General features: G+C 43.0%; 2 protein-coding genes and 1 long non-coding RNA gene across 3 annotated transcripts; all 3 read right to left on the bottom strand.

Moving 5' to 3' along the window:
* Positions 1–8,452: 8,452 nt before the first annotated feature.
* On the bottom strand, positions 8,453–12,183 carry LOC311428183. Its single transcript, XR_014687607.1, has 3 exons — positions 11,979–12,183; positions 10,732–11,194; positions 8,453–9,925 (listed from the first exon to the last, which is right to left on the bottom strand). It is a non-coding gene; the product is annotated as an uncharacterized lncRNA (long non-coding RNA).
* Positions 12,184–16,282: 4,099 nt separating this feature from the next.
* LOC311428210 (ubiquitin carboxyl-terminal hydrolase 42-like) lies at positions 16,283–36,928 on the bottom strand (the record flags this gene model as incomplete). The annotated part of the gene is made up of 16 exons (XM_084539739.1): positions 36,733–36,928; positions 34,949–35,091; positions 33,850–33,896; positions 32,698–32,851; positions 26,932–27,023; positions 21,750–21,987; positions 20,802–21,002; positions 20,095–20,205; positions 19,833–19,935; positions 19,561–19,628; positions 19,334–19,404; positions 18,720–18,802; positions 17,690–17,801; positions 17,183–17,323; positions 16,888–16,988; positions 16,283–16,424 (listed from the first exon to the last, which is right to left on the bottom strand). Coding segments are annotated over exons 6-16 (1,269 nt in total), but the record flags the coding sequence as incomplete, so codon positions are not given.
* Positions 36,929–42,641: 5,713 nt separating this feature from the next.
* On the bottom strand, positions 42,642–70,608 carry LOC311428209 (ATPase family AAA domain-containing protein 2-like; the record flags this gene model as incomplete). The annotated part of the gene is given in 15 exon segments (XM_084539738.1): positions 42,642–42,985; positions 44,278–44,368; positions 45,235–45,394; positions 45,729–45,817; positions 46,189–46,269; positions 46,271–46,364; positions 47,312–47,427; positions 47,648–47,750; positions 47,980–48,102; positions 48,921–49,026; positions 49,467–49,577; positions 64,213–64,469; positions 69,828–69,876; positions 70,281–70,410; positions 70,596–70,608. Coding segments are annotated over 12 exon segments (1,443 nt in total). The 5' UTR covers positions 64,238–64,469; positions 69,828–69,876; positions 70,281–70,410; positions 70,596–70,608.
* Between the last annotated feature and the right edge of the window lie 1,481 nt (positions 70,609–72,089).

Below are 72,089 nucleotides of genomic sequence, written 5' to 3'. Positions count from 1 at the left end.
AAGATTGTGTCCCTATAAACGAGCAGTAGCTTACTTCTCTAAACAATTAGATGAAGTAAGTAAAGGATAACCTGGATGCCTTTGGGCTGTTGCAGCTGTTGTTATCAATATACAAGAAGCTCAGAAGTTTACAATGGGACAGAAAATGACAGTGTTAGTCTCCCATATGGCCTCAGCAGTTTTGGAACAAAAAGGAAACCATTGGCTTTCACCTCAGAGGTTTTAAAATATCAAGCAATATTAGTAGAACAAGATGGTGTGGAAATTGTGCTCACTAACATCGTAAATCCAGCTTCTTTCCTTAGTGGAACTCTGGATGAACCCATAACCCATGATTGTATAGAAACAATGGAGACTGTGTATTCTAGTCGACCCGATCTTAAGGAAGAACCTTTAGAAGATGCTGACGAATCTTGGTATACTGATGGAAGCAGCTTTGTGAAACAAGGACAACGTAAGGCAGGGTACGCCGTTACAACCACTCAACAGGTAATCGCGTCCAAACCATTACCCCCTGGGACATTCATCCAGAAAGCAGAGACAATTGCTCTTAGGCGAGCGCTGGAACTAGCAGCAGGAAGGAAAATCAATATTTGGACAGATTCTAAATATGCATTCAGTGTGGTACATGCTCATGGAGCGATTTGGAAAGAATGGGGATTGCTGACAGCTCAGGGAAAACAGATAAAACATGCTGAAGATATTTTAAAATTGTTAGGGGCTATAAAACAACCAGAAAAGGTAGCTATCATGCATTGTTGGGGACACCAAAAGGGGAACACCGATTTTGAAATTGGAAATCGATTGGCAGATCAGGAGGCTAAGCGGGCAGCTGAAATAACCGAAGTGAAGGTATTGTCTTTGATACCAGATGGTAAAATCCAAACTATATACATGAACCAAAAGCCAAATTATACAAAAGAAGAGTTAAAATTAATTGAAGATTTGAAAGGTAAAATGAAACCAGATGGATGGGTATATTTAAAAGATAACTGCATAATAATACCCTCTAATTTGACATGGCCCATAGTTCTTACAGAACACAATAAAACACACCGGGGGCTGACATATTGCATAAGAGCCTGAGTCAGATATTAGTGGGACGAAATTTATATACAATGATAAAACAAGTAACTCAACAATGGAGCATTTGCTTACACAATAACCACAATACCAAGAATAGAATAAAATTTGGAATAATCGGTAAAGGAAATTTTCTGGGGCAACAGTGGCAAATTGATTTTTCAGAACTCCCTAGAAAAGGGGGGGTATCGTGATTTACTGGTTCTGACTGACACGTTTTCAGGATGGCCTGAAGCCTTTCCCTGTCGAACAAACAAAGCAAGAGAAGTGGTTAAAGTCTTGTTAAATGAAGTAATACCACGCTCTGGGATTCCAGTAGCAATGTCTTCTGATAGAGGTTCACATTTTTGTGCGCAAGTGGTACAACAGATAAGTAAGATTCTAAAGATAGATTGGCAGCTGCATACTCCTTATAGACCGCAGGCAAGTGGACAGGTAGAAAAAAATGAACCGTTTAATTAAACAACAAATAGCTAAAATCGGCTAATTTGTCATGGCCTCAATCCCTCCCTTTAGCATTACTTAGAATCAGAGTGAAACCTAAAATAAAAGGGAATATGAGTCCCTTTGAAATCTTATATGGAAGGCCGTATCAATTTCTATTTAGTGGAGAGGACCTAACGCAGTTAGGATCAGAATATTTATATGCTTATATATCTGAACTTCAGAAACAATTAAAGAAAGTACATAAATTTGTTTTAGGGACCAGGGCTAGAGGGCTGGATCAACCAATCCACCCCTTTAAGCTCGGGGATTATATAAAGACTTTTTCAGGACAACCCCTAGAGGAAAAATGGAAGGGAAGTGGAGGGGACCATACCAGGTATTACTGACAACACACGCTGCCATTAAGATTAAGGAGCAAGCAGCTTGGATCCACTATTCAAGGGTGAAGAAGGCCCCGGCGAGGATATGGACCACCACCCCAATTGGACCAGCAAAACTGCGGTTTTCCAGATCCTAATGATTGCGGGGGTGATGTTCTCGGATTTGGGGTGGGCAACTTGGGATGAGAACTTACACCTGTCCCTGATACAAACAATATCTCAAGTAATTAATAAGACGAGATGTTGGGTATGCACCCATCTGCCAGAGCATGGGAATAAGAGTGTATCGTTAATCGGGATTCCCTTGCCTGCAGATTTATCTTGGACTAATTTGTGGGAAAACACATCTTGGGGTCGAAAATATGAAGAAGTTTTGGAACTAGAAGTGAGTAGCTTCCTGCCATTGGAATCTTACTATGCATGTGTACAAAGGTGTAACCTGCCTAAGGGCATGGGAAAACAGGATTGTATAAATACGAATACTACTTATGTGGGAAATCAGACATCTTGTGATCGAACAATTGATATTAGTATGACTAGCGGTTGGGCAAATTCAACCAGCTGGCTGGTTCCAGAAGGAAAAGGGTGGTATTGGCTATGCAATGATACAGCCCATAAGGTCTTGCCCGAGAATTGGAAGGGAACTTGCACTCTTGGAGCAGCAGTCCCCAATATGATGGTTACTTGAGTGATCATATCAGGAGAATCAGACGACAAATTAACAATCCGTTGATAGAGAGACCCACCGCTTTTCATAGTTTTGTTCGATGGTTTATCCCATGGTTAGGAGTGAGTGAATTGGAAAAGGCAATAGTTAATATTTCTGCAATTATAGAGAAGTTAGAAAACAAAACTCCGGATGCTATAAAGGCTCAACAAGAAGAGATATCTAGCTTATCACAGGTAGCATTACAAAATCGGATGGCCCTAGACTTGTTATTGGCCGTTCAAGGGGGAGTCTGTACAGTAATAAACACAAGTTGTTGTCTTTATGTAGATCAGAGCGGAAGAATCTCTGCTGACCTGGAAGAAATAGGGAAGCAAACAAAGATCATACATGAAATCAGTAAAGATGATCTTTCATGGAATTTTAGTGAAATATGGAATAAGTTAACCTCCTGGTTGCCCAATTTCCAATGGTTGAAACAAGTTTTCATTGCTCTAATTGCACTAGTGGTGTTAGGAATATTTGTGTACATGTTGTTTAGATGCCTGCTTTGTTGTGTTACTGCGAATAATAAATCTGATGCAAAAGAATTTGCATGGGAAAAGAAAAGGGGGGATTGATTAAGGAGACATTGGGGAGGCAAGGGCAATAGACATTGGGGAGGCAAGGACAATCCCCCGATAAGGAAGCGGCAGACAGACAGAGAAACAGATGTAAGGACTATAAATCTCAAAACAGAACATTGGAATTCATGATTAAGATACAACAAACAGAAGAATCAGCAAAAGCCAGCTCTTGCAATTCAGAAACATGCCAACTCAGCAGAATCCTGACCAATGGTGAAAAGTACACTGTGAGGAGGACTCGGGCTCTTCCTCCCAAAGACCACTGCCCACATCCCAAAGACCCCTGCCTGCAATTCTTGGGAGGCTATACACAGGTGCAAGGTGCCAAAAAGCTAATTAGCATGAGAAACGAGGGAAGGTGGGGATAGGTGATGAATATGTATAGGCGCTTGTAGAACATTAATAGATTGATTGTATAAATTCAAGACTGCTTTCCGCTTTGGGTATGCATGATAGGTGGAGAGATCCCCCATGCATCCAGCGCTGCAATAAAGAATATACCACTTCAAGGAATTTCGGCTTCAATCTTTGAATCACCTTTGAGGAAGGTACCCCTTGGGGGGCACCAGGGGGAAATAGGGTTTGTAGTGGTTCCTTTGAACACGTCAGATGTAAGAAATTTTAAGAAGGAAATGGGAAACCTTTTAGATGACCCTTTAGGAGTTGCCGAAAGATTGGACCAGTTCCTAGGTCCAAACACGTATACCTGGGAAGAAATGCAGTCCATATTAGGAATCCTCTTCACTATAGAAGAAAGAGGAATGATCAGGCAAGCAGGAATGAGACTGTGGGAAAGACAAAATCAGGGAGGTCCTCCAGGGGATGTGAAACGGCCAAATACCAACCCTAAGTGGGATCATCAGGCTGCTCAGGGGAGGCAAAATATGAGGGATCTTAGGACCATAATGATACAAGAGATAAAGGAATTGGTTCCAAGGGGACAAAATATAAATAAAGCTTTTAACGAGTGTCAGTGCAGAGACGAATCTCCAACTGAAGGGTTAGACAGGCTGAGAAAAAGCCTTCAGATGTACTTGGGGATAGATCCTGATTCCCCTGCAGGAGGGGCACTGTTGAGAACCCAGTTGGTAGCAAAATCCTGGGAAGACATCCGAAAGAAATTGGAGAAACTTGACGATTGGCATGAAAAAGGATTAGAAGAATTATTGAGGGAAGCACAAAAGGTCTATGTGAGGAGAGATGGGGAAAAACAGAAGGCAAAAGCAAGTTTTTGTGGCAGCAATAAGGGAAAGTCAAAAACCAAGTGGACAGGAAAGCAGGAAAGGATCAGGAGAAAAACAGGGTGAAAGAGAACCCATGGATAAATGGAATGGACAAGATAGAATCCTTATCTGTTACTATTGTGGCAAAAAGGGGCATCTTCAGAGGAACTGTAGAAAAAAGAAACAGGATGAAGAAATGTTGAAGGAAGACTAGGGGTGTCAGGGGCTATATCTTTTGGGGACCCGAACATCGAATGAGCCCTTGATAAAATTATTAATAGGTCCCCAGAGGGAAGAGGTGTTATTTTTTGGTAGATACTGGAGCAGAGAAATCACCTATGAGAAAATTACCAAAAGGGGTTAAGGAAGGAAAGGGGAATACCATGGTAGTAGGAGCAAAAGGTGAGCCCTTTAAGGTTCCTATATTGGAAAATATAGAAATAGAATCAGAAAAGAAACTATGTCTCAATGACCTATTGCTGGTGCCTGAGGCTGAGCACAATCTATTAGGAAGGGACTTAATAATAAGATTAGGGTTGGAAATCAAGAGCCATGGGGGAGAATTTAAAATTCAGCTATATACCCTAACCCAAGAAGATGAGGGAGAAATAGACCCACAGGTATGGTACCAAGAGGGAGATTCAGAAAAATTAGATATGGAACCCTTGGTAGTAGAAATAGTGGATCCACAACAGCCAATAAGGATTAGGTAATATCCTATCCCATTGGAGGGGAAAAGAGGACTCAAACCAGTGTGAGGAATGTTTAACAATTCTTGTCAATAGAGAGCTTGAAGGAAAATGTATTTGTAAGTTTTTTCCTTGAAGTCTCTGATATCCGGGGGTTTCAGAACAACTGCTAACTATTATGACTTTTGCATGGGACACTATGCGAGCCCCTGATATCTGACCAGGAGATGAAGGAGAAGGGAAAAGCTGAAGGACGGCTAAAAGACAAAGCTTGCAGGGAACGCTGTGCAAGCTTTTGACATGCACCCAAGAAGTACAAAGAAGAAGGACAAGAAAAAAAGCCTGAGAGGAAGACTATGAGCCTTCAGTATGGCAGACCCCCAGAGACCCCCAGAAGGACCACCAGAGACTGATACGCATGCTCCAGTAGGGGGGTTCAGATTCTGGAACTAATTATAATAACCCTGCTTTTTTTAGAAGTAGTAATGAATATGTATTAGTCTAGGAGCAAAAAAAAATCATCATCTTGATGTAACGGGTGTGCATCTAGGTGGAGCGGAGACTCCTGGCACACCCAGCACTGTTTGCTTACTTCTATTCCTTTAATAAATTGTAAAAATTGATTATAATCCTATTTGGGGATTTAGCCATTTATAACACCAGTTATAGACAGGTTGCTCCAAAAGGGGATGCTGGAACCATGTATGTCCCCACATAATACCCCCATTTTGCCAGTAAAAAAGGCTGATGGATCATACAGGTTGGTTCAGGATCTTAGGGCTGTGAATCAGCGAACCATAACCAAATTTCCAGTGGCGGCTAACCCATATACTTTATTAAACCACCTAACACCTCTGCATAAATGGTATAGTGTAATAGATTTGAAGGATGCTTTCTGGGCCTGCCCATTAAGTGAAGGGTCTTGGAATTACTTCGCCTTTGAATGGGAAGACCCCGAAACAGGAAGGCGACAACAGCTTAGATGGACTGTACTTCCTCAGGGATTTACTGAATCCCCAAAGTTATTTGGCCAAACCTCAGAAAAATTATTACAACTTTTTGAGGTAAAGGGGGAAGTGAAATTGTTGCAATATGTGGATGACCTATTAATAGCTGGGGAGACTGAAAAAGAGACACGGAGAACCACTATCGAATTACTTAATTTCTTAGGGAAAAAGGGTTGAAGGTCTCAAAATCTAAATTACAATTTAAAAAGAAGTAAGGTACTTAGGACATGGGCTTAGCCAAGGAAAGAAAAAATCGGATGCTGACAGGGTATCTGGGATTTTAGCCCTATCATCACCCAAAACGAAGAAGGAAGTGAGGCAACTGCTCGGGCTCTTGGGATATTGTAGACCCTGGATTGAAGGGTTTAGTGAAAAGGCAAAGTTTTTATATGAAAAATTGACTGGAGAAAAAATTAAGTGGAACGAGGAAGATGAGGAAAAGTTGAGGTTGATCAAGAAAACGTTAATAGAAGCTCCAGTGCTGAGCTTCCCAGATTTACAAAGACCCTTTTATTTATTTGTAAATGTTTCTAACCAAACTGCATATGTTAGTTGCAATTACAGCTAAGTCAAGAATGGGCAGGAATCAAGAAACCTGTGGGATATTGTTCCAGACTATTAGACCCTGTGAGGAGGGGGTGGCCAGTGTGCTTCCAGGCTATTGTGGCTACTGCCTTACTGATTGAGGAAGCTAGAAAAGTCACTTGTAGGGCACCTCTGAAGATATATACTCCACATAATGTTAGGGGAGTACTCCAGCAGAAGGCTGAAAAATGGTTAACTGATAGTAGGATGCTGAAGGATGAGGCCATCCTGATCGACTCCCCTGATTTAGAATGAAAAATAACTGCTGCACAGAGCCCTGCACAATTTCGATATGGGGAACCCCTAACAGAACTACAACATAACTGCGTGGAAGTGATTGAATTGCAAACCAAAATCCGACCCGATCTCGAGGAGACAGAATTAGAAACAGGGGAAAAATTATTTATTGATGGATCATCCAAAGTAGTAGATGGAAAAAGAAGATCAGGGTATGCCATTGTAAATGGGGATATGGTCCTAATAGAGTCAGAACCACTCAGCGCTGCCTGGTCCGCTCAAGCACGTGAACTTTATGCATTATTACGAGCCCTAGAACTATTGAAAGGAAAAAGTGGCACTATTTATACAGACTCTAAATATGCTTATGGAATAGTCCACCCATTTGGGAAAATTTGGGAAGAAAGGGGACTCATAGGCACACAGGGAAAAGGGCTGATTCACCAAACTTTAGTTACTCAAATATTGCAGGCACTGAGAGGACCTAGGGAGATTGCTGTGGTACATGTCAGAGGACATCAAAAGGGAACTGCCTTCCACATAAGAGGGAATAACCTAGTGGATAGAGAAGCTAGGGAAGCAGCTCTTAGGAAGCATGATGTAGTCCTCACCCTACAAGAAACGGATAACGGAAAAGGGACACAAGAGAAAAAGTATACAGAAGCAGAAATAAAAATTATAAAGACCATAGGAGCAGAACTGAAAGAAGGAAAATGGATTCTGCCTGATGGAAGAGAAATACTGCCAAAGGAACAAACTAGGTGTCTACTTTTACAGCTACACCTACAAACCCACTGGGGAACAAAAGCATTGAGTGATCAATTTCTAAAATTTTATGGGTCTGTAGGAATATATGAGATAGCCAAACAAACCGTCCAAGGATGCTTAACATGTCAAAAGGTGAATAAGAAGGTGATTAGGCAAGCACCTGCTGGAGGAAGACGAATTGCATATCGACCATTTGAGAGAATACAGGTGGACTTTACTGAACTACGAAAGAGACGGCTAGAAGAACGGTGGAAAAGGGGTGGACACATGCATCACGACTAAAGGGACCCGTAACAGGAACCTGGAAGGTTGAGTCTACTTCTGGAGATCCGAAAGTTAAGCTTAGAAGAACTTGAAGCATATCAGGGCATAGCTACCCTTTGGATGCTAATTGTATGTATATTAAATCTTGTACTGATTAGAATATTAGCCATCATTGGAAACTCATATAAAGGCCCTAATAGAAGGATTGGGGGACCCCAAAATCCCATAGGGGGAGTGCCACCTCCAGTAGAGATACCCACAACATCTTGAATTACCTGAAAAATTTAAAATAATAGGTGGGAAAATTTACCTAGATGATTGGTTATCTGCTTTGAATCGAGCCCCCACTAACTCGTGGAAAAGTTGAACGCAAATAGAAGAACCATTGCGTGTGTAAGGCTGGACCATTTCCTAAGAAGCATCAGGGAGAGGGCAAGACCGGAGAAGGGACCAGTACTGCGGCTCAAGAAGGTTTACCAAGGGCTGCAACCCCTTAGGGTAATAACCACCGGGTAACATGGCCTTTACCGGACCTCTCCTAATTACATGCTATTGGTCTCAGAATTGTAGTGAATGTATTGTTAACACCCGGAGGGGAAGAATTCAGGAACAAACACTACTATGCCTGTTAAACCTATGCTATGGAAACCAGAGTATGCTCGATGTAATGAAAGCAATAAGATAACCAGTTACGAGCCGAAAGAGGTCCCCTATCAATGGCGGATAGAGGTAAGAGCTAACAATGAAGGAGGGTTAATTGGGAAAAGTACAATTATTATACACCCTGCGGAATCATGAAACTGAAACACGAGCTAACTATGGGATTCCAACCATTGCTAAAAACTTGTTTATAAATCTTACCGAGAATATTGTGAAAGCATTCTTTTATGGTTCAATTGGCCTTGGCCAAATTCAAAGCCAGGACACGAATTAATGACATTCAAAAGAAGAGGAGGGATTGTTACATATGGAGTGGTAATTTGTGTCAGAAAAATGGCTGATATTAATAAAGAAGGGGGAGATTTGGGAACGTGGCAATGGGGGTCGGAAAGCCTCCTGGTTGGTGATAACATCAGACTCTTAACGGTGAGGTCATCAGGAATGTAAAGTGGTTAGAGGAAATAAAGAAGGGGGGTTGAGGCAACGCCCTGCTGTCTGGGGTTGCTTGTTTTCCCCTCTGTTAAGGCACAAGGCACGGAAGTTGCTGGGGGGGTTGTTGGTTAGAACTGTTAACATTTATTGTTTTATGTTATATGATAATAATATTATTAGTGTGGTTTCAAGGGTTAATGAAACGCGGGAAAAGCAATCCCGTTTTGTTGCTTTTGGGAACCTTGTGGTGGGCAGAGCATGTGCAGAAGAAGAGGGAGACAGTCGAAGCCGCTCCTGCAGTCTGGAACAAAAGGTTGCTAATGGTGACGGGGAAACCATGAGCCTTTCACCCACAAGGACCACCACAAAGAGAACTCTAATATGAAGCGGGGATAGGATATCCATATGTATAGGCGTACTTGGGTTTCTTGTAAATATGTAACAGCAATGTCCTCTATATATTTGGAAAGTTTGACGGTTGGGTGCGCGTGCTGGTAGAGCATAGACTCCCCACGCACCCAGCGCTGTTTACTTGCCTTTTATAAATATTCTTTTATGTTACTAAATTCAGAGGGAGTTGAGACTTCATTTATAACATGATGAGGTTGCATCATCGGTTGTGAAGGTAAAAGGCAGTCGGTTTTGACTGTAAAAGGCAGTCAGTTTTAACGGTAAGAAGACGTTGGGATTGACGGTAAGAAATTGTAAGAAGTTGTTGGGTTTTTGATGGTAAGAATTCGTAAGACGTTGTTGGGTTTGACGGTAAGAAGTTGTTGCGTTTCCATGGTAAAAAGGTTGTCGGATTTTTTGGTAGGTTTAGTCTGAGTATTGAAGGCTTCCAGCAGTAAGCTCTGCATCTGAAAGACAAAGGGAAGAAATGTCATTCCCTGCTGTGATAGTCTACATGGAACTGTCTGGCTCACTGGTTTTCTTTCCAAAGAGAGAAGTCACAACCCTGTACACGGATTGATCTGCTCTCTGACTACAGGGCTGAACTGACTGGAGAAGGCGGCTTCCAAAGCCCTCCCATTAAACGGACTACATTTGAATTCTATGCTAAAATTGGTGAGCTGTACAGAATAGTAGGACAAAGCTACCTGCTTTGATAGCAAATGGTTGCCCTTAGGTAAGTTACAGTCATTTGAAGGTTTGACTGGATGGCATCCTTGGTTTACTAGTGATCAAAGCTGACCAAATCCTAGCCACAGCACACAAGCATTCACTAACTTGCTAGAGAGAGCACTTAGGAATGCAGGAATTTAACTGCTTTAATGCTGCTCTTTCTCTCACGTATCTGCAATTTCCTTAAATCACAAATTGTCACTAGCTATCCTTGTTCATTTATTCAAAGGAACATGATTCCTGTTGAAAAGGCACTCTAACAAGTCCTCCGTTGCTCCTAGTCTGTCCCTAGCTTCTTTGAGAGGTTCAATACAGTAGAAAATTAAAAATAATAAACTAGCAAATAATTAACGTGTGGAAGTGGTCTTTTTTCAGATTAGATTCCACCATTCAGAAAATCCTGCTTAAGAGACATTTTTTCTTTGCTTTGAAAGACTGACCTTCCCCAAAAGGAAACTAATTAGTATCTTCAGGCTTGACGAAATACTTGAATTCCTCAATTTAACAGAATTGCTTTGCACAGCCCTCCTATCCTGCTTACCTTGCAAGCAGTGTATCCAAGTGGGGTGGGTACTGCTGTATTTATCAACGAACATCTCTTTCACGTATATAGCCCAGGGATCCCCATGCCCCGCACTTGTGTAATGCATGCAAGACGTTGACTTTCTTCCTCTACTTTGGACTGGTTTAGAGAGAACGAGTTCGCCATCTGCTGGCCAGAGAATTCACTGAAGCCCGAAGAGCAGTAGAGCAGAGGCATTTTCTTCTGTCCTCTTCCTGATTTTTCAGCTAGAAGAGAGACTTCCAGTCTAGTACAATCAGGATTCTTTTGACATTAGTATCGTAAAAAGTCCATTTTTGCAACACTGGAATTTGAAAGACCTCCGTTCAGTCCCTAATTTTGTTCTTGATAATGGGACAGATTGCATGAATGTTGGCAAGAATGTGTGAACAACCAGCCTCCCCTCCATGTCGTATTTTAAGATGACAACTTCTGGTGCTCCCTGTCTCAGAAAAGAAAAATGCTTGGAAACAATTGCACTCGCTCTTAAGCTTGAAGAAACTTGTCAGTGCCAGAATCTACTGACTCTGGCAATTTACTTCATCATCCAAACTGGGCAAAAGATATGAAAACCTCTTCCGAGATTTTACTTCTCCAAACACTACGTAAAAGGCATTCAGCTGTACAGCAAGAAGCTGAAATAGCTGAAGGTAGTATGTTATTCACGTGAATTGTTCAGGCAGGTTTTTTTTAGGAAGGCTGTGATTCATTAGAACATTACTAGCCTCTAAGCCTCATGGCATCACCTTCCATCTTGACTGCTAAACCTCCTTGCTCCCTACTATCTTCTTTGCCAAGATACAGCTGTCCACATTTACTTTTCCTACTTGGCTGGACTGAATTTAAGAAGGGAGCTTGCAACTCTTCCTCTTGTTTGCCACTTCATCATCAAACCAAATGAAAATAGAGCTTAGGGAAATGGTTTAGTGGGGACTGTTAGCATTAGGTCAGAGGTTGGACTCGATGACCTTGAGGTCTCTTCCAACCTAGAAAATTCTGTGATTCTGTGATTCTGTGAAAACCATTTGCCTTTAACCTCTTTATTTCAGGCCTTCTTTCCTAGTGGCCATTCAAAACTGGGAAAAAAATAGTCTACCAAGTGGGTTTTTTTTTTTGATTTGATAATAAATCTGCAGACTGTTAAGTCATCAAGCACTTCAAGACTGTTTGAAATAATCTCGAGATTAATATAAAAGGAATTCCTCACACACGCTGCGGCCGCTTACCTTTAGTATAGTCGTTGGATGCGATGGAGCAGTATTTCTTGCTTTCGCCTGCACTGGAAGTCTTCCCTTCCTTGTAAGGTTGTTTACTGCTCTCACTTCTGCATTACTGACATGAAGAGCCATCTGGAGGATGGCATTCTTCCTTCTTCTCCCGCGTTATCTTCTGGAAACGAGGATCTAAGTGTTCCAAGGAGCCTTTTGCTTTCCTGGTGTTTCTCCTTTTTCTTCTTTTTCTTCTCCTTTTTCTTCTTTTTCTTACGCTTGGGATTGGCATTGTCAAAGCGGAGCGCACAGAAACACAAATCATGAAGTCTGAAAGAAACATGCAAGTTAAAAAGGGAAAAAAAGATGTGGCACTTGTTGCCTATATGAAACTTGATTTATTTTACCACAGGTGATGATTTGCAGCATGTCAGCTATTTTGTGGTGCTTTGTGCACACGCAACTTACTTTAGATGCAGCAAACTTAAGCCATCAGATTGAAGGACCATAGGTCCTGGTTTGTACACAGATCATTAACAACGGCTAGCTCTGGAATACGTGCAAGCAGAAAAAATCTTTTAACCTAATCTGGAATGGTGTACGGATGTGATTCGAATTATGTGGTCCAAAGCTAGTGCTCTGACACAATTCAGCAAGAGCTTTCCTGTCTTCACTGATCAACCTAACAACATGATCCCCAGCCAGCTGGTGCTATCTAAAGAACTTAGAAACTACCAGAAAAAAAAAAAAAAAAAAAAAAAAAAGACATGAGAAGCACCCAGAAAAGAATTAGGATAAAAAATGAGGAGTATGCTGGAATCCTTGCTTACTTGGAATCCTTCTCTCCATCTTTATCCTTAGACTTCTTTTTCTTCCAGAACTTGTGATATTTTTGCATTTTTTTCACCACCTACAAGCTCCTTTTCTATCTTTCTGTCTTTCCTTTCTATTTCACTTTCACTACCTTCTGCACGGGTATATCTTCTTTTTCTGTTTCCTTCTGTTTCATTTTTCTGGCGACAGTTCTCCAAATGAGCTGACACAGGTGGAAGCGCATGTCTTTCACGAGAATGTCTTCCGGAATGTTGCTGAGGTACCGAGCAACGATGCAAGTCTGCTCGGGGTGTGCTAAAGCGACGTACATCTTCCTCTCTCAAGAGGGAACCATGAGGCCATCTGCTTTTGTAATGATAATGCTTATGTGACCTGCTGTAGTAAGTTGCAGTCGATCTGTCAAAGGCTGAATCGCCGTGAGAGAACTTTCTCTCTCTACTGTCTCCTGTCGCATGAGGTGAATAGTAATCCTTGTAATAGCCACATCTTTCCCATCTCCGTGCTTCGTCTCAATAGTATCTTTCTCTGCTCCAACTTCTTTCCCCTTTGGATCGGTAGTACCTATTGCTACCTTGTTCTGATCTTCCTCCGCTGCCAGATCTGTACTTTGAATATTTGACTGCTCTTCTGCCATTCTCAGGGCTGTTTCTTTCACGAGGGAAAGATCTGTACCTGCTTCCCTCCCAGTACTCCTGCTTGTGACTCTTTTGCTCAACAAATTCCACGCTCTGAGAACACCTCCTCTTGCTGGAAGGACCTGCTTTTTGACTCTCCTTCTCTTCACTAGGAGCATGTTCCCTCTTGCTTCGGTAATGCTCTTTCTCAGTGGTTTTAGTCTTGTCCTTTGTATCTTGGCGTCTATCTGCAATAGCTAAGGAAGAAAGATTGTTAGAGCTACATTCAGTGTCAGACTTGAGAGAGGAAGTATGCCGCAATTTCTCACCAGGCTCAGAAGAGTCTTTGCCGGACAAAACATTTTCTTTTGAAATGAGGTCACGTTCTTTTGATCTTCTTGCTTTCTCCTTGTCTCCACGGTCATCACATTGGTACTGGGTGAGGTATTCATCATTCCCAGGAGATTTCGGAGGTTCCGCAACACTGCATAAAATAAAAACCCATTTCTAACTTCTGCTGAAGGACGTGAATATTAAGAGTAAAACCTTCCAATGTCGAACAAACAAACAAAAACCTCCGGACTACAGGAACGCTCGCAAAGATATGCCATTTAGAAACCTCTCCTGTGATTAGGACACCTTCTTCAGCTCCCAGAGAAAGTGCTTTTTCCCCTCTTGCTTCTGAAGCCATTGCACTAAAAAAGCAAACGCATCTGTCTCCTTCCACCTGCTGCTCTGAGAAAAAAGGCATAGGGGCGAGCGGGGAACAGCCAGTGTTTCTCCAGACAGTGGAGAAAAATGGAAAAACATTCTATAAAGGAACACAAGTTCTCCTTGAGGCACCAACCTGCATCAGAGTGATATGCTCAGTGCTGATCATTAGTTCTGTTCGTGACACTGGACACACAGTATGGAATTGTACTAATTTAAATCCTTCCATTAAATACTATTAGTAGACAGATAAAACTGTAACGAACTTCCATAAAGTCTTGTCTTAATCAGACTGTGCTCATTTTACCTCATTTCCTCTGACAAGCTGTTCAGCTGGCTGGCTGTGAAGGACTCCCTGATGACTTCTCGATTGACTGAAGGCATAGCTCCAGGCATCTGCAATTAAAACGCACAAGTCAGCAGACAAAAAAATACTATTTGTAGTAGTACTGAGGACTAGTCTTGTCAGAATGTCTCCATTAAATGGTAAGCAAGACCGCTGTGAGTTGTATGCATTATCTACACTTCAAAGATAACCCCAACTCACCCCCCAAAATCTACTTTATGAAACTTAGGAATTTCTATCTCAGCTGAGCTTAAGTTGACAAGTTCTAATGTAAGCTCAGGTCTGCAAATTCTAAGGGGATAATACCACAAAGTCTTACGATCACATGTGTGCTGTGTTTTCTCAGTATTTCACCTGAATTAGGAACACAATAAACACTCCCGAATACATTGTAGGTGAGAAATTCTCGATGGAGCAAATCTATGTTTCAAGCGATCCATTTGTTTTAGAAAAGAACATCTCAGAAGGTTTAACAGGTTCAACTCGGCAAGTGGAATCATCAAGTTTCAGTCCGTTTTCTTTAGATTCATTAACTAACCTAATAGCACCATTTAGTGAATCTGTTTTTGGCAGCTCATGCTGGGATCTTCCTTTGTCAGCATTCTGACAGGAAGAACTGGAATGCTGCAATGTACGGACTACCTTTCCAACCAAAATTCCATTAGAGGACATTGCATTGCATTTCAAATTCCTTTGAAATAAGCCCTTTGACTCCTCCTCAGATTTTCCTGAAGATTCTGCACCATAAGGGACTGTGTTATCAGAGCTGAGTTTAGGATTTTCATTCACTGTTGGCTCCACAAAAATTTCATCAGAAACTTTTTTGTTTGTTTGCATTTGCTTCATTTGCATTACCAAATTTGTAATTGTGGATGAAGGAACAGCCTGGTAGAGATCTTCATCCTCCACAGCACTGCTAAGACAGTCAGGCTGTGACACAGTCTGACGAGCAGGCAATTTATTGTGAATACTGATGGTGATCTTCTGTTTTCTTGACGTATCAGTCATTGAAGGCCTGGTAATTGCCTGGTTTTGAACACAGGCCATTGGTGGTGCTGAAGATGGCCTTTTTAGGGTGACACCAGTGGTCTTTGTGTCCTCTTTTATGGATCCATTTCCATTTAAACGGCTTGAATTCTGTATTTAAAAAGAAGAAATTGCAAGATGGATTAACGCAAACACTGCATGTAACATTTTGAAACACAAAACTCTCCTACTGAGTGTTTCTACAAATGGTCTTAACACCTAAAAAGAAAAACACACTGCCCGTTAAGGATAAATGCAAGTCCAATAAGCGTATTCAATTCCTGCTTTTGGTTTACTGCAGATTGGTATCAAATTAACATCATCTTTGAAAACCAGCCAAGCAACTTAACATTACCTGCTGCTATTCCCAAATATATTTATTTTCCCCTTTAAACATACCCTGAAAAGCCTGAAGTAATCGTTCTGGTGCTCAGGAATAAGACATTTAGTTTTCCCTGTCTTAGCTAAAGTGACGAGGATAGGAAAAACAAGTCCTCTTTTAAATGATTTGAGGATTAGTACACTCTGCTTAAATAGTCAAAGAGCGTAGCTCTCTGTGCTTTAGAAAGCTGTCTTGGAGCTATAAAGTAATGGAGTCGCATGGCTGCACAATTTAGCAGTAACCACTGTTTGAATGACTCTGGCTGTAGCATGAGGGCTGTGAAGAAAGCTGCAGCGTGGGAAGGAAAACAAAACTAAGATGCCGAAAACCAAACAAAAAACCCCACACCAAACCCCAAACCCACTAGCAGTTTGGTGCCGTTATCTGCCCTCCCGCTTCCCTGAATTACCTTAATCATATGAGGAAGAAGTCGTGGTCCCAGAAATCCAGCCTGCTTACTATTAGCCCCCTGCTGACCAGGAGGGAATGAACAGGGATAAGATGGTGCTGGCAAGTAAAACGCACGTTCTCCAAGTGTCAAATCATAGCGCCTTCAGAAAAGAGCAGTGATCGTAGTTTAGTTTTTCTTTCAGCCTACTCTTGGATTAAATCCCATCCTATCATTTTAGAGGAACAGCTCATACGATATGGAAGCCTTCTCTACAGAAGGCTTCGCCAAGACTACAGACTGAAAAGTAGAGAACAGTCTTCCTACTAAGACTATCACTTGCACAGCAATAAATCATTCTTACACCACAGATGACCTTCATTTCTCTCCTTCTCTAAATTAGCCAGCTACAGATAACACATAGATAGCAATTTACACAAGTGCTGCAGTTTAAGGCCAAGCAACAAAAGATAATAAACGACACAGAGAATTTCAGGTTAGACAGAACTGAATTAGACAAATAATAATCTTCTCCCGGGATAGCAAGAAAAACACTTGCAAAACAGAAAAATATCAATAACAGGAAAGTAAATCTCTTCTGAACACATTTTAAGATTTGTTATTACCTGATATAAAAAAGTATGTAAGCTTGCTGACCAAGAACTCTTTTAATGTCAGTACGCACTACTTTAGCATCATTCATCTGATACCAAAGTCCATTACCAGCCTGCAAATAAAGACAACGATTTCTTTAGGTGAATTGCACGTTTTCCAAATGAAATCACGGATAGGAACAAAATACACACATGTCAAATAAAAATATAATGAAATCTTTTTCCCTAGAAACAGTAGCTGCTAGTCATGCTTTAATTGGTTTGCCAGCACAACCTTTACCCTGTTAGAAATGCTGTTGACTTCTACCTTTACATAGCATATATAGTGTCCTGAGTGACAGCTGACACCGTGATGTACCAGCACTGCGTATAAGGCATAGAGCAGTGGTTCTCCCATTGACTGCGACATGTAGGCTCTCAGGTCCAAATACTCCGGATATTTCACCTCCTAAAGAGACACCAAGAAGATAGAAAAATTATCCCAGAGTACTTCGTGGACTAGCCAGAGAAAAACACTTCCAAAAAACACAGACTAGAATTTATATTTCTAGAATATATTTCTTGATTCACTACAAATAAGTCTTCCCATAAACAACGGTTAAGACTAGAAGTTGCAGAGAACTGTTTCCTGATGAATCAGCCTTCTCAGAGGAAAGCATATGCTTCTTGTCAAGCGGGAACTTTATTGATATTAAGAGAAAGAATAAGCCATAGTCGTTAGTCTACAATTATTGTCTGAAAATATTAACAACTTTCAGCTTTGGGGGATATCCCATTACACAATGATATAGTTGCATTACAGTGGTAAATATACCTTGTTGATCTTTCCACCTGTGAAATCTGCAAATCTTTTCAGTGATATCGTGAGAACCTTGGAAGAACGGTGTATGGTAAATCTCTTGGACGCAGGAACCATCTTTTTATACCTTAAAAACAAGCAGAGATAAGTGTTTGAAGGCATCTTCTTTTTTCGCCCCCAAAACAAACTCCTTTTAATGTCTCACGCATGCCTATGCTATTTGAATGATATTTACTTGCATAATAGGTTGGTCTTTTTTCTTTTCATAAACCCATGCACTGCGTGTCAGGTTTGTTAATACACAGAAGAAGGTCAATTTTCCCAACAACTCAGAGCATAGCGGGAACAGGAATCTCTCACAAAAGGGTATGACCAGGTTGGATGGCAAGGTACCATTTCTTGGTCTACAAAAGTGGCTATTTGAACTCCAATCCTGGATACATTCTTTCAGCTTTCAAGGGAAATACAAATACTGAAAGCGGAACGAGAGAGCCTTGGTCCCCAGGGCTAGAAATTGCAAATAATCTCTAACATAGGTCGACTATCAACATCAAGAATACAACAGAAGCACATGGTTATTCTACAGGAGGGAGACATTTAACAGTAGGAAGTCTTCATGTACTGAGCTTGTCTGGAAAGACACTGAAACCATCTGCCATCCTTTGAAACAAAATAGTTCAGTTTGACACATTGCCCGCTCCAAGGTAGGACCTACGGTGTAAGCAGTGAAAATTAGCCACTAGCCCAGAGAACAACGGAAACTGGGCAGTTTACATCAAGAAAAGTACTGTCGAGAGCTAATAAATAGAAAGAACAAAAGTAGCTCTTTTTGAATTCTGATGGCAAAATACAAGCCAGAGAATTGCAAACCCATAGGGAATGCCTATGAACAAGACTTCCCCCCTCCAAAGAAACAAAAATCCAAGTCTTTTATAAACTTCCACAAAACTTGTAAGTAGATCCAAAGGTTAGAGGTAGTCCAACAGAGTCATGCAACATAGAAAACTGACATCTAGGATTAAGACCTAATTCGTCAAAATCTTACTCGCTACATTTATAGCAATTCTCTCCATCCAGCTCTTCAGGTTTCACAAAGAGTTCCAGAGCTCTGGTAACAGACGAAACCGCCTAGAGCAGCGAGAAAGAAGAGCGTAAAGTCACCGTAATTCAGAATTCCACAGACATACTAGTAGTTTATAGGAGAATCTTACTAACATACTCAAGCGATCTACTAGGAGCACTGTGAAGAAGGAGGCAGAAAGAGCATGCTCAGCATTGACCTCACCTGGAAGGCATTTGACTTTGGAACAAATACTTTCCCAGTTGCCTAGACAGCATCTATAGTGTGCTTTGTCATCAATACTGGGGACAAATTCATCAGTCTAACAATTAGATGTATATTGAGGTAGAACAACAAAGAAGTATGACAGCATTATAATGTTTGCAGAAAGAGAATTCTTTCCCCTTAAACCCAATGCAAATGTGGAGACTATTTACATGGGTTCCACGGAAGGACAAAGTCCAATCCACTTCCTTAGCACCACCAAGCTCTTATGTTTTAACATTATATGTGGTTTGTTTTTTTAAGTTAAACAAGTTTAATTTAGAAAGTTATGCATGTACTTAAACATCATGAATTATATTTAGAAAACATCTTACCTTTATATCCAAAGTGATATCAAGAAATGCCTCATACATATCCGAAACTGCTTTGCAATTCAAGCACTTCACTGGAAACAAAATATAAATGCTTAACATTATGTGAAGGAGACTAACTGTCCAAATTCAAGTTGTTGACAGATACTACTTTAGACAAACTACAGACTGCTTTACTACCGACAAAAGACACAGATCAGTTCTAAGGACAGGAATATTTTTTCAAGTACCTCTCGATCTTAGAAATCCTCCAAATATTTGATGAATGATGGTGGTAGCTTGAGAAGATCTGTCCAATCTGGAAATAAATTATAATCAGACCTCAGAAGATTTAAGGCACAGAGTTAACTCTTCAAAGAGTCTGATGAAAACCAAGGATGATGTAGACTTTCGTTGCTGATAGTAAATAAGGCACTAAAAGGTGCTAGAGATCATTTCTGAGAGTAAATAAAGGACTAGAAGGTGCTAGAGAATGTATGAAAGTGAACTTGTTTATGCTTACTCGGTGCTTCCGTTCAAGCACGCTTCCTGCATAGCATCAACAGTATAGCGCAAGAACTCGTGTGCGTCTTCTTGACTGCCAAAACGGAAATGTTGTCCTATTCCTAAATAAGAAGATGATAGTATTGACCTCATTTAAAAATGAAATCATTCTTGTATTTCTAAAATCTCTCTTCATTGGAGTGTTAAAACCACTTAGACACATCAAATAATTATTTGAAGATTACAAGCTATCGAAAAGAAACACATCTGAAGCCACTTACGACTGAGATTACTGATAACATGCGTAGGCTCGATGGCATCAACAGTGCAACGCAGGGCCTGGTTAATGTGAGTCTCCATCGTGCACATCATGCAAAAATCTTGTTCACGACCTGAAGAGTGAAAGAACAAAGCATCCCAGTCCAGCAAAATATCCATACCTACAAACATCTAAGTACAATTTAAACTATAGATACAATATCCACTCTCCTTGCTACATTCTATTCTCCCAAGATGCCAATGTCCCAACAGTCTTGTAACATTTCATTTCACACAACTTGACAGAAGAAAAATATCCACTAAGCCTGTATTCAAATGCATTTTGTGATGAGAAATCTAAAAGACTACTGCAAAGTCGCAGTTGTAAAGGCTGACAGGAATGTGAACTCCACAGGCTGCAAAATGTATTACTCTCTAAAATTACTACTAAATGCATTACTGTCCAATGCACTTCATTATTCCCATGAAGCAATAAATGATCCTTTAATAAACAAACAAACAAACAAACAAACAAACAACTAAATAAATAAATAAAACATGGTGCATTAATTGCACTCCATATGCTATTCGGAGCCCACTGCTAATACAGTGCTCAAAGCCAGCTTCTACAGGTAAAATCAGGCAAATAAGCTTATCTCACAGAATCACTGCTGTTCTTTCACCTTCAGAGCTATCCAACAGATTCAAAATACTGTTAGAAAGTACTCACATGACTGGCTGTGCTCAAGAGAAAGCATGTAATTGGCAAGTGGGGGTGTGTAGGTCAAACACTGTAGAGTAGCATTAAGAAAACATGTGTTGCCAAGATTGTACAGGCCAACTCCAACACTTTGTGTTTCTCGCCAATCCATACAAATCTTCTCAGGTGGAAAAAGAAGGCTCTGTGGCGGAGCAATTCCATCATTAACGACTGCAAGAAAGTTAAATTTAAAAAGAGATCTTGTTTGTTTGTTTTGAAGAAAGGTATTTAAAAAAATACTATTCTGCAGGAGCACCTAGAGGAGCTAGCTACAATCCAAACCAGAAAAACTGATTGCAGACAGCTTTAATACCACCAAATTCAAATTGGCTGGTCAACACAATGTTTTGGGGAAAAAAAAAAAAAAAAAACAAACAACTTTAGTCAACCATTTTAATTTTTCTAAGGCAAGGCTAACTGCCATTCTGTTTGTAGCACCTAATGCCAAGGTCCTCTCCATCTATAATCTTTAACCTGATTAACTCAACTACTGTTTTTTTCCTTATTATAACTTAAACCACAAACTTAGACTTGAAATTATACGGTAAAAACGTAAAAACTAGGAACTAGGAATGACGGTACCCCTACAGATACCAGATCTTTTCCTGAGCAATGTTATCCTTCAAAAAACCTGTGAAAAATGGAAGCTGTGAATAGCAACAATCAAACACTTTTCTTTGCAAAACAGAAAAGACATGGAGGAATCTGTGCATTACAAAAAGCTCCCCATATTTCTCTGTTGACTGTAAATATATCAAAATTAATTTCTGTAACATCAGTCACTTCAGTTGCCTTAGGGGATTCGCTTTTGAAGTCTTTGTTCACAGTAGTCCCCTTCTCTATCAGTGCAACAAGTAAGAACTGCATTTTCTACTTTTGCTTTGAAGAAAATGGAGGCAGGATAAAACGCACACTTACTTAGATCTCTTGGGGCAAAAGCCTTAGATTTTTCAGATGATCTACAGTAAATAGCACCTCCACGTCCTTGGGCCACAGAGACTTGGCTTGAATCTTCTGCAGGCACTATCCGGCCCCAGTTGGCGGTGCGTGACATCAGTATTTTAGGACTTGGTTTCTTGGATTTGCCAGACCGCCTTGAAGAGGGCTTTTTAGGCTTTGAAGATTTGGGCTTCTTAGCTACGGTTATTGTTCACATCTGCGACAGAGACAGAAGCTCTGGCTGACGTAAGACTATCAAGAAGCATTCCAAGAAGAAAAGAGTAACAGAAGTCCTGTCACTTAATCTCAAAGAAACAGCCTTAAGAACTAAATCGCTGGTATGAATGATTTAAAAAGAATCCCCAAACTAAACACACAAAGTGAAAATTTCCATCTAAACTCTACCAGTATTACTTTTCGCTTCTGCAGAACTAGTGGCTGATGCCATTTCTTTCCCTTCCGTAGGATTTTAATCCATTACAACTCTGGAGTCTTTTTAATATAAAAATGTAGAAGACATTCCCTGAGGGGAATCAGTTATTTATTGATTTCCGGAGTTGCGCAATTATCTGTTAATTAGTACCTATGATCTAATAGATAATTGTTGCAATTATCTATTGCTGGCATTAGTAACGGAACACTATTACTTCACTGCCAGCGTTTTTCTGTTTCGTCTGCACAAAGGTACCCAGAACTCACTGCTACGTTTCTTCTGTCTTTCCAGGGCTCGCCCTCTACCTCACTGTCTACTGCACCAGTCATGAGGGGTTTGTTGTGATTCTATAATGAGCCTAGCTTTTAAATACACCTTTTCTGGGCGTCACTTGGTGATGGGAAGTTAATTTGTGAGGGCTCCTCAGTCTACATCATGCGGTCGCTTTTTCCAGGTGAAAAAGCGGAGCTGTAAGTGGCAGTACACTAAAGCCCTGGCATGCTGAGATCCAAGAGGAGAGATGTTTGGCCCTCCTTTTCACTCCTGGGAACCACATACCTCAAAACCCACAGAGGATGGGCTATATCTCAGAGAAATCTTGGGAAAGGAGAGCATGAAGAGCATGTTTGCAAATTTATTTCTCCCTGGGCTTCTTCTGCTTCTCCAAGAAAGACGAGTTTGAATATAACTTTGGCAGCAGTACTTCTGGTGTTTTACTCCTACCACATTTAAAACTCCTACGACAAACTGAAAAGTTAGACTAAAAAGCAGCTCTTTCCGTTCTCCTTTCTAAAGTTGCACACTTTCCTCATGCAAAACAACAGGGGAATGTAAGCTAGAAACGGAAATGCTGAATGTAAAACAAAACAAAACAAACCTCAGCCCTCCAGGACAAAAGCCAATAACTGCTACAAAGTCCTTTTTAAAATGCTGATTAGGTTTCAAGGTGATACCGCTTTAAATAAGCGTAGTTGTGTGTCCATAGGCAGAAGCTGAATAATGACAGGATGAACTTCTATACTTCATGTTTTGTTACTGTCTTACTGTAGCACACAGGGACTTGTTACCTTTAGGGAAACCACTAACCTCATGGAGGGTTTAAAACATAAGCTAGTTTGTTATACCAAAATGACGGAGAGAACAAAGCATAAAGTGCTTTCAGATTTCTAGCACGCCTTGATTGCTATCCATTAAACTTCAGACACGTTAAACAAAACACAGTAAATAAGAAAACTCCTAGTCCCACAGCTGGCAAATTGTGTGCAGAGGTTGTAATTAGAACTTTTTTTGCCTTGACATTTTACATTTAAAATTGATTTTATCACAGAATCACAGAATTTTCTAGGTTGGAAGAGACCTCAAGGTCATCGAGTCCAACCTCCAACCTAACGCTAACAGCCCTCCACTAAACCATATCCCTAAGCTCTACATCTAAGCGTCTTTTGAAGACTTCCAGGGATGGTGACTCCACCACTTCCCTGGGCAGCCTGTTCCAATGCCTCACAACCCTTTCGGTAAAGAAGTTCTTCCTAACATCTAACCTAAAACTCCCCTGGCTCAACTTAAGCCCATTCCCCCTCGTCCTGTCACCAGGCACGTGGGAGAACAGGCCAACCCCCACCTCTCTACAGCCTCCTTTAAGGTATCTGTAAAGAGCAATAAGGTCGCCCCTGAGCCTCCTCTTCTCCAGGCTGAACAAGCCCAGCTCCCTCAGCCGCTCCTCGTAGGACTTGTTCTCCAGGCCCCTCACCAGCTTCGTCGCCCTTCTCTGCACCCGCTCAAGCACCTCGATGTCCTTCTTGTAGCGAGGGGCCCAAAACTGAACACAGTACTCGAGGTGCGGCCTCACCAGAGCTGAGTACAGGGGGACGATCACCTCCCTAGCCCTGCTGGTCACGCTGTTCCTAATACAAGCCAGGATGCCGTTGGCCTTCTTGGCCACCTGAGCACACTGCTGGCTCATATTCAGCCGACTATCCACCATCACTCCCAGGTCCTTCTCTGCCTGGCAGCTTTCCAACCATTCCTCTCCCAGCCTGTAGCTCTGCTTGGGGTTATTGCGCCCCAGGTGCAGGACCCGGCACTTGGCCTTGTTAAACTTCATGCAGTTGACCTCAGCCCATCGGTCCAGCCTATCCAGATCCTCCTGCAGAGCTTTCCTACCCTCAAGCAGATCGACACACGCACCTAACTTGGTGTCATCTGCGAACTTACTGAGGGTGCACTCGATGCCCTCGTCCAGATCATCGATGAAGATATTAAAGAGGACCGGCCCCAGCACCGAGCCCTGGGGGACGCCACTAGTGACTGGCCTCCAACTGGACTTGGCTCCATTCACCACGACTCTTTGGGCCCGGCTATCCAGCCAGTTTCTAACCCAACGAAGCGTGCGCCAGTCCAAGCCAAGAGCAGCCAGTTTCTTGAGGAGAATGCTGTGGGAGACGGTGTCAAAAGCCTTGCTGAAGTCAAGGTAGACCACATCCACAGCCTTTCCCTCATCCACCCAGCGCGTCACTCTGTCATAGAAGGAGATCAGGTTCGTCAGGCATGACCTGCCTTTCATAAAGCCATGCTGACTGGGCCTGATCGCCTGCTTCCCCTTCAAGTGCTGCATGATGACTCTCAGGAGGATCTGCTCCATGAGCTTTCCTGGCACTGAGGTCAAACTGACAGGCCTGTAGTTTCCTGGGTCTGCCCTCCGGCCCTTCTTGTAGATGGGCGTCACGTTTGCTAGCCGCCAGTCGATTGGGACCTCCCCCGATAGCCAGGACTGTTGATAAATGATGGACAGCGGCTTGGCCAGCTCCTCTGCCAGTTCCCTCAGTACCCTTGGGTGGATCCCATCCGGCCCCATCGACTTGTGCACATCTAAGTGCCGTAGTAGGTCACCAACCAGTTCTTCATGGATAATGAGGGCCACATCCTGCTCCCCATCCCCTTCCACCAGCTCAGGGTACTGGGTATCCAGAGAACATCCGGTATTGCCGCTAAAGACTGAGGCAAAGAAGGCATTGAGCACCTCCGCCTTTTCCTCATCTCTTGTAACTAAGTTTCCCCCCGCATCCAGTAAAGGATGGAGATTCTCCTTAGTCCTCCTTTTTGTGTTGATGTATTTATAGAAACGTTTTTTGTTATCTTTAACGGCAGTAGCCAGATTGAGCTCCAGATGAGCTTTGGCCTTCCTAATTTTGTCCCTGCACAGCCTCGCTACTTCTTTAAAGTCCTCCTTAGTGGCCTGCCCACTTTTCCAAAGCTTATAAACCCTCTTTTTCCTCCTAAGATCAAGCCACAATTCTCTGTTGAGCCAGGCCGGTCTTCTTCCCCGCCAGCTCGTCTTTGGGCACGTGGGAACAGACCGTTCCTGCGCCATTAAGACTTCCCTCTTGAAGAGCGCCCAGCCTTCCTGGACCCCTCTGCCCTTCAGAACCGCCTCCCAAGGGACTCCACCAACCAATGTCCTGAGCAGCTCAAAGTCAGCCCTCCGAAAGTCCAATACAGCGGTTTTACTGGTCCCCTTCCTGGCCTCGCCAAGAATAGTGAACTCCACCATTGCGTGGTCACTCTGCCCTAGACAGCTCCCGACGATCACGTCCTCCACCAGTCCTTCTCTGTTTGTGAAGAGAAGGTCTAGCGGGGCACCTCCCCTGGTAGGCTCACTAACCAGCTGTGTCAGGAAGCTATCTTCCACGCTCTCCAGAAACCTCCTAGACTGCTTTCTCAGGGCTGTGTTGTGCTTCCAGGATATGTCAGGGAAGTTGAAGTCCCCCACGAGTACAAGAGCTGATGATTTTGCAACCTCTGTCAGCTGCCTGTAGAATTCCTCATCCGTCTCCTCATCCTGGTTCGGCGGTCTATAGCAGACCCCGACCAGGACACTAGCCTTGTTGTCCCTGCCGATCCTAACCCAAAGGGACTCGACCTTGTCATTCCCAACCTCGAGTTCTACAGCCTCGAAAGACTCTCTAATATAGAGAGCCACACCACCACCCCTTCTATGCTGCCTGTCCCTTCTATAGAGCTTATAGCCAGGCATTGCAGCACTCCAGTCATGAGACTGGTCCCACCACGTCTCCGTGATGGCAACCAAGTCGTAGCCTGCCTGCCGCACGATGGCTTCCAGCTCCTCCTGTTTGTTACCCATGCTGCGTGCATTGGTGTAGATGCACTTCAGCTGGGCCATTGCCTTACCCTCCGGCCTTGCCATTGTTCCCCCTGGCACAGCCCCAACAATCCTAGCCTCAGCCCCATCCCCCTTCCTACCTAGTTTAAAGCCCTCTCAATGAGCCCTGCCAGTTCCTGGCCCAGGATCCTTTTTCCCCTAAAAGATAGGGACCCGTCTGCGGCCATCAGGCCAGGTGCTGAGTAAAGTGCCCCATGATCAAAAAACCCAAGATTTCTGCGTTGGCACCAGCCCCGGAGCCACGTGTTTAACAGGTGGGCTTTCCGTGTCCTCTCTGAACTCCTCCCTGCCACCATAGGGATGGACGAAAACACCACCTGCACTCCCGCTCCATCCACTAACCGACCCAGCCCCCTAAAGTCCCTTTTGATAGCCTTGAGGCTTCTCTCTTCGATGTTATCACTGCCCGCCTGGACTATCAAAAGGGGGTAATAGTCAGAGGGGCGTACCAGGTTAGGAAGCTTCCTGGCAACGTAAATTTTAAATCCATTCTATACACACTTCCCATTCCTGAAAAAACAATACGCAAACCTGACAAATGCATTTACATGAGAAATGAAGTCGTCCTTGTCTGATTGGAAGACTAAGGTGACAGCTCCTGGGCTCAGGGATAAGCTCCGATCTTCACCAGTGACAGCTCCTTTTTTAGGATTGAAAGGGAAAATGTTTCAGCAACACTTTGGAAACATACTTAAGGGACAAGAAACAAAATCAAGACTGCAGTGAGAAGGAGAACAGAAAAACAATACTGGGGAAAATGAAAGGGAAGGGAAGGGAAGGGAAGGGAAGGGAAGGGAAGGGAAGGGAAGGGAAGGGAAGGGAAGGGAAGGGAAGGGAAGGGAAGGGAAGGGAAGGGAAGGGAAGGGAAGGGAAGGGAAGGGAAGGGAAGGGAAGGGAAGGGAAGGGAAGGGAAGGGAAGGGAAGGGAAGGGAAAGGGAAGAAGAAAAAAAGAGAAAAAAAGAAAAAAAGAAAAAAGAAAAAAAGAAAAAAAGAAAAAAAAGAAAAAAAGAAAAAAGAAAAAAAGAAAAAAAGAAAAAAAGAAAAAAAGAAAAAAAGAAAAAAAGAAAAAAAGAAAAAAAGAAAAAAAGAAAAAAAGAAAAAAAGGGAAGGGAAGCAAAGTGAAGTGAAGCGAAGCGAAGACCTTGATCTTTATACTGACCAATGAGATAAGCCTCACACATTTTTAAGTTTATTTTTGACAACTGATTGAGGTGTTACCAGGTATTAAGTACGATTCAAGAGCAAATATTAACACTAGAAAGAAGAAATCCGATCCACCACCACTGTTTCAAAATACATCCATTTCTCATTTGGAGATGACATCTCTCTGGCAAGATAGTAGAAAAACTGTAAATACCGATAGAGCTTCCTCTCCCGATGTTCCATATACATACCGATGCTGTTTCTACACCTACGCTCTGAGCATAAATTTATGTTGACATGAGTATCGGGTGTTACTCCTCTCTTTGTTTGCCTTGAGAGACACACCTCTTGTCCATTGAAAAGTAAATTCAAGATTCCAGATCAGTTAAGATAGTTGCTATCCCCCCATTCAGAGTTCTGCAGCAGCACTCTTCAGATGTGTTTAGCAGTCTCTTTAGAAAATGTTATCACTTAGGACCTGCTTCTCAGTAGGTCCACGTTTGGCCTCCGCTTAGCAGAGAGTCAATCCCAGCTTAAGCTTTCGTACAAGAGCCCCTTCACGAAACGGAGTTGAACCCTGACATAACTGAGTTGAACCTTTAACCTTGAAGCTTCCTTAAAGAAGAAAGCAGCACCCAGGCCAGGAAATAGAAATTAATTGTCACTTTACCCTGAAACGCAGTGGGCTATTCTGTGCTGGCAGGATTGCTGCCGGGCTGGCCGACGAGGCGGCGGGCAGCTCCCCGGGGCCACAGGGCCTGGCACAGGGAGCCGCCGGGGGTCTCCAAGGTCCGGGAACAGCGGCAACAGCGGCAACAGCAGGGACAGAGGGGACAGCAGCGACAGCAGCAGCCACCTCAGCCGGGGCCGTCTCCACAACCGCCACAACGGCCTCGGAACGCCGCCGAACTCGGAGCTCCAGCGTGACGCCTTTTGAACCTGGCCGCGCTGCTCATGGCTAAAACCAGAGCGTTTCCTCTGGCGTGTGTTTACTGTCGGTGCCGGATCGGCCTGCCGGGAGGGCTTTGGGGTTGGGGTTTCCCTCCCGCCTCTGCGGCGGGCAGGCCCCGCGCGCAAGGGGTCCGCACTGGGGAGCAGCATCTCACCCACGGCGAGAGCCCGAAGGCGCAACACGAAAAAGCCCTGACACGAAAAAGCCCCGACATGCGGCCGAGGCGGCGGGGAGACGGCTCTGAGGGAGCTGCCACTTCGCCCCGCCGTCCTCCCCTCCCGGGCTGCCCCACCGAGCCCCGTGCGCCTCACGTGCTGCGCTGAGGGGGTGGCTGGCTACTGAGACAGCTGCCCAGGGCACTGCTCATGGCACCGAGCCTGACGGAGGTCAACAAGTGTTGAACAATGCTCTCAGACATCGTGTCTCACTTTGGGGTGGTCCTGTGTGGAGCCACGAGTTGGACTTGGTGATTATTGGGAGTCCTTTCCACCTTGGGATGTTCTCTGATTCTAGGTCAGCAATCCAGTAGCTGATGAGAAGTGTGGAGTCATTCAAAGGGAAGAGAGAGCACAACACTTCTCGTTTGCAGAAGCGGCTATTTGGTAACCAAACCGATGATTCCTTTGCTTCTAGAGCAACTAACAGCAGGGATCCGCTTTACAATAGAGGGAAAAGAGTCGTTGGCATGTCATGTGAAGTAAGCTTCAAATCCCAGAGGATGATTTTGTTGGAACTTTATTCAGCTGAAAACACGGAAGCCTTGCTTCTGCTTGTGTTAGTTACAGCTCCAGTTTACTTTGGTTGGGAGGGAAGGCATTCCAGGCTAATGTGCTGTACCTGTTCCTTCAGCTCATTGTCCATAAACGGAGGAGCAAATGAAATCAGTTTAATCTCCATTAAATGCAGCAGACAAAGCGGAGTAGAGGGCGATCTAGCACTTAATTTTTCCTGTAAGCAGGAAACCCAGAACTCAACAGTTTTCAAATCTTGTCCTGCAGTAAATGACCAGCTGAGTGAAGCCTGCATTTAGAGGATGTGCTCCTCCAGTAGACGGAAATAGCTTTTCCTCTTCACAAGTGCAACTGAGTGGTGGACTGGCAGCTACGTGGTTAACTAGTTGTGCCAAAGGGGTTGTGTTGAATGCACAGAAAAATATGCAGGTCCCAACAGTAAAGGGTTGTCTGTAGGCATGACACTGAGTACAGATGTTGTCCGCAGGTTCGTGCAGAGTGCACCGCGCCAATAAGCACCCAGAGTCGGAATGCACACGAAGGTCTTTTAATTATATAATTACTTATAGAACGCTGCAGAGTCAGGCACTTGGCCATCTTTCGCAAAGCAAGCACACCTCTGACTCGAATCGCCGTCATTTATACACAGGAAACTTGTGAAAACTCTCTCTTTGGCTCCTTTGGATTGGTTATTACAGCTCACCTAACTTATCTCCACTGAGCTTGTGCATTATAGAGGAATACCGGGGGGGAGGGGGAACAGGAGAGGGGGGACACACACCGAATCCCACATTAGCATAGATTAGCATTTTGACAGGTGTGATTTTTAATGTGCTAATGACCCTTAATGAGAAAAAGGTTACTATAGGTCAGTCTGGAGCTGGTGTTCTCCTTCCTGTTTTTTCCCTTTTAGCCCTTCTCTTCCTTGCTTCTGCTAGCTCAAGGCTACCTGTCTCTCTCCTTCTTTATTTTCTCAGCTAAAAGACTGCACAAGCTACAGGCCTCCCTATTTGCTTCAACATTTCCTTGGTTTTGTTTTTGTTTTTTTTCCCAGCTTTGGGACGACACAGGTGTGGTTTGATATTTGCCAGTATAGCTAAAACTCACGCCAGTCTGCTCACGCACAATAAGTAGTAAGATTTAAGGACTGGTTTCATCGGCTTCTTCCATACTAACATCCTTATGTTTTACATATGCTGTAGTTAAATCAACACTAAGTTACTACTTGTGGAGTAATTGCCTTAAGCGACTAGACATCATAAGCACACCTCCATCCCAAAAGCTACCCGCCTCCAAGGTGCAACCACCCCTCACTGAGCACGCCCTCGGAATTTCTCAGAGCCTGTACCTTTAAACGCAAGTGAGATCATTTCTACCAAGCACAACCAAGATATGCACGACTAGAGTCACTCAAGCTCCACCTTAAAGATAGAAAATAATATCAATTGCTTTAAGAGAAAGGGGATGTTAGGGAAGATACTATCAGGAAGGATTCCTTCTGACATCACTCGGCAGGCTGAGCCTCTCACTCCCCCACCCCCACTCCATTGGGACGCCGTGGGGTAAGATCTGAACGCTTGCTTATACCAGGCGTCTCTGTGGAATCTTAGAAATCTCTAGAGTTTTGATGCTTTTTCATGTCTTAATACCTAGGCTGTGTACCTGTGCATTTCATGCATGCTAGCTTGCTTTTGCAGACAGTGAATTTATCACTGACAATCCAAAGAACCTGTGTACCTGTCGCCGTAAGAAATTGCACTTAATTGCATTCTTCCTAGCTGTGAGAGTTCTCCTTGAATGCGACTAGAGCGAGGCCGTACTGCGTTGTTGGTGAATCCGTGACCGTGATAGTTCAGCACCCTGAATCCGACGGGACCCATGACGGTCAATCGGCTACACCCCTTAACGCGACACTACTAGACGAAGAAGATGACAGGGCTTGCATGCACTGCATTAGGCTTTGCATGTGAAAACACCCCCAAATAATTTCACATGCATTTAACGTTTTTAAAGGGAAAAAAACAGGAAGGTGTAGTCTCTCTGTAAGCTACAGCCCTACATAGTTAAGGCATCAGCATTCTTTCCTTTGCTTGATAGCAAAGTATGAACATACAGAAGAGTTAAATATTTTCTTTGCATTCTTAAAGGCGATTTTTCAGACTTGGGCTTCAGTTGTTGGAGTTGAAGAGATCAGTAGACATCCTTACTTTTACGTTAAGACCAAAATCTTTATCTAAGATTGTGTTATCTAACGCAACTAAACTCCCACCCCCACATGGTTTTTTTGTAACTTCGCAATGATCTTGCTGCAGTCCCACTCTGATGGTCTTTCAGTAACATGCAAACTGCCGTGGCAGATTCTGTTACAGTGCTTTTCTATTGACAGTGTGCATAACACTCAAGGTAAAGCCCCTCATTTCGCAGTGGGGACATAAAGTGTTTCTTTGGACCCTGCTGCTTCTGTTAGTACTCATTTTTTCACAAACTTGTTGAACCTGAGCCGTGCCTACTGAGCCAACGAATGCTTTGATGACACAGTATTTTTTCAAAGCAGTTTTGCTTCTTGGAGCTACAGAAGCAGCTCTGGCTACGTGATAGGGAATTGTGCTGCATTGGCAAAACCAGACTTTGCTACAGACTTACAACACTTGCTCACTCGATCTATTTCAAATCTCATTTTAACTTTAAAGGACAATCAGTTTTGTGGCTCCTGTCTTACTAATTTGCCTTCTTTTGCATGGAAGGGCAGCCTGTGAATGTTTTGCTTTATTGCATGCTTCAAAAAAAAGGCTGAGGAAGAGACTGGAGGAACCTTTTCTATTCTATGGACTTTCCCCCGAGAGTGTGGAATTGCAGGCTACTTGGATGAATGTTCCAATGTGAGTAAGGGAGCAGACCTCAGCCAAAGGAGGTGGAATCCTTGCTTAATAGTAAGTATCAGTGTGGGGACATCTTTGCTTAACGGGAGCCGTTTAAACTCTTCATAGAAACAAAATAAGCTGGACATCTTATGCTTGGAAAGCAGTATGGTTACACAGCGGCTAACATAATGACTTGAGTCTTCTGCTCTGCAACTTCAGGTTTTGTTTTCAAGCAGTGCATACATCAGTTTAAGCTTTGGACAAGGAGATTTGCAATGCAAATAGTGATAAACCAGAATCAGTGGTGCTGACAAGTGTAATGGTGAAATGCAGCAAATCAAGTATTCCTGGAGAAGAGTGAGATTACAAAACTAGTAAGCCATGAAGCACTTTTGTTGTTGTTGTTGTTTTTTAAATCAATTCTTATATGCTGAAATAGCACCTTCAAGAAAATCTGTTTATCTAGCCAGGTAACGGTGTCTCCCTGTAAACAGGAAGGAAATGCCAGGAGCAGCCATACCTCTTTGCTGTCAAAATAAAGAGCAAGTTGAGGACAACATCATGCCATAGTGCAAAGGCTTGCTAAGAAAGATCATTCTAAGAGGTCTGCAAGAAAAGATGACTTACTTTGTCATAAGTTTGTCAAATAGAATGGACGAGTTAGTAGTCGAGTACCGACTGTGTCCAACTCTACAGCTGCGGCGCAGCTCCAAGTCCCTGTTTTCTCCGTGGACTCGTCTCACAGTTTTTGCACCAGCTCTACTCCTCAATGTTCTGGTGACTGAAACGCAGAAACAAAGGATTTTGAAACAGTGAAGATGGGATTCTCCTTATTTCACCGTTGCTCTTGTAAAATGGAAACAGACAAACAAAAAAGGCACCCTGAAGTGGATTGAGTTTTCTTTACATTTCAGATCAGAAGTTGGTGTCACAACCACTGCATTCCACTTCTTTATCGCTCTGCACGTTTAAACTGTCTACTTAAAACTGGGACCTGTAGGGAAATTTTTAAAGAGGCTGAAAGCTAGCCAGACAAAAACAAACGTGCAACTTTTGTTCCATGCAGGAGGGAAATCTACTCCAGTCATTTCTGTCTTGGAAAAGTGAGAACAATCAACACCTTTCTCTAAGGTGTTTTCACTCCATTCATGTCAAACTGTATCTAACAGTGCTCAAAACAAACACTATGACATTGCAAGCCTCTTCCTAAGAGGTGTATGTTTGATTACTCTGTTTATGCATGCAGCACTTCCATTTCCTGCATTAGGATCTAACAGCTCAAGGACGGAAGAATCGTTTCAAGAGAAACACCCAAACACCACATAACTCAAACTCGTGCTTTTTAGAAAAAAGCCTGCCCATTGTTTGCCATACAGCACCCTTTGGCACAGGTTGGTTGCTTGCACTGTCATTAAAAGAGCCAAGAGGACAAGGGGAAGGGAAGAGCTACACCACTGTGCTGCTAGGATCACAGCTAAGGTTTACTTTTGTGCTTGCCAGCTATAAAACTAAGTTTGAACTTATCAAGTATCGATTTACTTTGCACAATTAGAACAGTTTGCTTTGTGCCTACCAAGCTGCAATTCACACTGCTCCCTCCCCAAGGAATTCATAAAATCTCCTATTTGCACCTACCTCTCTTCACAGAAAAGTCACTGAGGAGTGAATTCAGCTGACTACAGAAGGCTTTGGGGCCAAATGAAAGCCATGGAGTGACCAAGTGCCATCCTCTTCAGTAACCAGCGTAAATAGGTATCCCGGGGACTTACAGCCACTTACCTGTGTTATATTCTTTTTTTCGTTCCAATTTTGGCTTTCTCAACTGCCTACATTAAGAAAGAGGACAGGGCAGAGAAGGGAGAAAAGACTTGTTGTATTAGACCCATCAAGGATGGGAAATTTCACCATGTTTACAAGCCAGTGCTCCATGGTATACAAAGAGAAGCCTGTAGGCCTCACGCAGGATCCACATCCCAAGTCTGTTGCGTGCCATATACACGCGGTTCTGTATGTACCCACATTTCCTAGCTTGCTCATGTTGAATTCTCAAAATTATGAGCAATAGCACCCAAGTGGAAAAGATACATGTCCTGGTTTCAGTTAGGACAGAGTTAGTTCTCCTCCTAGTAGCGGGTAGGTTGCTATGTTTTGGCTGAGGATGTGTGAAAGGATGTTTAGAAGAGTGCTGATACCACCCCGATGTTTCAATTGCTGCAGAGCAGTACTTACAACAAGCCAAGGACCTTTCGGTGTCTCACTGTCCTACTGGCGATCAGAATCGGCGCACAGCAACAGCTGCGAGGGGACAGACTCAGGATGGCCAACCCCAACTGGCCAAAGAATTCTATGCCTTATGGCAACACGCTGCACCATGGATAGGGCGGGGCAGCCGGGCTGCTAGGGGTTACGCTGGGCACTGGTCAGCGGGTAGTGAGCAACTGCATTGTACATCACTTGTTTTGTACACATTACTAGTAGCAGTACTATCATTATCATCATCATCATTATTATTTTCCTGTCTTAATAAACTGTCTTTATCTCAACTCGCGGGCTTCACTGTCCCGTTTCTCTCCCCCATCCCAGAGAGGGAGGTGGGAGGGTTGCAGAAGGGCTGTGTGGTGTTTAGCTGCCGGCCGGGTTAAACCACAACAACACCTCAAAGGGGTTGGGGAAAAAAACAGTTTTTTTTAGAAAAGCAGAAGACTTTCACTGAGAAGAGGGATTCTAGTTTTAAGGTACTGGTACGCCATCAGCATGCTCATAGGCCTCTGCTGATTTTAGCCGGAGGTTTATCAGGCCACAACTCACTGCACATGCTTTCTCTCTTGCTTTTCAATCTACAAATCGAACAGAGATTGAACATATAGAAATACAGTACCTTGAAAAGCGTCTTCTCTTGACATTTCCCCTCAGTATCGCCATACTTTCTTCAAAGCTGGAGACTGAACACTGCAGGATGCTTTTGCTCATTGATCTTAAACAGTGTCCGTTGAAACATTCAATACTGGGAGAAGAATAATCCTAGGGAAAGAAGGAAACAAGAATATATTTATGTGAACCACGTAGATTCAGATAAAGAAATTCTGCCTCACGCAAGTTTAATTGACCCTCCTGATTGGTAGTGGGGCAACTAATGGCAGGCAGACACTGAAACGCTGCTGTGCTCAAGAAAAACCTGGAGAGAAAAAAAAAAAAAAAAAAAAAAAAAGCTTTCAAAACTAAAGCTTCCCTCTCCCCACCGTTTTCTTGTGGATAACTTAAGCTTAATATCCTTGGCAAAAAGATATTGCAGCAAAACCTTTCACATAAACTTAGTGTTTCGTGAAAAACAACAACAACAAAAAAAACTTTAAATTCAATTGGAATTTTTTTCAATAAATTCAATTGGAATTTAAATTCAAAACTTTAAATTCAATAGAATTTAAATTAAAATAACTAAACTAATTAATTCAAATTAAAAAAATTTAAATTCAATTGACTGTTCAGAGGAACAGTCAAGCTTGACATTATACATCCTAGAATTAAAATCTAGTTTGAGTTTTTCTCCCATCTCCAGACCTTGCTAAAGATGCTTATTAGGAGCTCTGTCAAAAAAAGTGTAAGGCTTGTTATGTCACAGCTTCGAACCCTTTTTACTGCCCTTGACCTTCTTCACATTGCTGCTCCTACAAGGGTGAGTACTATCATTTTTAGTACAGGAGGGAAGCTGTGATATCCTTGAGTGGGGGGTCGTTCTGTTTACAAAATGAAGTTCCAGTAAGAGTACATCAAATGAACCAACTTTCTTTGAACTTTAATTCATCGCTATATTGAATGAATGACCTCTGGATTTCTCTCTCACATTTGGAAGTCAATTTGAAAACAAAATACCTCTGCCATAAAGAGCCAGGCATCAGAGACACCTGTTGCGCCTCAAGAACAGAGAAGGTATGAACGACAAGAGCAGCTGAATAAAATGCAACTTGCCATTAGAAATGGGTGTACTGGCATCTACAGGTGCCGCTGGCATCTCCTCATTTTCATTACTCTCTTCATCTGGTTTCTCGTCTTCAGTAGCAGGGTTCTGCTGTGGTGACTTGGAGTTGTCGCATGGAGCACACGCTGCAGAGGTGCGACCTTGCAAGAAAGAATAGATACCAAAGATCTTCGTCGTGCATTTTCAGTTACAAATGCAGAGACAAGTCTTCAAATCCTTAGCGTTAAAGCACGTACCTCTTTTCTCACGAGATTCTTTAATTTGTTCACAAAGTCGTCCAAACTCTGTATCCGTTTTGTTCCTCACCATTGAATATGCAGTGTCTTGCAAAACGTAGGCGCTGTGACGATCTGAAATTTTACACACTTTAACTGAATGTTGTCTACCAACCAATGAAACTGTTTTGATCACAGAAAAAAATTGCTTTCTTCATAGGTTGGTTCCAAAAGCTTATCTCAGTGAATATTTTCAGCATAACAACATCGAAGTTAATTAAAACAAAAGCACTAGTTCCTTGGGAACACTTATATCACAATTCCATGCCCAAGTAGCAAAATGATAAAATATTTACAGTCTGGACGTCCAAAATCATCTAATACATCTGAAGTCTATTGTCCGCACACAGCATTTATCCATCTATATGTTTGACAGATTTTTTAAACTAGGGCTAAAAAGCACATCCTCACCTGTAGATCTTTGATCCGGGTAGTACTCTAAGGCATTGTTACAGATTAGATCGATGTCCTTCAGCTAGTCTCCTGCAGCGAGGTACTGGCGCGAGTCAATTTGAGTCAGAACTGTTGAAAGATCCATCGGCTCTTTAATCCTTGTGGCATAGTCAGGTACCTGCAGATCAAATACAAGCATTCAGAGGTTTTCTTAACCTTGCACACTGTCTACCAAAATTATTCTGAAAACTTTAAATAAATGACTTCCTAAAAACCCTGAACATTTGCGATGCATCAGAAGATGCTGAAATTAACCAGTTTGCTTCTCAAAAATGGAAGGGCTCTTTCATTTTTCATTAGAGCGGCCACGAGAGGACAACAAGAAGTAGGGAGGTCAGAAGCACGTGCATGGTAGAGAAGAAACACTGAGGGTGGGAGATTCATTTCACTTTGCTTCAGAAAATCACAACAGTGAAAGCTGAGCAAGCCATCCGGCATTCTCTTTGTTGTCGACATTGAGGAAAAGGTGCATGAATTGCACCTGTGAAGTACCTATTGCAGGCATCTACTTTAGAATGAGATAACTGGGCCCTGAGGTGCTCATTTCTTCCCTCAGACCAGAAGAGGAGCCTAATGACCAGTTCAGATGAGGACATATGTATCTGTCTAGATTTTTCACAGCTCAAGAACCTAGGAGAAAAGGGGAAGAAAAGCCAGTGGATGCCCACAAGAAGAGGACTTTGCTGATCCCCAGGTATACTCAAGTTACATCTGTCTTTGAAATATACGCCCCTAGTTTAGGCTTATCTCATAAATTAAGGAGAAAAAGGCATCTAAGCAGCCAATTGGAGGAAAAAGAAAACACACTGCACTTATGGTTGATTCCTATTGAGGAGTTCCAGATGAAACAGAGAACAGGATCTCAAAACTTATTTTTACAAACTGCTGCTCTTATTCCTGTTCCCACAGGAACTGACAGTCCAATAAAGGGCTTCAGACTTCACTCAAGTAGTCCTGTAAATACTGTTTGTAATTATAAGGAAAGATCTCTGTGCTTTTCAGTGCTGTGACACGCCTACATATCAAAGCCTTTTCACGAGCAAACTGTGTTGGCATTTGGACTGGCTTTTTAGAATGAAACCAGGGCTTTCAGCGAATAATCCCATAAGAGACATTTGAGAGTCAGCAGAAGTAAAAGCACTGCCTCTGCTTCTTGCAAAATCCTTACAGTGCAGCCCTAAAAACAAAGTTGAACCTTCCCCAAAACGCTGAGAAATACGAACACTGACAAGTTACAGACACACACAGATCAGCACTACTTTACCTTCTGTGGGTCAACGGGCTTTGCAAATTCCCTGAAATGTCTGTCAGTGGCAAGTCTGTGAGTAACATCCCTCAAGAAAATTCTAAGGTCACGCAAGGTATCCTCCTCTTCCTCCTCCAGCATCCCTACTTCTTCCTCTTGTGGCTTCTGAGGCTCAGCTGGTGGTGCTACAGGCACGACTTCCAATGTCCAATCAACTTCAATTAATCAGGAAAAATTAGCCAATTTACAGTACTCAAATACAAGCATATGACAAATTACTGACAGAAAATGACCACCAAAGCAAAGCCCAAAGAGCTAGTAACTTCGATAGGAAAGTTTTAGATGTACTTCTCATATCCTCCTCACCTCTTTTCTTTACAGGAGGCTTAGCCACTTCATTTAGAATTAGGTCCTCAAGAAAAGATGCTCTCTCTGCCCTACCAGGCAACTCAATATTGCACACTTCTCCAAATTCCGTATTAAATAATTTTTGGATCTAAAGCAGAAGGAGGAGAGACATTTCAGATTTAAGGCCACAAAAATTCATCTTCTATTCCAAAAAGACGAGTACCTTTTCAAATTAATAATAACCTGAAGAACACAAACTGAAAAAAGTTATCTTCCTGGCCTTAAAAGGCTACATTTTCACAGGCTGGCACGGCAAATTCAAATATCACCTTTAAGAATCACCTGTAGAATTAAAGCTCGCTGAAGGGATTGTACGCTACACTGGTAAAGTAATGGCTTTCACCACATCCAACATCGCTTCCTTTGTATTTACTTGCCTTGCTGCAGCCTTTACTTAGAACCTTTATGGCTATCGAGGGAAGAGAAAGGCTTCAGCAGACAAGTGAGGGCTTTTTGCTGAGTTTTTATTTCTCTACCAAAAGGTGTCTGAAGTAGCTAGTACCTCTACGTCTTCCTCCATTTTCAAGTTCTAGTATTAAAAGGTAGGTGAGGAATTTCACTACTTATTTTAGAAGGAATTTACAGCCTGTACAAAAACTTTTGTGGGAACTCAAGCACTTTCAAAGCAGTTGATAATAAACACGTCTAGGTAAGACCCGTTCTCTTCCCCCAATGACTGAGACCAAATCATCAGAATGACAACAGCGTGGTCCTGTTTTGGGCACCTTCCCTTAATGTAAACTCTCAGAAGTCAGTGAAGTTCTGCACCTACTTTTACTACAGTTTATTTAGGAATACAACTAGAATTCGATTCCAAAGTTACTTTAGCAGAAATTGGAACTCAGCTTTCCAGCTTGGAAAGCTTTGGCCTATATGAAGAAAGAAACTGATTTATTTATTTATTTTTAATCAAAGTGTTTCAATTCTCTACTAAATTGCATTATTAGCAGTTTACCCAACATAGCATGGAATGGCAGACTGTCAGAAGAAATCTCTTCAGTAAAAACATCCTCTTGTCATTTCAAGCACTGCATATTCTTGACTGAACCACTTTAGCCACCAGAATTATTGTATTAATTTATTATTTGCATGTGTGAGAAGGGGGGTGAAAGTCACTTGCTTGACTCAGAAAAAACCTTAAGCAGATGCTTTCACAGTATTCTTTTTCTCTAAGCAAATTTTAAGTGATTTGTTAGGGTGCCTGAGTAATAACAGCATGCATTTAAGAAAGCACAGCATTTTGATGCTGAAAGCATTCATAAATTACAAGACACTGAAGAAATAGTAAGGAAAGTATTGACAAATACCTCTTCTGGGAGATCTGAGTGACGTACATCAGACGGAGCAAGCAGCAAAACTGGCAAAAATGCTGGAATGTTACGTAGTAGAGTTAGAAAAGTAAGTTTCAAGGCAGGTCCAGCGTTGTCCCACCATAAATGGATATCTGGGACATAAATTGTACTTGGTGCTGTCTTCTGAGCATTTCGGATCAGCTAGTGAAAAGGAAAGCTTGCGTAAGAAAACTAAAACACGTACAATAACCTCTAAATACATAGCTACATAGCCATCTGACTGCCCCATGAAATGAAACTACGTGAACAGAGTGGCAAGCATCCTTTCACATAAGGAATTTCTCTGTGCACCCTTTCAGATTATCAGTATTCCGAGAACTCTAGTCAGAAGATGGGAAGGATATATTCAGGCAGTGGCTAGACACCGTAGCTATATGGCCACAGCCACAATCATCGCATAACAAAGAAAGGAAATGTCCCGCTTAAGGGACACATCAGTATTCAGTCGTGTAACATGTCTGTCCTTACTTGTATGGCTCTCAAACGTTTCCACTAAAGGTAAAAATATTTTAAGGTAGTGATGCCAAACAAGAAAATGGATTTCCTGCCTAAAAGTAAAAACACCAAATCTGTTCATTTTTTCTAGTTAAAACCACATCACCGTGCAAATGAAGTGTTTTCTGAATGTTAATGCTTTTATTGCACATACTGCAACAGCACAAGTTGTGTATGTCCGTGCGAAAACAAAATAAACAGAAGCCCCAAACCTTGGTTGCCTTACTAATGTAATTTAGAAGAAGGCTACAGAAAGTAGCTGACATGCAGTCTGATACAGAGCCATCTACTGGGAGCACACAGTCTTAGGAGGCAATAAGAACTACTTTCTGGATCCCAGTGACATGAGCAGCATTTCTTTCCACAAAGAGATGTTTATTAGCAACACCGCCCAGCTTCCTGAGCTGCTAGCAACAGCCTCACTGTAAAATTGGGTATGGAAAATGTGGACATGTACAACATCCAGATTGTTTGTGGTGCTGTCTAAAAGAAAAGGGGATTTTCAGACAGAAGCAAACATCCGGGCACATTAAAACAAGGCCACCTCCATTACCAATTAATTTTGCTCACCTTACTTTTGCTCAACTTACCTTTAACAAGCCCTTTCTCAGTTTTCTTTCTGCTACATAATTCACTACTGGTTTAACAATCCTGGAAAACAGAAGGGCAAAAGGTGGCAACACAAACCCATAAAGTTGGGGTATTTTTAGCTAAAAGGACAGACAGCACATTTATGTGGTCTTGAGTCTTTCAAAGAATGCCATGGATTAAGTCAACGTGTTCTGGTAGTCTACGGATCACTTTGGCTTACGAAGAGAAGCCTGGGCTTTTCAATTTGGTCATTCAGAGCAACTTCGTTACAACTTTAGTCCCTCCACGCTTTCTTCTTGTGAATACCAAGCACCCCTTCAACACACAAACTTGATGTTGCCCCTTCGTCTACCACCCCTCGCACTTTTAACAGCTGGAACTGTTTACAAAGACTCAGCAGACCTGAGAATTTAAACATAACAGGGATCTATCTTTCTTTACCTGCTGAAACAGAGGCATTTTTTCTCTGGTCCGTTAGGCATTCCATCTTTTAATTCATCTCCAGAAACCAAGGATGCATCGTCATCACTGTCAAACATATCATCTTGTAAAATAGGATTGAAATGCTCTGAAAGCGAGGTGGGGGTTGGCCTGTTCTCCCACGTGCCTGGTGACAGGACGAGGGGGAATGGGCTTAAGTTGAGCCAGGGGAGTTTTAGGTTAGATGTTAGGAAGAACTTCTTCACTGAAAGGGTTGTGAGGCACTGGAACAGGCTGCCCAGGGAAGTGGTGGAGTCACAATCCCTGGAAGTCTTCAAAAGACGTTTAGATGTAGAGCTTAGGGAAATGGTTTAGTGGGGACTGTTAGCGTTAGCTCAGAGGTTGGACTCGATGATCTTGAGGTCTCTTCCAACCTAGAAAATTCTGTGATTCTGTGAAAGGCAAAAGAGGTTTGTTAACTTTTTTGAATAGCCTTTGTCTCTTTCTCTTCCATTTATACAGCTTCTAAATCAGTGCCAAAACCCTTTCTTCATTTGAGAGCACACACTGAAAGCTATTTCCTAGAGTTCAGCCCACCACAGATCTAAGGAGATGGCACAAGGCCCTACAAAGCTCTACTAAGTCCCACTGATGTGTACGTGTAAGGTACGCTACTCTTGGTGATTTTTTTCTCCCCCTTAGAATAAAGGAGATTACGAACAATTTCTGCAGTTGCTAAATAGATAAAAAAAAAAAAAAAAACAAACAAGACCATTTCTTTCTGGAGGAGGTTCCCACAATGAAAGCACGGGGATAAAGGATGTGATGGCCACAGAATTCCATTCATCTAGTAAATATCAATGCTAATTGATCTCACGTGTATAGTACGATCCACAAACATTTAAATTAGGAGACTGGTTAAAAATGACGATAGCTAAAACAATATTTAGCTTAGACCAGTTATACTTGTATCCTGGTCCTGACATTCTTCAGGAAGGAATTAGAAACATTGACCTAGAAATGCTTCCCCTCCAAATATCTGAGTTTTGATTTTTTAAAGAAAAATAGGTGCCTTATACTTCAAACCTCAAGTCAACCTCTACAAATGCTAATTATCTTAGCTGCCGTCAGAAGCAGGATGCTTCAGTAGAGAACGCATCGTCCTTTACTGTGTATTGAGTCATTCAGAGCTTCCATTTGGCATTTCAGTTTCAAATCCACAATAAAACCTATGTGTTGTATTCCAGACTTGCCCAAAAGAAAGACATGCACATGCAAATAATAAAATTCTACCACCATTACGTCTGAAAGCTATAAGTTGATTGCACAAACCACAAGTTTTTGCTTTAGCAGAATTATAAAGAAGTGGATGCTGTGGTTATACCTTGCTGTCGGTCCTCCTTTAGTGCAAGCTGTGCATGCGGGAAGATCTTCTGCACAACTTGTAAAATATTCTCTACTGATCTTTGAAAAAGTGGCTTGAAAATGGGTGATAGTGCTTGTACGGGTGAAGCCTCGATCCTGTTGGAAGCTGGAACAACCTTCTTCATAGCCATGAAAAAGTCCTTTGCTTTTATTTTAATAGAATTAATGTCTAGTAGCAATTTCTCCCTACTTGCATAAATCTGAGGATAGCATCGGCGTAGAGAGCACAGCGCAGCTTCAGTACAGAGGGATTTGATATCTGCACCACAGTCTCCTAACAAACAAAAATCAAACGTTACATCAGTCAAGGCCCAGGTTTACAACATGCAACATTTAAAGAATTTGTAATGCCAAAACCAAACAGCTTAACAGGGAATTCAAAGTGCTACCGCTTGTGAGGAATGTTTTAACATTTCGTGTCCATAAAGAACAATTCTGTTTGAATCCTGTCTGCCTCTGGGCCCTGCACTGGCAATTTAATTCTTGAACCACAGATGCAGTGTGTCCCAGTCTCCCCCTCATTCTACTCAATTTATCAAGTCTTCAGAAAATACTCCTTAAATTTATGAACCTGTTTGCTTTTGTTATTCCGGACTTCTATTTCTAACAGTTACAGCCTTTTTTTTCCTGTCTTCTTCGAGATTAACTTAACACTGCTATAGATGTGACTGTCCCTGGGAATGGCTGGGGAAGAATGTTTTAATTACTCGTGAAGTGTCAATAAGAAAGCTATTTGTGTTTGATGTCTGGGAGTTTCATAACAACTGATAACAACTAGTGACTGTTATGGGATACTATGCAGACCTTTGGTATCTGCCCAGGGCGCCAAGAGATTAAGAGGAGGAAAAAAGAAGCTGAAGGACAGCTGGGAGACAAGACCTGCAGAAAATGTTCTATAAACTTGGTACAGTGCCAAAGGAGTACAAAGGGGAAGGACTTGGAGAGGAAGACTACGAGCCTTCAGCATGAAAGACCCCTAGAGACCCCCAGAGGAGACTGATGCGCATGCTCCAGTAGGAGGGATTGGACCCCGGAGGCTAATTATAATAATCTATTTTTTTTGGAAGTAGTAATGAATATGTATTAGTCTAGGAGCATAAAAATCAGCTGCTTGATGTAACTGGTGTGTGCCCTGGTGGAGCGGAGACTCTCAGTGCACCCAGCACTGTTTGCTTACCTCTATTCTTTTATATTCTTTTAATAAATCCTATTTTTTTATTTAATCCTAATTTGAATCCTGAGCCATTTATACCACTCTCTGCCGGGAAGTTTCATGTTGCTCACTGCCTGATATCCTGCACTTATGCAGCTGAAGCAGACTCCTCATCAAAAACTATACTCTTGAGGAAGATGCCCCAGAACCATTTAATGTTCTCAGACAACAAGAGGAACGACAATGAAGAGTAAATAGATGAAAGCATCTCACTCAGATTGCTATGAAGGCGTGCCAGCTGCCTCGTAGACTAGTTGTGCAGCAAGGCACAAGAGCATGGGTACTGCCTGGTACAAGCTAAGGTTCTTTACAACTTGGTCACAAGCAAGAATCCGTTTCTGTTTCAGTCTTACCAATGCATTTCTCAGCTAGTTCATCAAGCAACATGTCCGGTGGCTGAGGGGTCCAGTCACGACTATGAATCTTGACAATTTCTTTTCTAGCCTGGAAGCAAAATCATTGCATTTTAGCTTGTCCCAAGTTTTCCTTAAAAATACCAACAAGAAACAAACAAACCAAAAGGCAAACAAACAAACAACAAAAAACAAAACAGTCCTCCCTCAAAACCCCTCATCTATTAATACACTTTTCTTACTTGCTCAACTTTCAAGTATTTTACAGTTATTTAATATACACTCTGCATTTTCAACCAGGAAATTGAATATTTCTTATTTGTTACACTGAACTTTTTCTAGGAACCTACAGTGAAAGAAAAGGCATTTATAGCTTCAATAACAAGTTTCCAAACTACGAGACCTAAGGACCCAGAGGAAAATACTGTAATGAAAAATTTATCCAGAAACATTTCTTTGCTGTCCAAAAAACTTCTCTAAAACTTAGCAAGCTTTCATTGGGACAGTCTCATTACTTCATCGCATTTGCTTTCCAGTCAGTAAATTCACAGAAAGTACTTCTGGCACAATGCTTCCAATTGCTACAATTACTATAAAGAAGAAAAGAATTATGACTCAAACTACTACCACTGATCCGGGGCACAATCAAATGCAAACACGTCCCCTATTCACTCATAAGTGAAGGATTGAGACCAAAAACACAACTTCATGATGAAAGCGCCCAAGTGGACTAAATAATTAAGCAAACAGGTACAACTTTGGGAGTGAAAGGTTTGGTTATAGAACTAACTACTTGGTGGTATCATCCTGACCATATATATCCAGTACCAGATTTGCCCTCCATGGAACAACGCAGTGTCTCCACATATCACTCTTTTGTTCAAGTTGTCAATTTTTTTTTTTCCTATAAAGTTGGACTTTGCCATGGTAGCACTAACGTTGAATTTAAGTTCTCACCTCTTTATTTGGCAAGTTGAAGAGGAAGTGTCTGCCAAAGCGTCCTGGTCTTCGTAAAGCAGGATCTATAGAATCCAGTCTGTTGGTAGCTCCGATTACCACGATCTCCCCTCTGTTATCTACGCCGTCCAGAAGGGTCAGAAGAGTTGAAACAATGGAAATAATAGAAAAACATAAGTTTTACTTACTGGTTCAGTAAATTTTGTTACATTCCACATGACTTTCTTCCATAAAGGACAAGCTTTTTAAGGACAAGACTCATTTTAAGACATAAAAAATAGGTAAGTTAACACAGACCACATGCTGATATCAGGCTTAGTAAATTGGTTTCTACTATCGTTTAGAATCACCTGTTTTGGCATTGAGTTACAAGTTTTCAGGATAAATTAACATGTTCACAGTAAATTAAACAGGTCATCATCCTTTTTTTTTTTTTTTTTTTTTTCATTTCCCAAAGATCAAGCAGATTTTATGTAGGTGCAAAACTGTAATACCTATGAATGTGGTCTTGTTTACTGGAGCGCACAAGAGCGAGACCATCTATCTCATCAAAGAAAATAATTGAAGGTCGCATCTGACAGGCCTAGCAGGAAAACACTGAGTAAAACAGCATTATTTAAAGGGAAAATGCACAAAAACATCATGGTTGGAATGTCATCTAAACTAGATTTTTCACTTTAGCCTCTGGGACCTCTACTGATAGAGCTACTGGAGTATCTGGCATGACTAACAGAAGACAGCAGTCTGTGTCAACCCACTGTATCCGGGTGACAGAAAGCAAATCGTTCCAGTAGTTCTTACAGCTGACATTCACAGCAGAAACACTGGCATTTCCATTTCAGTGGGAAAAAAAACTAACAAAACACAAAAAAGAGCAAGTGCTACTTAAAAACGTTGACCACAGAAAATAATGGTTACAACTCTGACAGAATACACTGTGCATTTCAACCTTACCTGTTCAAATAACACACGAAGTTGGCGTTCTGATTCCCCCACGTATTTTCTCATGCAGTCCGAAGCATTTCTCAAAAAAAAAAGATATTTTCCTGTCACTTTGACTATATTCACTGGCAAGTGCACGAGCAACTAGTGTTTTCCCTGTTCCTGGGGGGCCATAAAATAGACAACCTCTGCAATAAAAAAGATCCAGATAGGAAAAAAAACATCATGATGAGTACCTCCTAAAACCATCGTCTCTAGAACTAACTCATCTTTCCTAACCAAAACACGTCATGTACAAGACAGCAGTAATAGCGGAAGTGTGGGTAGAGGCAGAACAGACAGAAGTTGCGCGTTTTTACAACGTTTCACGAGAAAATTCTTTTTTTTCACCCAAAGAAATGAATAAGGGGGTAACTCAAACGTATAAAACCTTCAAAAGAGAGCATACTGTCCCAGAAGGACACTTCCAAAACTGCTGACAAACAGGGTGATTACAGCAAACCGGAGCCAAACGGGCAAACTTCAGCACAGAATCTGAGAATGGGCTGAATGGTGAATCACCAGTTCATTCTGCAGCAATAAACTGCATATTCTTGCTTTCACAATATGCAGAATCTGGTAGTAAAGCATTTAATGCTCCTTTCAAAAGCATTAAGTTACTGGGTTTGGTCTCTCAGACCATCTATTGCTGATGGCAAGTGAGGAAGTCTAAAGCCGGAAGGAAAAGCGATGCCTTAGCACTCAGAGGAAAAAAAAAAAAAAAAAAAAGAAAGCAAAAGTAGGCAGGAAAAACAACTGGGCTTCCAGGCAACATATTACAATTGACTTCCACTAGATAATCCCTTCTTGCTTACAGACTAATCAAGCTGACTTGTACATAAAACTGAGAACAAAACCACTCCAACCCAACTAACCCAACTTTTTAAAAACACCAGATGGTAAAACTTACCATTTTCAGACATTGCTTAATACAAATATTCTGGATTCTATCCGTTTTTAAGAAACCACTTTTTGCTACTACTAAAACAAATGTTCACCGCTGCCAAAAATGTTGAAGCATGGAAGCATATTGATAGCTTAATTGAACTTTCTCCTGAAAACAGCTGACTTACGATTTATCACTTTAATGAGTTACCTTGGGGGCTGAATATTGAACCGCTGAAAAACTTCTGGATACAGGAGGGGAAAAACCACCATCTCTTTCAAAGCTGCGATGTGTTCCGAAAGACCACCCACGTTCTCAAATCCAATCTAAAGAGAAATTCAACACCACAGAGTTTGTATGTTAAAGAAAGCAGCAACCTAGATCAAGGTTTCATCAGAAATTATCTCAGCACAATGCAAACATTCTGGGCAATTTTTGAAGTTGCTTTAGAGAAAACCATCAACAAAGGTAGTTGTAGATGGCACACTGAGATCTTTCATAATCACTGGAAACACTCGCTGACACGATGATTACTTTACGACTTACCGCACTATCTATTTGCATTGCATCTCCCTGACTTCCTCCAACTTTCTTTTGATCCCTCTGAACTCTCTTTAGGTCCTGTTTCTGACGTTTCACTCGAAAAGTCCTGATTTGAATTAAGGAGAAGTTATAGGGCTTCTTTTTCTTTAAGATGCAGCTCGAAGATTTTTGTTTTTCATAATAATGCCAAGCAAATGTAGAAGACATTAATTAATATATTAGAAGACCTAATTAATTGACATAAACTTACACAGTTACATTTAGATAAACTTAAACATGGCTAAATATTCATTTGAAGGAGATTCATCCCTCCCCTATTCTCTACCGACAGCAACCTTCTTGGAGATGTGCTCTCGCCGTCCTCACTGCTCTCACCACCCTCCTCCGTATCACATGTGCTAAGCAAGGGAGACGAGCAAGAGGGTGTAGAATCACTGATGTCATCTGCACGTCTCCGTCTGCAAGCAAGCATATAAACCAGAAAGTTAAAAAGAAAATAGAGCAGATACTAAGTAACACCAAAAATTAAGGGAATTCTATCTCCAAATTGCCTCTGAGATCTATTTTCCAGTCCACTGTACTCCTTAGGAATCTGATTTCAAAGGCCATGACATGATTTTCCTCATGACAACTGTCTGCTTTCAAGAATGCTCAACAAAATATCTGGCAATCAACAGCATTCTCTACGCACTAACTGCTTACAGAATCCAAAAAGCCTTTATCATTACTAAGGCAATTTATGATTTCATTTAGATCTTTTATTGTTTAAGGTTAACTTCATATAGAAACATTAGTTGATTCCAAACAGAAACTAGAGTCAGTATTTGAGTGATAACTTTTTTTTTTTTTTTTTTTTTTTTTTAAATCTAACAAAACTTCCATAAAGCCTCTCCCTCTAAATCGAATAAAATTATTTTCGGTTTTAAGAAAATCCTTTGTATCCTTCAAGATTAAATAGTCTGACTAAGATTTTTAAGGGGAGATTCCGGCTTCAGTTCCAGAACCAAAGAATTTCAGTTACAGAAACTCAGACACTACCTCCATAATCATCTTATCAGCGACCCACAAATATTGGATTTAAAGAAGAAACCAACTTAAAAGTATCCACCTCCTCCCCTCCAAATATTTCTTTCCTCTCTATCCTCAGACTACCAAAGTACCGATCATAAACTTACTCTGTAATTACCACTAAACTGAAAACCCTTTGAAGCATTATGCAGTAAGGAGACTGACAGCTCTACGGATAAGTAAGAGCTATCACTAGCCATACACCAACCTGGCACGTCTTCTATATTTTTGTGACCCAGCATTTTCAAGTGACTCTTTCTGTCTGACAGAACGCGGCTGGCCCGAGTTAGTCCTCTCTCGATCTCTTTGTCTTACTGAAAGGAAAGAATTTAGAATAATGATACAGATACATTTAAGAGAGGAGGATATCAAAAGACAAAGAAAATGCCACGTGTTTCACTCATCCCTAATTCCAGAAGAATTTTTAACTGTTTTTGCTTTTCATCAGTGCATGGTACAAGTGGAAAACTACGCCCTGTTTAAAGGTGAACTGAAAATCACAAGAGCAAGACCATTAAGTGTGATTAATTACTGTTATAGCAAGGATACATAGCACTAAGTACGCCAAACAGCAAAGAAATACAATGTGCACAGGACACACGTGTCTGATAAAAACAGGGAAGTTCATGTGCAGAATGAAGGTACAGAACTGAAATAGAACTGTGTGCGCAAACACATGTCTTTGCATTCAAAAATTTTATCTCACTTATGTGCAAGAAATAAGGTTTTAAGAGAAACTGTGCGTTCAACCTACTTTCCATAGGAGCTTGGTAGCGGTCAACAGGTTTACTCTGTCGAAGGTTGTAACGCCTTGGAACATCTTCACCACCATTTTCTTTGTTCTCACTTCCTCTTGATGTTTGTACTGTACCACAAAATGACACCAAATCGTTAAGTACTTTTGCAAATTATATGAAATCCAAAATGCATTACACAGATGCCTGTCAGTTTTATTATTAGCATTATTTTAATGACACAGTGGATCCTGCAAAACCTTAAGATGAATTTATGCAAGTCACGTTTCAGAAATCACAAATCCTAGCAGATGAGCATGCATCTGGACATTGTTCTGTGCTCTCTGAAACTGCTGATGGACTTGTCGTCAGCCTCAGTGTTTAACAACAGGCAAAATTCTGTCATATTGCTTAGCTAAGATGCAGATCTTCTGAAAACAGCTATTTCAGAAAGTCACTTCTTAGTTTGAGAAAGTATTTAATGGAAAGGGTTTTAATAATCTGCAGTGCTAAGACTAAGCATAGTAATCTAAGTCCAAGTCTAGCTCTGCCACAAATTCTGTGAGCAATAATGGGCCAGACACAGGCTTGAAGCTCACCAATGAGAAAACAATGCCAAATGCACATAAGCTTAGGCCATTAGCTTCTGTCAAGTAACCTGAAGTTGTTTCATGAAAGATGGTAAAAAACGCAAGAACCAGAGTGCAATCATCTACTGGGTTCTGGTGAATATCCTCTCACGTTAACAGCAGGACACCGAGGAAGGAACGTACATACTCCGTTCACCTACCTGTTTGCCACAAGGACTTATCTTTTTTTCTTGGAAAGCACTGCCCTCTCTGGTTTTTATTTTTTAACCCCAAAGGTTGCATTGCTTTCTGAATGCGAGGTTGTGGTGGTTTTACCGTGCTGGGCAGCTAAACCCCACAACCGCTCTCTCACTCCCCCTCCTTTAGATAAGGAGGGGGAGAAGTAAAGCAAAGAACAACTCACGGGTTGAGATAAGGATAATTTAATTAAAGGGAAATAATTATAATAATTAAATAAAGACTACCATGAACTAAACAATTTAACTAAGGGGAAATAAAAGGGAAAGGGGAAAAAGGGAGGAAAACAAACAAACAAAATAAATGAAAGCTATATGGAAGTGCAGAGGAAAGAAATTACTCTCTACTTCCCACAAATGAGCGGTGCTTGACCACGTCCTTGAAGCAAGGCCTCAACGCACGCAGCCGGTGTTCGAGAGGAGGACCGACGTCTTCTCAACGAGAGCCCACCCCTCCCCTCTTCTTCCTGTTTCCACCTTTTATTGCTGAGTGTGACACCACATGTTATGGAATATCCCTTTGATTGGTTTAGGTCAGCTGCCATAGTGATGTTTCTCTCCTCACTTTTTTGCCCACCCCCTAGAAGGGTTAGAGAAAGGCCCAATGCTGTGCCACTGCTGCTCAGCAGTAGACACAACACTGGTGTGATAACACTGCTGTTCCAGCTACAAGTACAGAGTACGGCACTGTATGGGCTGCTGCCGGGAAAGTTAACATTCCAGCCAGACCCAGTACAGAGGTAGGTGCCATGGGGTATACAGACAGCACACGGAAAACTGAGCGATCAGGAAATGAGTTTGTGATCACTACCATCTCCAGTCCTTGGTGTTCCAACACTTCTATCACAAAAGCATGAATTTCTCTGCTTTATTGCTCCTCTAACCCTTTCCTTTGTTCCAGTAACTTCCTTTATAACAACACTGACACTTTCCTCACTCTTTTCTGGCGTATTTTTCATTATAAAAGTATAGTCTAGCTCTTTCCTGATTTAAAATTGTAGTTTGCATTTTGATCATCAATTAATTGCCCCGGGCTCATTTCCCATTCAACGTGCTATTTAAAATTCCTCTCTACAAGTCTCTACTGCACAGCTCCCTGAAACCCACACACTTTAACCAAGCTTCTCCCTCTAGACTGGTGCCCGCCTTGTATTCAAGCTACTCTTATTAAGACTTTGAGCTAATGTTTTCCTAACTAAACCTCCAAAGGAGTCAACTCTGCTTCTCCCTTACTAGTCCATGGCCCAGCCATTCTTCCTCTGAAGAACTTCCCTCGGGTTCCCACCTGCCACTGTGCATCTCTCTGCTCCTCTGGGCCTCTGAAGGGAGGAGCAAAGTATTTTCTGGGGCTCAGCCTCCTCTCACTGTCTCTCTGAGCTCCTTTGCAGGTGTGCAGCTGAGCTCTATCACATAATCTAACTCATCAGCTACCTACTGCAACACCCTTTTCAGTCCTTAAGTACAGTCTTGCCCTCTTCTGATCTGTTTAGAAAGCTCCTACGAGGATGATCTAATTTACTGCCTTAATCACAACTAACATTCTTCTTAAAAACTGTAAGTTTTCCCATCACTTCCAAGTTCATACGGTCTTTCGTGGCTTAACCTCATTCCACAAGACCTTGTCCGGAGAGAGGAGAAAAAAAATAATAGAAAAAAACCCTAGGGGTCAGCCTTGTCGAGGGAAATCGACAATTCCCGTCTGTTACTATTGCAACAAGAAGAGACACGTTCAGAGGAAATATCATTAGCGGGAACAAGATGAGAAAATATTCAAAGAAGAATAGGGGTGTCAGGGGCTATATCTTCTGGGGACTTCAACATCAACAGAGCCGTTGATAAAACTACTTATTGGTCCCCATAAAGAGGAAGTCTTATTTTCAGTAGACACAGGGGCTGAAAAATCCACTATTCAAAAACTTCCAAAAGGAATAGAAGAAGGGAAGAGTTGCATGTCTGTAATAGGGGCAAAAGGAGAGCCCTTTAAGGTACCTGTTTTGAAAGATGTAGAGACAGAAACAGATAAAAAAATCTGTCTTAATGATTTACTTTTGCTCGCTGAAGCGGAGTACAATTTACTAGGAAGGGATTTGATTTTAAAATTAAACTTAAGCATTCAAAGCCAAGGGGATAAATTGCAGATTAAATTATACACTTTGACACAAAAAGACAAAGAATTCATTAACCCTTCAGTGTGCTATAAGGAAGGGGAAATTGGAAAAATAGAAATGGACCCCATAAATGTTCAAATAATGGATCCACATCGTCCAATTAGAATTAAACAATACCCTATACCAATGGAGGGTCGAAAAGGATTAAAACCCATAGACTTCTGGAAAAAGGAACTCTAGAACCATGTATGTCACCTCATAATACACCCATCCTCCCTGTAAAGAAATCGGATGGGTCATACAGGACCTGAGAGCTGTAAATCAGCGAACAGTCACTAAATTCCTTGTGGTGGCAAAACCTTATACTTTACTAAGTCATATCTCTCCCAAACATACTTGGTATAGCGTAATAGATCTGAAAGATGCCTTTTGGGCCTGCCCTCTGGATGAAAAATCCAGAGATTATTTTGCTTTTGAGTGGGAGGACCCTGAAACGGGACGGAAACAACAATTAAGGTGGAACGTGCTACCACAGGGGTTTACAGAGTCACCAAATCTATTTGGACCAACTTTATAAAAAGTTTTACAAGATTTTGCATTACCCAGGGAGGTAAAATTATTGCAATATGTGGATGATCAATTAGTAGCAGGAGAAACTGAAGAGGGAACCCGAGAAGCTCCTATTAAATTGTTCAGTTTCCTGGGAGAAAAGGGATTCAAGGTGTCTCGAGCAAAATTACAATTTGTGGAACAGGAAGTAAAATACTTAGGACATTGGTTAAGTAAGGGAAAAAAGAAGTTAGATCCTGACAGGGTATCTGGGATCCTATCCTTAAGACCCCCACAAACTAAAAAGGAAATCCGGCAAATATTGGGATTATCAGGATATTGTAGACCATGGCTTGAAAGCTACAGTGAAAAAGTTAAATTCTTATATGAGAAATTAATTAAGAACCAACTTAAGTGGTCTGCAGAAGATAACAATTTGAAAAAATAAAAGAGGCATTAATACAAGCACCTGTGTTGAGCCTTCTGGATCTGGAAAAACCTTTTTATCCCTTTGTGAACACATCAAACCAGGCGGCATATGGAGTTCGTACTCAAGACTGGGCAGGAATTAAGACACCCATGGGGTATTGTTCTAAGTTACTTGGTCCAGTAAGTAGAGGGTGGCCTGCTTGTCTCCAAGCTTTGGTCGCTACGGCATTATTAATAGAGGAAGTTAGAAAGATCACTTGTAATGCTCCCTTAAAAGTGTATACTCCACACAATGTCAGAAGTGTCTTACAACAGAAAGCAGAGAAATGGTTAACAGACAGCCAGATCCTAAAGTATGAAGCTATACTAATTGACTCCCCTGACTTAGAACTAAGGGTAAGCTCTGCTCAGAGTCCAGCACAATTTTTGTTCGGAAAACCATCAGAGGAATTACAACATAACTGTTTAGAGGTAATTGAGACCCAGACTAAAGGAAGACCCGATTTAAGAGATACTGAATTGGAGAAGGGAGAAGCACTGTTCATAGATGGCTCCTCCTGAGTAGTGGAGGGAAAAAGAAAATCAGGATATGCAATAATTAATAAGCACCTGGAACCTGTGGAATCAGGACCCTTGAGTCTATCATGGTCAGCTCAGGCTTGTGAGCGGTATGTCCTATATAGGGCCGTGGAACTATTAAAGGGGAAAAGTGGAACTATATATACAGATTCTAAATATGCATATGGGGTGGTTCATACCTTCGGAAAAATTTGTGAAGAAAGAGGTTTCGTTAATACTCAAGGGAGGAATCTTATACATCAAGAATTAATAATAAAAAATTTAAGGGCATTAAGAGAACCAAAAGAAATAGCAGTGGTACATGTAAAAGGACACCAAAGAGGATTAGATTACCACACCAGAGGGAACAATCTAGCAGATAAAGAAGCTCAGGAAGCAGCCTTGAGAACTCAGGCTGCTAAAATTAATACAGTACAGGAGGAAGAAAGACGAGAGGGAGAAGAAAAAAAGTTTACTCCTGAAGAACAGACAAAACTGGAGAAAACAGGTGCTAGATTAGAACAAGGAAAATGGACATTGCCAGACGGGCGAGAGATATTACCACAAGCTTATGCAAGGCAAAGATTGGAACGTTTGCATACACAAATACATTGGGGTACAAAAGCATTAAGTAATCACTTACTTCAACAATTTGGATGCATAGGGGTTTTTGAAATAGCAAAGCAAATCACACAAGGTTGTTTAACTTGTCAGAAGATAAATAAGAAAGTGTTTTGACAAGCAGCCGCAGGAGGAAGAAAAACAGCTTATAGGCCTTTCGAGAAAGTACAAGTTGATTTCACTGAATTGCCCAAGGTAGGGAGGAAAACGTATTTATTGGTAATAGTAGATCATTTAATACAATGGGTAGAAGCCTATCCCGTAGCACCAGCTACGGCACAAATGGTGGCAAAAATTTTATTAGAACACCTGATACCTAGATATGGGATAATCCAGTACATTGATTCTGATCAGGGCACACACTTTACTTCTAAAATAATAAGATTACTGTGTCAATCATTAGGTATTCCATGGGAATATCATACTCCATGGCACCCACAAAGCTCAGGGAAAGTAGAGAGAATGAATCAAACAATGAAACAACAATTGGCTAAATTAATGATTGAGACACAAATGCCCTGGACAAAATGCTTACCATTGGCACTTCTAAACATAAGAACTAAACCACACAGTGAGACTGGATTATCACCATATGAAATGTTATATGGTATGCCTTATTCACAGGGAATGCCTCTGGGAAACAATGTAGTTGAGGATCGTAGTATCCAGAAATATGCAATTACTATTGGGAAAAGATTGCAAGAGCTAAGAGAAATTGGAAGAATGGCTCTGACACCACCTTTAGGGTTTGCTATTCATCAAATACATCCAGGGGACAAGGTCTTAATAAAAACTTGGAGGGAAGAATCATTACACGCCCGGTGGAAGGGACCATACCTTGTTTTACTTACCACTGAAACAGCTGTGAGAACAGCAGAAAGGGGTTGGACCCATGCATCTAGAGTAAAAGGACCAATAAATACCCAGACTTGGAGGGTTGAGTCTGCTCCTGGGGAACTGAAATTAAAGCTAAAAAAGAACGAATGTTCTGGCAATAAGGCTCTGCATAAATTAAGAATGCCAGAAGAAGGGGACAAGCCTGAAGGGAAGAAAGGGAGAAGGCAAGACCGGGGCAGGACCCTCCACTGCGGTGTGTATAGTCTACCAAGGGAGGCAACCCCTGCGGGTATTGACTGCCGAGTGGGAGGGCCTCAACCGGATTTCGCCCACACTAAAGCCAGGTTGTCTCAGGAAAAAGAAACAAACAAGCAAACAAAAATATATGTATATAATAAATACGATTATTATTATTATTATTTTTTAACCTATTGTAATTAGTTTTCCAGGAGCTGGATCACCCTCAAAGGCTGAACAGTAACCCAAGCTCAAATAGATCCTTGAAGTGGGCCCAACCCCTTGATTGGAGGCATTTCTCACACCCCCACGATAACCCCTGGATGACGCAGAAGGATGTTATACTTCCTGGTACTATTTTTACAGGGGCAATTAAGCCATGGGAATAACTTGTTCATTCTGGGGGAAGAAGTGGCCAAGGCTTTTAACCTCAGCAATTGCTGGGTTTGTGGGGGACCACAGGGAACTGAAAGTTGGCCCTGGGTAGCTGGCCCGGTGTCGTGGTTCCGCTCGAGTGGGCAGCCGAGCTCCACCACAGCCGCTCTCTCACTCCCCCTCCTCAAAGAGGAATGGGGAGAAAATATGTGAAAAGTGCTCAAGGATTGAGATAAGGACGAGAAAATCACGCAATAATTATTGTAACAGGCAAAACAGACTCGGCATAAGGAGATAGTAAGATTTATTGCCTCCAACTAACAAGCGAGAGAAGTGAGAAAACAAAGGAAAAAAACCAAAAGCACCTTCCCCCCCCATCCACCCTCTTCCACCTCCTCCCCCCGAGCGGCGCAGGGGAACGGGGAATGGGGGTTATGGTCAGTCTACAGCACTTCTTCTCTGCCGCTCCTTCTCGGTCACTCTCGTCCCCTGTGCTGTGGGGTCCCACCCACGGGATGCAGTCCTTGATGAACTGATCCGGCGTGGGCTTCCCACAGGCAGCAGCTCTTCCAGAACTGCTCCAGATATGGGTCCGTACCACGGGGTCCATCCCTCAGGAGAAAACTGCTCCAACCTGGCTCCCCTACAGGCAGCAGCTCCTGCCAGGTCACCTGCTCTTGCGTGGGCTCCTCTCCACGGGCTACAGGTCCGGCCCAGAATCTGCTCCGGCAGGGGTCTTCCACAGGCGGCAGCCTCCGTCGGTGCAGGGCCACCTGCTCCACCGTGGCCTCCTCCACGGGCTGCAGCGTGGAACCCTGCTCCACCGTGGTACTCCATGGGCTGCAGGGGGACATCCTGCTTCACCATGGTCCTCACCACAGGCCGCAGGGGACTTCTGCTCCGGCGCCTGGAGCACCTCTCCCCCTCCTTCTACACTGACCTTGGTGCAAGGCTGTTCTCCCACTCCCTTGACTCTCCCGGCTGCTGTGTGGCGCAGCGTTTTTTCCCTGTCTTAAATATGCTCTCACAGAGGCGCAAAACAACATCGCTTATTGGCTCGGATCTGGAAAACAATGGGGCCCTTCCCAAACATGGGGCAGCTTCTAGATCTTTCTCACAGAAACCACCCCTATGGCTCCCTGCTACCAAAACCTTGCCACGTAAACCCACTACACCTGGTTGAACCTAAGTTGTGGGTTAGTAATTTGAGTGAAGTTCATAATGGTACACAATTCTGGAAAGAGGAAGAAGGCCCATGGCAATTGCACTTGTCAGAGCAGGGTATATACTGTTTAACCAGAACAGGAACAGTAAAGGTGGGAAAAAGCTTTTGTAAATGGACTCTATCTCCCGGATATGATTGTACTGATCCTGAATGTGGACCTATAAACTGTACATCAAGTAAAGGAAAATGGAACGCTACACATGTCCAGCTGAAAAATGGGACTTGGCTGAAATGCTCATATAAGAAATTTTTTGGACCTGGATGTGAAGCTATGGCAAGAGCACAATCAAAGGGACAATTTGACGTTCAAATCCTGAGTTGTCAGCGTGATAACACCACTAGGGAGCAGCATGTGGTAAGAGTCTACTGCTGGAGGTGGCAAGATGAGAATGGGACACAAGTGTTCTTTAAACATTTCTGGTCGGCTCGTGATATGACAAGTCGTGAAGGAGAACTTAGTTGTAATTGTGAGTGGGAATCTAGTGCGGGAGCTTGGAGGTGTATATATACGAGTACTAATGGGGCAAACATTGTAACAGGACCACTTGGTAACAAAAACCCTTTGTATTTTCACGCCCCAAGGAATAAAAGAGAATGGGACGGTCCTTTTCCAAATGGGACGTGGGCTCTAAAGGGACATTATTGGGTGTGTGGCAAACAGGCCTACAAAAGGCTACAAAAGGACTGGTCAGGAATATACTACGTGGGGTACATAAGACCCTTGTTCTTTTTATTGTCACAAATACAAGGAAATCATTTAGGAATAAAATTATATGATGATCTGAATAGAGAAAAACGATCTATTGATGCTTCCTTAGCTGGAGGTAGTGCTCAACAACGGAGAGAAAATGAATGGCCCCCTGAAAGAATCATACAGTATTATGGACCAGCTACCTGGAACCCAAATGAGATAATATCTGGAGCCCGAGAACCTATTTATAATTTGAATCAAATAATTAGGTTGCAAGCTGTCCTCGAAATAATAACCAATCAAACAGCGACGGCTTTGGATCTTTTAGCTGATCAGTCCACCCAGATGAGGAATGCTATCTTTCCACATAGAATGGTTTTAGACTATTTACTAGCAGAAGAGGGGGGTGTGCGTGGGAAACTAAATGATTCTAATTGTTGCTTACAAATTGACGATAATGGGAAAGTGGTTAAACAGATAACAAAAGAAATTAGAAATGAGCCCACGTCCCAGCACAAACTTGGAAGGGTATGGATTGGGATTTATTTTCATGGCTGCCTGGTGGACCATGGGTTAAAAGGATGTTATTTTTATTTTTATGTGGTGTAATGATGTTATTATTCATACCTTGTATGATACCTTGCTTTACATTATTGATACGCCAGATAATAAATAGTACATTTGTAATGACTTCATTAAAAAAGGAAGGGGATATGTCAGTTATGATGCTTAAGAACTGGACCCTCCAAGAACGGACTTATGAAATCCAGTTATTAATGGCAAAAGTTGAAAAAGAGACACGAATTGAGGATATTAAAAAGAAGATAAGGGATTGTGAGGAATTTTTTAACAATTCTTGTCAATAGAGAGCTTGAAGGAAAATGTATTCGTAAGTTTTTTCCTTGAAGTCTCTGATATCCGGGGGTTTCAGAACAACTGCTAACTATTATGACTTTTGCATGGGACACTATGCAAGCCCCTGATACCTGGCCAGGAGATGAAGGAGAAGGGAAAAGCTGAAGGACGGCTACAAGACAAAGCTTGCAGGGAACGCTGTGCAAGCTTTTGACATGCACCCAAGAAGTACAAAGAAGAAGGACAAGAAAAAAAGCCTGAGAGGAAGACTATGAGCCTTCAGCATGGGAGACCCCCAGAAGGACCACCAGAGACTGATACGCATGCTCCAGTAGGGGGGTTCAGATTCTGGAACTAATTATAATAACCCTGCTTTTTTTAGAAGTAGTAATGAATACGTATTAGTCTAGGAGAAAAAAAAAATCATCATCTTGATGTGACAGGTGTGCGTCTAGGTGGAGCGGAGACTCCCGGCACACCCAGTGCTGTTTGCTTACCTCTATTCCTTTAATAAATTGTAAACGTTGATTATTATCCTATTTTGGGATGTAGCCATTTATAACACCAGTTATAGACAGGTTGCTCCAAAAGGGGATGCTGGAACCATGTATGTCCCCACATAATACCCCCATTTTGCCAGTAAAAAAGGCTGATGGATCATACAGGTTGGTTCAGGATCTTAGGGCTGTGAATCAGCGAACCATAACCAAATTTCCAGTGGCAGCTAACCCATACACTTTATTAAACCACCTAACACCTCTGCATAAATGGTATAGTGTAATAGATTTGAAGGATGCTTTCTGGGCCTGCCCATTAAGTGAAGGGTCTTGGAATTACTTCGCCTTTGAATGGGAAGACCCCGAAACAGGAAGGCGACAACAGCTTAGATGGACTGTACTTCCTCAGGGATTTACTGAATCCCCACATTTATTTGGCCAAACCTTAGAAAAAATATTACAACTTTTTGAGGTAAAGGGGGAAGTGAAATTGTTGCAATATGTGGATGACCTATTAATAGCTGGGGAGACTGAAAAAGAGACACGGAGAACCACTATTTTCTTAGGGAAAAAGGGTTGAAGGTCTCAAAATCTAAATTACAATTCGTGGAAAAAGAAGTAAGGTACTTAGGACATGGGCTTAGCCAAGGAAAGAAAAAATCGGATGCTGACAGGGTATCTGGGATTTTAGCCCTATCATCACCCAAAATGAAGAAGGAAGTGAGGCAACTGCTCGGGCTCTTGGGATATTGTAGACCCTGGATTGAAGGGTTTAGTGAAAAGGCAAAGTTTTTACATGAAAAATTGACTGGAGAAAAAATTAAGTGGAACGAGGAAGATGAGGAAAAGTTGAGGTTGATGAAGAAAACGTTAACAGAAGCTCCAGTGCTGAGCCTCCCAGATTTACAAAGACCCTTTTATTTATTTGTAAATGTTTCTAACCAAACTGCATATGTTAGTTGCAATTACAGCTAAGTCAAGAATGGGCAGGAATCAAGAAACCTGTGGGATATTGTTCCAAACTCTTAGACCCTGTGAGGAGGGGGTGGCCAGTGTGCTTCCAGGCAATTGTGGCTACTGCCTTACTGATTGAGGAAGCTAGAAAAGTCACTTGTAGGGCACCTCTGAAGATATATACTCCGCATAATGTTAGGGGAGTACCCCAGCAGAAGGCTGAAAAATGGTTAACTGATAGTAGGATGCTGAAGGATGAGGCCATCCTGATTGACTCCCCTGATTTAGAATGAAAAATAACTGCTGCACAGAGCCCTGCACCCCTGACCCCAACCCTAACCCGGATCTAACCCTAACCCCAACCCCAACCCCTAACCCCAGTTCCCTAGAACTACATTTCCCGGTATGCTCTGGGCACCCAACATGGCCTCCCGGAAGTCCGGAGTCCGAGAACTACATCTCCCGGCATGCTATGGGCACCAAACATGGCCTCCCGGATACCCAGTGCCGGAAAACTACGCCTACCAGCATTCCCCAGGCAGCTGGCCTGACCAATCACAGGCCGAGTGTTCGAGAAATACCTTTTACCAGTACTCACTGTAACCCAAGCACTTACCGGCCTTTCAAAAAAACCACAAGCCCTAACACTAAAAATCCTCGAAACCCCTACAGGCATAACCCAAACTATTTACCACACTAAACCCCTGAAGTCCTATGCCTAAAAGCCCAAACCCAAACACTTAAGACGCTCAAAACCCAAACCCAAAACATAAGGATTCTCAAAGCCCTAAACAACAAAATTAGAATGCTTGAAGCCCTAACCCCAAAATTAAGACGCTCAAAACCCAAAGCCAACCCAAATCAGTAGGATGCTCAAAACCCTAACCCAAAAAATTAGGACACTCAAAACCCTAACCCTGGAGAACCTAACCTGAAAAAAAAAAATAAAAATCTTAAAACCCTGAATAACTGACCAAAAATAAAACCCTAGGACCCTAACACTAAAAAGCCTATCAACACTACAACCCAAAAAACTCTAAAACCCTAACACGATAACCCTGAAACCCTTAAAACCCTAACTGTTAAAACTCCAACCCAGTTATACACCAGTTACCTCCCTTAAGGGATATAGAGGAGCTCTCTCAGATATGGCAGTCCTACTTCTCATGCATGCAGCCGGAGGTCAGTCTCATTCTGGTGCTGATGGTGGTGGAAGCAGGGGCAACGGTGGTACTCCTAGAGATACCACAGCTACTGGAGGTGGATTGTTAGGATATGGAGATGGTAGGTTACCCAACGGCTCCCGTTTATTATCTTTTTCTTTTTCCTGTTCTTCTTCTTCAAATTTCTTATCTGCTTTTAGTGTAAATATTGAGGCTGGAAAAGGACATGAAGTCCTCCTGATCCATAATCCTGCATAATCGCTTTCTTCCTGGCAAAAAGGTTCCTTCGAATTAACATGTGTATTTCAGGCGTGACAAATCCAGTCTTCAAAGGATCGAAAAACAGACCGAAAGACGTGATCTTAAAGGCTCCTTTGGCCATTCTATCACACAATACTGGACTGTTTATTTACTTTTTCCTTTTCTGGGGCCTCTATCGTTCCAATTTCTAACCGTTATTCCTAATGGACTTTCTGGTGGTATGTCTGGTAATTTGCTCCCTTTCTTCTGGTCCCTGGTCTTCGATTTTGTCTGACCCATCTAGGAATTTTACTGTGGCAATTCCCACAGCCCTTGGTTACATTAGTAAGAGTGTCTTACAGAGGGTTTAAGATCTATCACGCACCCACAAATCCTATAGGAATCGCTTCGGTCCTTCACCGGCCAAGTCCCTCGCGGGAGATTGGAACCACGGTTAGAAGACCTCCACAATCGCTTTGGAACTAAATTCCATCTCAGTCACACTCTTACACAGGCAACCAAATCCCACCCAACAGAACAGTATATGCTTTAAACGCTTACAACTACGTTGTCTTCATTTGGATCTTCACACGCAGAATTACAGGCAAAATAGAGTGCTGCAACCAGCAAGGGAGCTGAAGAAAAATCAAAACCTTTGCTTACCTTTATTCAGGTTCAAGATGCCATTAGTCCCGACCCGACTCGAACAGCAGCCACCACATGGTGGGGCGCCTCTCCTAGATCAAGTAAGAATTCAGGAACCAAAGCCCTCCCGGACGATCCCCCAGTTGTCATACACGACTGGGTCCCAAATTCGATTGCAATTACAGTTTACAATTTACTAAACAAAGAGAGGTACGCGGGCAGTTACTCGCAAACAGATATATTGTGCCAGCTGCCCTTCAGTAGCCCAGTGTCAGACCAGATGTCTTTGCCAAAACAGTCCGGACAATGTATTAGTACACCCATGGACTACCACGTTAATCACTAACTGCCAGGCAGGACAGCTCCAGACCAAACACATACACACAGGCACGCCACAAACACTACAAACAAAACACACAACACAGTGCACAAGAAAAAGTGACCCCCAGAGGGAAGCCCTATGGCAACAGCAAGTCACAACAGGTGCTCTGTAGCAGACCCAAGGAGAGACTCAAATATCATGACAGGAGACTGGAAGCAACTACCAGAACTGGGATGATGGAGGCCTAAAAAGCCTGCCTTCAAGACAAGAGACCAGAAGGATGGGGAGTGAAAACCCCTGAAGAAGACGCTTAGGAAATCAATTCCAAAGCAAGAGCTCCTGATGTGGCCCAGATGACTTCTTCAAGAGTGAGGATGGAAATAGATGTGATCTCAAACAGAATACAATGCACAAGACCTGAAACATATCTGCACTTCAAGCAGCGACTGCAAGACAAGTGCTCGCATCAGCCCTACAATGATGAAACAAGCATTTAGGAACTTTGGTGTGGCTACCAAGTTGCCCGTCTAATCTGTCCAGTGGAAGAAGGAAATGCGGATATCAAGACCTGAGGAGCATGTAACATATGTTGATCATATCAAGAAACGTTTGATACAAAAAAAGTATTACACACACAGAAGTGATTCCTTTAAGCTCCCACTGCAAGATGAGAAGTGCTCAGCTCCCAATTGAACATCAGCATTATTCTGATGATGTCAAGTGTTCAGTACCCTCAGGATGGCTTCCCCAGGGCCTGCCAAGCACCAAGAGCAACAGCACAGTACAGCACAGACAATACAGAACACAGATGACAAACTGGGACTGCCCTGCCTGGCATGTGTTCACGCTGTACGTGACAGAACTCCCCACACATAATCTCTCTGCCTGACCTGATCAATCCTGAAAGGCCCCATCCAAAGCAATGACTTAGAAGCACAGACCATCGCCCTATGGGTGCATTCACAACCCCAACTCAAACATAGCACTTGCCCCCCAGCTTAGCTTGGGAATGCTGGGAGGCAGGTTCCATCTTCACCAAGGAACACAAACGCTAGCCAGGACATTGCCTCAGGCACCAGGCTCTTCTTCACCTGCAGAAATAAAGTGCCATCAGGCACCAGCACACCAGCCAAATTTCTTCCAGTAAAACAACCTCCTCAGAAACAGTCGTAGTCAACTGACCTGCTCCGCTTCTGAAACCAGATAGATACCCTCTAGAAAACTCCCCGCCTCCCTCTGCCAACCACTCCCCAACATACAATATTTGCCCCCGGACTTAATTCTCAGGGCTCAGAATCCACCATCAACGTGGACCACAAAGGCCAGCTAGGATGTTCCCAGTACCTTCTTCGTCCCTGCAAAGGAGGAGTCACCCAGAGGCGCACCAATAGACCACAACACCAAAAACAATACCTGTTTTCCACCTTTTCTCCACTCACCTTCCCGATCCAGGCTTAGCACTTCCATTCAGTGTGCCGAGCCAAAGTCATAGGGCTTAGACCAAGGAGAAAGAACAGACAAACGTGACAATCCACAAAACAGTCTATACCCACTCCTCTTCCTTCCTCCCCTACTGCAACAGCCAAGAAGCCCCAAAGCCACGTACCCCAACCCAGTACGACCGCTTCGCTCACCTAACATCTCAAGGAGATGCATCATGCTCCCTGCTCCTCTTGCGCCCCGAGCAGCTCCAGCATTTCAGGAACTGGAACTGCTGATGTCTGGCAGGTCTCAGAAATGTGGCAGGAGACGTACGCTGCTGTCGCAAGGCGCTTGCAAAGCCGGCCCGACAGGTGAAGCAGACTAACACAGTCCACCAAACAACTCGGGGACCCCACTGCTGTCCACTCACTCTCATGCTTCGTTCAAGTTTCCGTGCCTATGCCCTGGGCTACAAAAAATAGAGAGAGAAGGTCACATCTACGATGGACACACAAACAGTACAGCTCCTTGATAAGAACTCAAACACAGAGACCAGAGCTAGACAAATAAAAAATCCACCCTGAAGTCCACAAATGCCAAATGGCCATGAATGCATAGCAGCTCCAACAGGGGTAATCACAAACTTACACTTTGCAGATGAAGTAGGTGACCCTGCTCAGTCTCTTGGTAATACTGTACCAATGTGGTCAAGCCCCTTGTAGCATGTAATCAAGCTGGTTTTAGTCCTTTGGAGAGTTACACAAGTGGGTTGATTCATCTAGACATTAAAAAATAGCTCAAACACAGGAGCGTATGCCACCATCCCAAAAAACAGTGAGCCAGCAGCCTCTACTAAATATCCCTCTATTAAGTGAATTCCAAGCACTTAGAAATCCAGAAATCCATAGACTCCAGCCTGCCTAAAGAACCCTGCAACTGACTGAAGGAATCACCTGGGAAAGGGGAGGGGCAAAGCACAAGAAAGTAGAAAAGAGGAGGAGCAGCAGCTGTGGTTTATTTACTTATTTATAAGGCTTAGCTCAACAGCATGCAGACTGCAGACAAGACAACTGGGGTGTTTCTAGAAGCAACAATCCCCATGCTTTTGCTACAGCTTTTAATATTAAAAGGACAATACCACCAAGCAAGTAACTGAAGCTTTTTCAGCTGGAATTAGCTCAAACTTTTATTTACATTTAAAGAAAACTCTAGGAGCAGAACAGATTATACACCAACAAAATCAATTCCATTCCATTCACAGGAAAAATCACTTACTTCAGTAGGCTATCTGAAAACCAAAGGCTATGCTGATGGATCAAAACACACTACAGGACACTGGGGCCAGGCCCTCCGCTGCACCAGCTTAAAACCCATCCCTACACTCACCAAGGTGCAACCCCAACACAAACACAGATGCAGCATTTCAGCCTCAACAGTTTTGCAAACTGCTGGAAAGCAGGCTTCATCCTCAGCGAGGTGTGCTCAGGCTACACAGGACAGGGCTTCGGGCACCTCTTTGCCTACCAAAGACGACCGACATCAGGAACTGCCACACCAGACAACCTTTTTCCTACACAACACCTTTCTCAAGAACCACGCAGCATTCCAGTGACCTGCTTTCCTCCTACTCTAAAGGCTATCTCAGCCCACCTTGTCTGTGGCACCTCATAAACAGGAGAGAAAGCAATCGCAGCAGCAAAAGCCACAGCGCCCTCGGGACAGTTACTCTCATCCCCTCCTGTACCTCTGCCGCTTGCCTGCCCCACATGGCACATGCTTCCATCTGTTCTCTTTACCCACTTATAGCACCTCTAAAAGAGAAAGTGGAATTTTACTCGATTGGATGTAAGAAAATAACTGCAGTGACAACCGCACCCCAAAAATAACAGCTACCTCTGCTCATCACACACCACTCACTCCAGAGGCACCTCGGGTCATGACGTCCTGGACTACACACTGAGTTTCAGCCTGAACAAAGGAAAACACAGTCACAAGATAATCATTCAGCTGCCAGCATTAGCACCCATCCCTCAACAACACAAAGGAACCCCATTTACGATATTATCATTTCAAAACAGCAGCCCCCTTGCCTCAGCACCTGGAAAGGAGATCAAGCCAGTCACTGAGTTGCCTACCAAGTGCTGGACAGTTCCAGAAGGAGCTCTTTCCTGTGATAGGTTCCTCCAAAGCTTTACACTCTACTGGGGACAGGAAAGAAATAAGAATAAGAATTTCAAAACCCCATATCTGTAAGCTTTCAAGATTCGACAGACCTCCTCAAGCACACCGTTCAAGCGCTATGCGAGCAGCTGCTCGCAAGCAGCACTACTCTCCTCCCCCCCAAATCTGCCAAACACCACAGAGATGACTGTGCCAGCTGCTCTTCAGTACATGCCCAGAGGCAGACCGGATGTCTTTGCCAAAACAGTCCGGACAATGTATTAGTACACCCATGGACATTAGCTATCATCACTAACTGCCAGGCAGGACAGCTCCAGACCAAACACATACACACAGGCACGCCACAAACACTACAAACAAAACACACAACACAAGGCACAAGAAAAAGCAACCCCCCCAAGGGAAGCCCTATGGCAACAGCAAGTCACAACAGGTGCTCTGCAGCAGACCCTAGCAGAGACTCAAATGTCACGACATGCGACTGGAAGCAACTGCCAGAACTGGGATGATGGAGGCCTAAAAAGCCTGCCTTCAGGACAAGAGACCAGAAGGATGGGGAGTGAAAACCCCTTAAGAAGACGCTTAGGAAATCAATTCCAAAGCAAGAGCTCCTGATGCAGCCCAGATGATTTCTGCAAGAGTGAGGATGGAAACAGATGTGATCTCAAACTGAATACGATGCACAAGACCTGAAACAGATCTGCACTTCAAGCAGCAACTGCAAGACAAGAAGTGCTTGGATCAGAGTCATGATGACAAAACAAGCATTGAGGCCCTTCAGCACCGCTATCAAGTCACATGTCTAGTCAGTCCAGTGTGAAAAGCTAGGAGGATATCAAGACCCAAGAAGCACAGAACAGACATTGCAGAAGCAACACTACAGGACAGACGAACAGAAGGAAACTGTCATGCCTGGCACACGCACTCAAGCTACAAAATAATCCCACTGCTTCTATTAGCCTGGTGACCCAGCCACAAGCAGCCTGAACGTGACCCAGCCTGAACTACCCTCACAGTGGCACCAAGTATATTCAGCCAGCTGGCTCCATGCTGCTCTGACTCCCAGCTCCCATTAGCCACCCCAGATATGCAAATACCAGGTGCCCCCCAACTTAGCTCTCAGGTTGCTGGATGGTAAAGTTCCTCCGCCTCAAGAAACGCACAGGCACCGATTGTCATCTTAGTCAAGTGCCAGGCTCATCATCAGCTGCAAAAACAGACTACCAGCATTCACTAGCACTCCGGCCATGATGCCCACCTTCTCCACAATGCTGACTACTTCTGATGTTACATACGATTGTGCTCATGTGTTCCTCTCCAAATCCAAACTCCAACAGTGCAGCCAGTATCATCCACACCAACTGGGAAAACAAAGGGATTAAATGATCGCTGCGTTCACAAGAAGTCACCCAATGGTGTTTTTTTGTTGTTGTGTGTGTGTTTTTCTTTGTTTTGTTTTTTTTTTTTTTTTTTTTTTTTAAATCTGCTTTAGCTCAACAGCATGCAGACTGCAGACAAGTGAACTGGGGTGTTTCTAGAAGGAACAATCCCCATGCTTTTGGTGCAGCTTTGAATATTAAAAGGACAATACCGCCCCCAGCAAGTAAATGGAACTTGCTTAACTGGAAATAGCTCAAACATTTTTTTTACGTAGAAAGAAACATCTAGGTGCAGAACAGATTATACGCCAAAGCAATCAAACACCAAACAATCTTTCCTTCACTTCGGATAAGGGATGACCAGGCTGACAACACTCACCTTCCCTCAGAGCTTCGTAACATGAAGATTTCCCTTCCCTGTCCACGACTGCACAAAGCACCTGCAAAGACAAGAGAAACGCACACTCTGAGGCACCTCATAGCCACAGCGTACCTGCTGCAATACCTCTCTCTTCCCAGCTCTGTTACTTCAGCTGCTCACCAGCTCTAACTGAGATTCTTCGCTCACAGCGCCACTGCAAACTCTGCCCGGGCCACACAACACACCAAAAAGACATGCACACACAGCAGCCCTGGCAGGGGTAATCACAGACTTAGCCTTTGCGGATGAAAAAGGTGACTCTGATACAACCATGCTCAGTCTCTTGGTAATGCTGCATCTACACTGTCAAGCCATATGTAGCATGTAATCAAGCGGGTGTAACTCTCCAGAGGACTAAAACAAGTGGTTTTATACCTCTAGAGATTAAAATATAGCTCAAAAACAGGAGCATATGCCACCATCCCCAAAAAAAAGTGAGCCAGCAGCCTCTACTAAATATCCCTCTATTTCAAGCACTTAGAAATCTAGAATTCCAACCACTTAGAAATCCAGAAATTCATAGACTCCAGCCTGCCTAAAGAACCCTGCAACTGACTGAAGGAAAAACAAAGCACTGACCCCAAAGAGCAGCCCAGGCAGAGGAAGCTCTCTGATGCCATGCCTGGGGCTCATATACCTTTTGGCCCCGCCCAGCACCCAAACCCAATCAGCTGGGAAAGGGGAGGGGCAAAGCACAACAAAGTAGGAAGAGAGCAAGAAAAGCAGCTGGGTTTTTTTCTTTCATTTTTAAAATCAACTTTATCTCAAAAGCATGCAGAGAGCAGACAAGATATCTCTGGTGAATCTAGAAGCAAAAATCTCCTTTGTTTTTTCTGCAGGTTTTAATAATGGATTTACAATATCACCAAGCTAGTAACTGAAACTTTCTCAACTGGAATTAGTTTAAACAGGCTCATCCCCATCTGTAAACGCAGAGAACCAGCATTCACTAGCATGCCAGCCCTAATACCCACCTACTCCACAACACTGACTACTACTGATGGAACATACAGTTGTGCAATACCTCTCTGTTCCCAGCTCCTTTATCTCACCTGCTCAGCAGCTCCACCTGAGAAACGTGCCCGGGCAGGCGGCGCGGCGCTGCGTCGCAACGTGCCCGAACAGACTTACTCTTTAGAGATGAACAAGATGACCCTGCTCACTCTCTAGGCACTACTGCACTTATGCGGTCAAGAAACTGTACCCCACAGTTTCCCCAAAACAACGTACCTGACAACCCCTCATAAAAGAACATCGAATATGTGAATTCCAAGCACTTAAAGCCTAGAAGGCTGCAAGATCTAAAGACTCAACCCACAAGCAAAAGATCCAAAAATATAACAAACTGTCCCTAAACCTGAAACAGACTACCCTTTACATGCCCACTGCTGCCTTTTTCATATACATGCTCACACAGGGAGCCTCCATGACACATTTCTCCTAAACCATGCTCCATCACTTTTCCACCAACGTTGTGGCTTTGGTAAGATTTGACATATAGGCAAAGACTCACAGAAAGCCCCGTAATTCTGCCAAAATCATAAGGGACCCAGAACCACAAAGCAAACACACAAAGTAACATCACCATACTATCTGTAACACTGCTATAACAATTACTCACCTGAGGAAGAGCTGCATGCAATAGAAGCACCTACTACTAGATTGCTTTACTGTGACAGATCCTGCCAGTTGCCACCTAAAAAAGACATGCATACCCGTTTCTACTTGAAAATGCATCAGTCCATAGACTCTGACCCACCTAAAGAACCCTGCAACTGACTGAAGGAAAAACAAAGCACTTACCCCAAAGAGCAGCCAAGGCAGAAGGAGGTCTCTGATGGCATACCTGCAACTCAGTTACCATTAGGTCCCACCTGGAACCTGAAGCCAATCACCTGGGAAAATACAAAAAAAAAAAACAGAAAGAGGGGGAGTAGTAGCTGTGGTTTCTTTACTTATTTATATGACTTAGCGCAACAGAATGCAGAGTGCAGACAAGAGAACTGGGGTGTTTCTAGAAGCAGACTAACACAGTCCACCAAAAAACCCAGAGTCCCCACTGACATCCACTCACCATCACGCCTCATTCACGTTTCCGTGCCTATGCCCTGAGCTACGAGAAACAAAGAGAGAAGGTCATATCCACGATGTACATGCAAACAGTATAGCTCCTTACAGAAAACTCAAACACAGAGACCAGAGCTAGAAGAAAAAATAAATAAATAAACACCCTAAAGTCAACAAATGCCAAAAGGCCATGAATGCACAGCAGTTCCAACAGAGGTAGTCACAGAATTACCCTTTGCAGATGAAAAAGGTGATCCTGCTCAGTCTCTTGGTAATACTGCACCTACGTGGTTGAGCCTCTTGTACCATGCAATCAAGCTGGTTTTAGTCCTCTGGAGAGTTACACATGTGGGTGTATACATCTAGAGATTAACATATAGATCAAAAACAGAAGAGTATCCCCCCACCCCAAAAAACAGTGAGCCAGCAGCCTCTACTTAATATTCCTCTATTAAGTGAATTCAAAGAACTTAAAATCCAGAAGTCCATAGACTCCAACCTGCCTAAACAACCCTGCAACTGACTGAAGGAAAAACAAAGCACTTACTCCAAGGAGCAGCCCAGGAAGAATGTGCTCTCTAATGCCATGCCTGGGGCTCATATACCTTTTGGCCCCGCCCAGCACCCAAACCCAATCAAGTGGTAAAGGGGAGGGGCAAAGCACAAGAAAGTAGGAAGAGAGCAGGCACAGCAGCAGCTGTGATGTTTTTTTGTTTGTTTGTTTTTTGTTTCTTTTTTTAAATCTGCCATCAGGGAGTGTGAGCGAGAGATAGACTTCTGGAGTAACTCCCTGCAGGGCCTCAAGGGGAGGTACCGAGGTGAGACTCCTCAAATGGGGGTGGACCCCCTGCCCTGTAGCCGTCGGGCAGAGGGAGGGGATCTGGGAGCTGAGGAGGAATGGAAACAGGTCCCTGCTCGACATCGCAGGTGACGACCTCCGCCTTCCAGCCCCGCATTCCCAGGTGCCCTTACACAACAGGTTTGAGGCCCTGGAGCTCGACAGACCAGTAGCTGAGGAAGAGGTAGCAAGTGTTCCCAGGAGGATGCCTAGGGCGAGGAGGTTGACTCCACGCCTCAGGACTGCCTCCACCAAGAAAGACAGGAGGGTTATTGTTGTTGGAGACTCGATTCTTAGGGGAACAGAGGGCCCTATTTGTCGGCCTGACCCTACTCGTAGGGAAGTCTGCTGCCTCCCTGGGGTCAGGGTCAGGGACGTTGCCAGGAAGCTTCCCAACCTGGTACGGCCCTCTGACTATTACCCTCTTTTGATAGTCCAGGCGGGCAGTGACAACATCGAAGAGAGAAGCCTCAAGGCTATCAAAAGAGACTTTAGGGGACTGGGTCGGTTAGTGGATGGAGCGGGAGTGCAGGTGGTGTTTTCATCCATCCCTACGGTGGCAGGGAGGGGTTCAGAGAGGACACGGAAAGCCCACCTGTTAAACACGTGGCTCCGGGGCTGGTGCCAACGCAGAAATCTTGGGTTTTTTGATCATGGGGCACTTTACTCAGCACCTGGCCTGATGGCCGCAGACGGGTCCCTATCTTTTAGGGGAAAAAGGATCCTGGGCCAGGAGCTGGCAGGGCTCATTGAGAGGGCTTTAAACTAGGTAGGAAGGGGGATGGGGCTGAAGCTAAGATTGTTGGGGCTGTGCCAGGGGGAACAATGGCAAGGCCGGAGGATAAGGCAATGGCCCAGCTGAAGTGCATCTACATCAATGCACGCAGCATGGGTAACAAACAGGAGGAGCTGGAAGCCATCATGCAGCAGGCAGGCTACGACTTGGTTGCCATCACGGAGACGTGGTGGGACCAGTCTCATGACTGGAGTACTGCAATGACTGGCTATAAGCTCTTTAGAAGGGACAGGCAGCACAGAAGGGGTGGTGGTGTGGCTCTCTATATTAGAGAGTCTTTTGAGGTTGTAGAACTCGAGGCTGGGAATGACAAGGTCGAGTCCCTTTGGGTTAGGATCGGCAGGGACAACAAGGCTAGTGTCCTGGTCAGGGTCTGCTATAGACCGCCGAACCAGGATGAGGAGACG

The sequence above is a fragment of the Aythya ferina genome (genome assembly GCF_964211825.1).
Source record: "Aythya ferina genome assembly, contig: HAP1_SCAFFOLD_36, whole genome shotgun sequence".
Lineage (NCBI taxonomy): Eukaryota > Metazoa > Chordata > Aves > Anseriformes > Anatidae > Aythya > Aythya ferina.
Note: the sequence above shows the minus strand (reverse complement) of the source record. Positions and strands in the feature narration are given on the sequence as shown.